The sequence below is a fragment of the Melanaphis sacchari genome, unplaced genomic scaffold (assembly GCF_002803265.2).
Source record: "Melanaphis sacchari strain LSU unplaced genomic scaffold, SCAv2.0 Contig62_pilon_pilon, whole genome shotgun sequence".
In the NCBI taxonomy this organism is placed as follows: Eukaryota; Metazoa; Arthropoda; class Insecta; order Hemiptera; family Aphididae; genus Melanaphis; species Melanaphis sacchari.
Genome location: NW_020271445.1, coordinates 613,520 through 685,608, shown reverse-complemented (window position 1 = coordinate 685,608; position 72,089 = coordinate 613,520). Strand labels below are relative to the sequence as shown.

General features: G+C 24.3%; 4 protein-coding genes across 6 annotated transcripts in view; all 4 read right to left on the bottom strand.

Moving 5' to 3' along the window:
• LOC112600237 (U3 small nucleolar RNA-associated protein 6 homolog) overlaps positions 1–5,470 on the bottom strand; it is an 8,543-nt gene extending 3,073 nt beyond the window's left edge. The window contains exons 1-4 of one of the 2 annotated variants that reach the window (XM_025347419.1): positions 5,067–5,470; positions 4,894–4,991; positions 4,691–4,817; positions 4,470–4,622 (exon numbers count right to left, since the gene is read on the bottom strand). In XM_025347419.1, coding sequence (XP_025203204.1) covers positions 4,470–4,622; positions 4,691–4,817; positions 4,894–4,967 — 354 coding nt within the window. In that variant the 5' untranslated portion in view covers positions 4,968–4,991; positions 5,067–5,470. The remainder of the gene's footprint in view (positions 1–4,469; positions 4,623–4,690; positions 4,818–4,893; positions 4,992–5,066) is intronic. The other variant, XM_025347420.1, reaches the window with a different exon arrangement.
• Positions 5,471–12,224: 6,754 nt separating this feature from the next.
• Positions 12,225–14,254, bottom strand: LOC112600247 (uncharacterized protein MAL13P1.304-like). Its single transcript, XM_025347433.1, has 2 exons — positions 13,422–14,254; positions 12,225–12,625 (listed from the first exon to the last, which is right to left on the bottom strand). The coding sequence occupies exons 1-2, from the start codon at positions 14,014–14,016 to the stop codon at positions 12,225–12,227; spliced, it is 996 nt and encodes a 331-aa protein (XP_025203218.1). The 5' UTR covers positions 14,017–14,254.
• A 4,510-nt stretch (positions 14,255–18,764) lies between these two features.
• Positions 18,765–58,433, bottom strand: LOC112600275 (tetratricopeptide repeat protein 39B-like). Of its 2 annotated transcripts, XM_025347460.1 has the most exons (14): positions 58,086–58,433; positions 57,794–57,822; positions 46,975–47,079; positions 41,182–41,257; positions 37,707–37,839; positions 35,027–35,159; positions 34,156–34,261; positions 33,232–33,297; positions 32,300–32,467; positions 30,210–30,373; positions 29,529–29,693; positions 29,022–29,251; positions 21,764–22,004; positions 18,765–19,635 (listed from the first exon to the last, which is right to left on the bottom strand). In XM_025347460.1, exons 1-14 carry the CDS (start codon positions 58,113–58,115, stop codon positions 19,488–19,490), a joined length of 1,794 nt encoding a protein of 597 aa, XP_025203245.1. In that variant the 5' UTR covers positions 58,116–58,433; the 3' UTR covers positions 18,765–19,487. The 2 variants fall into 2 exon arrangements, with proteins under 2 accessions (XP_025203245.1, XP_025203246.1); XM_025347461.1 differs by lacking the exons at positions 57,794–57,822; positions 58,086–58,433 and adding an exon at positions 51,091–51,136.
• Positions 38,326–39,384, bottom strand: LOC112600276. Its single transcript, XM_025347462.1, has one exon. The coding sequence runs from the start codon at positions 39,007–39,009 to the stop codon at positions 38,326–38,328; it is 684 nt and encodes a 227-aa protein (XP_025203247.1). The 5' UTR covers positions 39,010–39,384.
• Positions 58,434–72,089: the final 13,656 nt, after the last annotated feature.

Below are 72,089 nucleotides of genomic sequence, written 5' to 3'. Positions count from 1 at the left end.
TTATTTATAATGCAGAGGTAATGTAGTTAATATTTAAATTGAAAAGTAACTTACTAAACACTGCAAATTATAAATAATCAAAATCTTTCTAATATATTGTTTTCTATTCAGGTTCTGATTCAACAGCTTTCATGCACATAAACTGTCTAGATCCCTAAGCTAACACATGTGTTTTATCATTGATGGCGTCAGTTGTTGACCGTTGTTGTTGGTGCTGTTGGAATCTTAAATTGCAATGGGATTAAACAGCTTTCGTGTACATAGACAGTCTGACCCCCTAAGCTAACACTGTGTGTTCTATCATTGGTGGCAGTAGTTGATCATTGATGTCGGTGCTGTTGAGAATCTTAAATTGCAATGGGAGCTGTCAAGTGGTGACAATGCGTCCAATTCGACAAGTTTTGATAGGCCAAGAGGCTTAAACTTAAACTGAATACAGAATAGTTAGCTCTATAATATGAAAATTAATTATCAACATTTAAATCTTAATAATTATTGTTATAAAAATTAATTAATTATTAAAAATATATTAAAAAAATTGTATATTATTTATTAATTAATTATTTGTTGATAGATGATCATTGATGATCTCCCCCAAGATTTATTATATCTTAAAAGTATTTCATTATTCTTATAATGATATATATTTTATTTTAATAATCATCATTCAATAGATAATTATCAAAACAGAAAATAATGATGTTCCAAAGCTATTAAAAATATAAATATAATCTTGTGTTATACTTCTTTGAGACAATAGTCATAATTAAAGACCAAATTTATATTCTCTTAAAATACCTTAAATATGATGCTGATATTCTCTAAAAAAACCTTCAAATATTCTCATTATATTCTCATAAAAATCTTAAAAGTATGCAAAAATAATCAACAAACATCAATATATGCGCTAATATGCATTTTTACAATTTTTTTTTTTTACATTCTTTTAAACGTGAGGTAGGTATTATACGTACTTGCGTATTAAAATGGAATACTATTGTACATCAGTAAGTGTAGGAATATTGTAAAAATATAACAGTATAGTCTATATAGTATTAAAATGTAAATACAATATTCCTTTGGTATAGTTTAATTAAATGTTGTATTAAACACTATAGTCATAATATGAAAAAATAACAAATAATAATAAATATAAAACATAATAAGTTTTTAAAATTGACTGACTTTTTTAATTTATTCATTTTAACGTTTATATAAAATTACTAATTACAAGAGTTAAAAATAGAAAAGAGTAAAACAAAATTTGGATGTTTGAATATTTGATAAATGAATATGTTGATCTTATCAGTATGAAAACAACTGCCAGAATTGCAGATCAGCCACAATATTTAGTGAACAGTACGGTGATTTATGATTAAGTGCTATCATGAGTTGGATGTTTTTTTTTATCACAATGATTTTCAGGGTAAAATAAATAATAAATAATAATAATAATAAAATATTTATTTTATACAATTTATAAAATATTCTAAAATATGCTAAATGGGTTAAATATTCTCTAACCTATGAAATATTCTCAAATATGTAAAAAAAACTTTTTTCTATGAACTCAGAATTAAACGAATTATCCACATATTTTACTCTCATAAGACTGCATAGACCCAGTAACGATATGTAAAAACATATAAATCCAGTCTTTAGTCATAATATACACAGTTGATTGTTGCTATACTTATTTTTATGGGCTGTCCAACTAGCAGTATATAAATATAATATATTTTAGATATTGCAAAAATTAATATGCAATTAATACAATAATAATAACATATTTATTTACATATAATTTCTATGTTGTACAACAAAGATAACATAGCTTACTTTACATAAATAAAATGAAAATTAAAGAGTTTTTTTAATATTTGCAATTCTTCAATAAACTAAGAGTTTTTAGTGAAGAATTTATAGAGTTAACAACACAGAACAATACTATTTTAGACCAAAAATAAAACAATTTCAATATTATTTGAATGTATGTGTTTTTAATATATTTTAAAATGTTTTACATCATAAGAATAATATATATTAATTTAATTTTAAGAATCTTGTATAAATTTATTATTATGAAAATAGAAATATTTGTACTAAAATGTTTATTAATTTTAGGAATATTTATATTAATAATTTTTTTGTACTTAATATACTAGTATTCATAAGGAATGTTTGACATCGTATTATGTCTGTATCTAAACACTGTAATTATTTTTTTTAAATATAAGACTTCGATGTTATACATTTTTAATTTTTGATGAAGATAATTATTATTTGTATATTTTGATTAAATAAGCAAAAATTTAACTTAGCTATATACAATTATTTTTAAAGAAATGATATAATAGTCACATTCTTATCCCTAAACAATTAGAATTGATTGAATAAGTGATAAACATATATATTGTGGAACAATATATATACATATAATATATACTAGCTGAATTACTCGGCTTCGCTCTTTTGTAATTTTTGTTTTCTCAAAATGACTGTAGTGAGGAATAAAATTAAATTGTGAATAATAGATCACTTGTAGGAGTATTTAGTTCAACCTCGTGAAAAAAAATTGGAAAAATATTTAATAATATCATCACAAAATTGGAACATAAAAAAAAGCCTGTTCTTTTATACATAAACATATATTATATTGTTGTAAAATATAATATATATGTGCATTAAATTTATTTTTTACATCATTAAAGGTGAAGAAAAATTTGTGTATAGTATTTGTTAATGTATTTATAATATGTTGGTCCCATTTAAATTTATTATTCAATATTATATCAAGGTATATAAGTTTATTTACATATTTTAAAGTACTAAAATGTTTACAGAGTAAAATATAACTATTTATTGACTTTAAGTAGTATTTAATAAATCAAATCTATACTTTAAAATTAATTTTAAGAAAAGTGAGTTCGTTGGTTCATCTTGAATAAAAATAACCATATTATCAGCATATCAAATAATGTTTGAATTTATGTATAACAGGGGTGGGCAACTGGCGGCCCGCAAACCTTCTTTATCTTGCTCGCGTTACATTTTTAAATTACATCATACAATTTTAAAGTCGATTGTCTATAATAGTATAGTATAGAAATCGTCTTACAGATGAAACATTAAGCCACCTACTTCGTGTTTCCTCTTCCGAAATAGAAGTTAATTTTGTTGCGTTATCATTAGCAGTCACATATCCTCAAAACTCACATTAAACAAGTACTAATAGTATTATTTATATTTAATTTAATTAATTTTTATAACATTTTTTGTATTAGTATTATTTATATTTAATTATTTTCAATAACCTTTTTACTGTTAATATTTACATTATAAACAAAATAAATTTCTGCTCTCTATACTCTGGCCTGCTAAATTTTAATTTTCTAAAAATTGGCCCTCTAATAACTTACAGTTGCCCATCCCTGATGTATAAGATCAATAAAGCATTTATATATATAATAAAAATAATAGTTCTTAGTACCATTTATTATGACATACTAGATTGTATTTTTAATTGTATAAATAAGGGACTATTAACCCTAAATATTTGTGTTATTTTATCGCTTGACTAATGTAATTTTATTTTATTTTTAAATATTTTATAATTTATACAATCAAAAGTAGCATTTTTGATAACTAATATTTTTAAACCGTTTTTTGCTACTGCCTAGGTTTGCATCAATAAATGTATAGCTTAAGAACAATGTGTCATTAGTAGATATTAATAATTAAATTCATTTTATATTAGTCATCAATAGGGCTCAGAAAAAAACAAAAAGAAGCATGGTATTTATTAAAAATAAAAAACATGACCAAAAGTCATTAACTACCTAGTTATAAAACTGAATAAAAAAAATTGAAAAATTAATTTAAACTAAAAAAAAAAAAGTTAACTACCATGCATTTTACTAGATTTGCAGTAGTGAAATTGATTCTATTGTCCGATGAATGTTTTCATACATAGAAAATGAATGCTCTATATTCACTAAAGTGATTAGTGCATAAAAAAGCTTTCATTTAAATCTAACCAATAATTTTGTTAGATGAGACGCTTAAAATATTTAATAATGAGGCCTATAATAAAAACAATAATAATTCAATTTAACTATTTAGTCCATACTTTGGGTTTTTATATTTTTTATCAACAACTTTTTTTTTTTTACCATAATTAACATACAAACATTTTACAGATAGAATAATTGAAAAAAGCAAAAATAAATTGGTTTAATTAGAATCAAAATAAAATGAAACTAATTTATGTATAAAAATTAGATTTCTATTTCATGTATAAAAAAAAAAAAAGCGTATGTTTTAAAATCCAAGCCCCAGTAATCAATCATCATTTATCATAACATACAATTATTTTTTAAAGTAGGCTCAGATTTTCAACAATTTTTAAAGCAAAACAGAAAAATCACACTAAAATTTAAAATCATTTAGGTTGTAATTTATTTACTTACATTATTTGAGCAAAACTCAATATATTCTAATAATGAGTTTTTTTCAACAGGAAACAGTAAAAACATATTGTTGTACATATCATTGATACGATTTGATAAAATAGTAAGTATTTCTGTGTTAATATACTCAGAGTCATTTTCTTTCATTTCTTGCTATGAAAGAAAAATAATAATAAAATTGAGAACTTATATTGAAATCATTATGTATCATATAATCTTACATCAATTTTAAGTTGACATGTATCTAGTATATTTAATTCAATTTTTATTTGTTTCAACAATTCTTCTATAGTAGAAAATCCAAGCAAAATTTTTTGGCTAAGTAATTTACGATCATTGTTTAGCTTTCTAAAATGTAAAAATAAAGTATAACAAATCGTAGATACTAAAAAAAAGAGAAATGGCTTAAGAAATGTATGCTTACATTAGTTCGTCCCATTTCAATATGCTATAAGTTTTCATGAAATGGATTTCAGATTCCACTTCGTCTGCTGACATGACGAGAAATAATTCTTTTATTGACTGCAACGAGGAAAAATAATTTGAATAGGCATACATAGTTAAAAAATAAATTCAAATTGTAAATGAAGTATTTACTTCACTATTGTTTAGATGATGACTAGGCGTCACAGTTTTTTTCAAAATACGTCAACAGTCAACACTACTAAACAAGAACGTGTTTGTACAAGTAGGTTTAAATATTTTGTTTCACAGTGACAATACGCCGATTTTAAAGCAGTTATTATGTTAGTATTCAATATTAAATTAATGAGTCAATTGGCTGTCCAAGAGAGCAGTCAATGACTGATAGGTACCTATGAAAAAACGATAGCAACCAACGATAAAACAATTCTATTCTTCTGATTAATGCGTTAGGATTCGGTACTGTCGTCAGTGCTCGATGTGACTACGGTATTCTATGTTATGTTAGATGTTTAAAATTGTTTGAATTTCGATCTACAGTAACAAGTAGTATGTTTTGATAAACAATAAAATATTGATTAAATCTAAAATCACAGTTCAAGATTTTATTTACACAGTGGATTAAATATGATATCTTATCAATACTTAACTGGGGTAGCTACAACGGCTACAATAATCAACTACTTCGACTGGTTAATATACCGAATATATTACTATGAAGAATGAATTTGAAATATTATGAATACAACCATTTCAATTTTCTATTACCACGTAAATAATTTAAAATTCGTAATACTTATTATCAATTATTGTAAACTGTGAACTGTTACGTTATGGCAATATGCATAATTCCGAAATTAATAATTGTTTATTAGTATTTATAATCGTAGGCGTGCAACGTGCTTACTGCTTATAGATACAGCGAATGTTGTTTTCGCTGTACTTGACAATTTATTTTGTATTTAGTGGGCTGGTATATTTATTTTAAAAGTATACACGCAATAAATAATTTTAAAAATATTGAATTTTAAATTAAATTATATAGTTAACTTGAGTATAGTCTGAAAGCTGATGCGGTATTATTTTGTTCTCAATTAGAATAAACTTTTTTTGATCGATTTTCACAGACGCGCGTAGCTTTAGTCTGGATAAAAAATTATAAAATTATTTTTATTGAAACATAATTGTTTATGCTGGAATTATAAGCAACACATCTTATATCATATGAAGTTAATAGGTAAGTAAAATATTCACATTATAATACAGCAGACGTTGAATAGACATTTTTTTTATTATATAACATTATTACTCGTGGAGCTAGTAGAACAGTTAGTCATTGATTTATACTTCACTTATTAGCACTATTAAACATTATTACAATATTATATATACCTATCCGATTTATTACTATATACTTTTAGCTTCTGTATATCTGTGTACTTCAATAGTTAACTTTTACAAGTATTGAATGTATAAAATTAATTTAATTTATATATTATGTATTAGAGGACAATTATTAATTTTCTGAAAGTTCACGCTGCTGTGTAGTAGGTTTGGAGTGATTCACTTGTGTATGTATTAAATTTAAATATAAATACAATGATATTATTTTATTTCGATTTTAAAATAAAAAATTTCAATTTATCGACTTTTATCATGTTGAATGTCGATACCAACACATATATTATAATAATTAATAATTACTGTTTACGATAAACTTACCTTGCTCCATACCACTTCGTAAATTGGACCTATTTACTGATCATGCTGGATTTTTCAGAGTGGGCGGTCGTCTTTAGAATGTCGATTTTCCATATGAGCACAAACATCCGCTCCTCTTACCGTTGCACCATTGATTGACCATTGACCACCATCATCGCAAATTGATACATTCCCGTTCGTTTACTCTCCAAACTCATTAACAATGAACATTTTGGATTCAGTTAGTCTGGTAGGTAATCCGTAAACGTTTGTGCCGTTGTCTTGCATATTTCCGTACGAGGCCACAATCTATTCAACCTAAAATGGCTGCATTTCCAAAGAATCGCGTCCAACAAATTAAACACTTTGCCATCACTGGTGGATATTATATTGGACGAATCACTTAAAAAAGTCATATAGGACGAAAATCAAGTTCAAAGTTGGCCTATATCTGTTTGTTTGTCTGCACTAATATGAAAGCGGTTCACTTAGAATTGAGCTCTGATCTATCAACAGAAACATTCTTATTGGCTTTAACACGTTTCACATCCCGTCGTGGTCCGGTTAATAAGATATACAGTGATAACGGTAAGTACTAACTTGTTGAGCAGTGCGCCTGTTAAACCCAATACAAACATTGACTAACTCACAGTTATTTCAAACTCGTTTACGTGCCTATCTGGTCACATCCAGCATACAATGGTATTTCAACTCTCCATCATTTCTTCATTTTGGGTAACGATTGGAAGCTGGGGTAAAATCCAGTCATTTATCCTCCGCTCTATTAGATTCCACATGTTTACGGTTGAAGAGTTTAAGACGCTTTAAACAATGACATATCAAATTTTGACGCTCTTACACCAAACCGCCTTTTGACGCTAAAACCATCTACATTTCTTCCAGAATCTAACTTAGACAACGTAATTCTATCAAAACTGACTCGTTGACATCTCATAACAGATATTCACTGTCACTTCTGGTCTCGATGAAAGAATGAATATCTTACCACATTTCAAGTTCGATCAAAATAGTGCTCTTATGAGAAATGTTCAAGTAACTTCGTTCTCATTCAAGAAACCTCGTATCCACTACGGTGGACGATAGAAAAAATTCGTCAACTTCATCCAGGTTTAGACGGAATAGCCCAGGTTGCAACAGTGGATACTGCCACCGGATCTTTTATTCGCACAGCTGTTAAACTTTGATTCTTTCCATAATAGCAATTTTTTGACTGCCTCAATGGTTTCGGCGGTAGATGTGCTTATTGGTTGATCACTTCTTGTATAGTCTTCAATACTTTCTCGACTCGAATTAAATTTTGTATGTCAAACCGATGCACTTTTTCGAGATAAAATGTGCGGGTCATAAACTTAATTTATTAATTATTGTTTATTTTCATAAACAATAAACGTATATAGAGATAACGACATTACAGACGAATCGTTTTATTGTATGATATAAAATTAAATATTGCTCTATAATTTTTTCGTAGGTACTATTCACTTCAGCAGTTAAGCTGGCAATCGTAGTAATCGAACATTTTTTGCATTTCACATTTTTGTGTAGCTGAGATAGGTATTAATAAATTATGCAATGCCCTCTCTATATTACGCTACTTGGTAGTTAGGCAAAACCCAATATCAAAAAATTTTAACTGACCGTTTTCGTCGACATTACCTACCATGTTAATACCTATCTACTCCGTTTATTATGTCCCGAGCGTACACTATTTTGACTTACAACTAGTTCGATTTATTATTACTCCGTACAATCGTAATTCGTAACGTTTATATAAAACACAATAGTACAAGCATAATATTATAGGTATGTTAAACAACAATTTATATTCATGTCCATATTATCCTGTTGCTTATGATTAAAAAATTATATTAATTTTACAATTATTCAATCATCTAAAAACCTTGGGTGTGTACTATAGAGTATAGAGTACATTGATCTATGGTACCTATATAAACCTATGTATAATATTGGATTTTCTGTTTTCGTTTTTTGTACATTGTGTAGTAATTTTATAATTTAATTCTAAATATATCGAATAAGTAAAGTTAGATGCTTAGCGTTATAGATATTAATATGATATCATCAAGTCCGTACTATAAAATCATCCACGATTTGTACATCACTGATTTGAAACTAAAATGTTATTACTAACTAAAAAAATACGTATTTATTATTCTATAATTAAGTCAATAACATGTTATTTACAATATTTTAATTTATAATATTTTATATTACCCATTGTCTTTTAATAATAATGTGTTCATAATTATATAACACAAAATAAATTCATTAAATTATTGTTCATTTTTACAAGATGTTGATTCAAACCCATGTTTTTAAAAACATCTATACTGCTTAGGATAAAATTAAAGTGTCAATAGGTATTTTAAAACTAAAATTGGATTTTTAATTTGCTCTTTCTTATTAATATTTAGATAAATTCCCTAATATGATAATTGAGTATATGCAGTAATTAATGGTAATATTAAAATGAACAAATAATGTGAAAAGTAGCATTCTTTGTTGATTATATTACATTTTATATTATATCAGGTATAACATATAACTAAATTAAGAATAATGTGGCTGGAAAATATATGAATTGTAATTTATATGAATGCATGATTATGCAGAATCGATATTAGTGGCCAGATATAACACACAAATAGATGAAACAATTTAATGTTTTATGTATAAATATAGTGTAGGTAGGTACTTGAAAATATTTTGAAAAGTGTAGTTGTGCACTTTTTACACTAACATTAAAAGAAAAATGTCAGTTGGAACAGCACAATACTAATAAAGAAATGTCTGTGTTAACAAATATAGTTCTTCGATATGTAAATATTAGTATCTAATTAGTAAATACAATGACGAAACAAATCATTTAACTCAAACAATAACTAACACAATATGTCAGATTAATAACTCAAAATTACTTATTAAGCATACTGCCAAAAAAAGTACCAAAATAATTGCAGAAAATTTAAAAATATTTTAGTACATTATTTAATTTGTTTAGAATTTCATTAAGATTAATTTAAATACTTATTGGTTTAAAAAAAAAATAAAAATTTTTTGTAAAGATAAAAAATATGCAATAATAACAATTAATATAATTTCCTCTGTAAAGTTAATTCGAAATTGGTCTGAAGTTGAAACCAGGGAAAAAGATAATAACAAGTTATACATTTAGTGCTTTAAAAATAATTATAGCTTTAACTATCTTTATTGAATAATTATTATCATTTATCTCTAAGCATTTTATTGTTATTTTTAGTGACTATTTTGTATTACTATTGCATGCAAAAAAGTTTATGCTAAATTATAATAAACTTGTAATTATATCTCCTTAATCATTACTTGGGTCTGGAACTTAAAACAATTATAATAGTAAAAAAAAGCGCTTCAATGCTGCATTATAAGAATTTCAAGATACTAAAATAATAAAAAAAAAAGCTCAAAAAACAACAATACACAATTTTTTCTGTGATACCATTTAATTTTTAACACATTTCTTTATTGCATTGAGTAAACAATTTTTTTTTAAGTTAAACAAAAAAATTATTTTTAGCACTAATTTTACTGTAAATACACAAAACTAAAAATTCTAGATTTTTGTTGATATGGTCATGTCATAATTAAGCAGAGGTATCAGAAAAACTATAAAAAAACAATTTGTCTGAAAATCATTGAAATGTTAAAAAAAGCACTTTCAAATTTCATATTTTGAATAATTGTAACATGACATGAGTTTTCCTAGTATTCTGCTAGATTTTGTATCAAGGCAAAAAATTAAGTAAATACTTGAAGTCTCAAACCCTGGTCATTACCAATATAATTTTAATTTATGTATCATTTCATTGGAGAAGAAAACTACTACCCTTAATTTTTTTTTTTTTACTTTGTAAAACAATTTATCAATATTTACTCTGTTTGTCTCTCTAATAGTCTAATGGATAATGATATTAAAAACCATTAAAAATAAGTATAATATTATGAAGTTTTAATACTTAAATAAAAAATAAAAGACATTTTTTCAGAAAAAAAATTAATTCATTATGTGTTACTAAAGTCTTTAAATACCTATATAAATCATAACAATACTGTAATATAATTCTTCGATGTATTTTAACAAAAATTATGAAACTAATAAATAATAAAGACGTTTTACAAGTTACAAGAGATGTATTTAGAAAATATTAATGTAACTGTTTTATAAATCTTTTTAAATAAGAATCATATTACTAACATTTTTTTTTTTATATTGGCATTAAAAATAGATTATTATTCTAAGAAGTAAAAGAAAGATTCTAACACTAGAAAAAAAAAAAATAAAAAAATATAATATATAACTTGATGCTAATTATTTCACAAATTATACATTAAATCAATTAATTATATAAAATAGAGTTAAGCATTAAGAAATACATACAATAGATTTTAAACAAGTTTCTATAACTTAGTTGTACACAAATTAATATTTAGTTTAGGTTAATATAATTTATCTTTGATTAAATATCATATTTAAATTCAGTTAAATACACACAACAAAAAGAAAAATGGTATTTATTAAAAACATGTAATACCAACCACAAATGTACACATTATATTATGTATACAATACTTACAGATAAAACATTTATACATTTTTACTAAAAATATAAATATTTTTATATAACAAACCTAATAAATATGAAGTTAGAAAAGTAAGTACAGTAGTCACTCGATAATTCGAAATTCAGGGGACCAAGTTAAAAATTCGATTTATAGAGGTTTTCGATTTACCGAGTGTTTGGATAATTGAGGGAAAATAATTAATTCGAATTAAAGAGAGGTGAAAAATTATTGTATGTATGTACATATTACATTTATTTTGACATCTATTTATTATACAAAATATACATACATACATATTATTATATTTTATAATTATTAATTGATATTTATTTATTTTATTATTATATTTTACATATTAAAGAAATCTGTTTTTTTTTTTTTGTGTGTGTGATAATGTGGCCAGTAGCCACAATTTGGTTCACAGCGTTGTCTAACTTATTGATAGCATTAAAAATTGTATCGCATCTTTTTTCGTTAATTTCAGATTACTCAAAAAATTGACGTAATCCTGACAAAAGTTTAGATTAGGTAGGTAAGGTACGATAACGTTTATCAACTACGATAATATTAAACCACCAATGTTATAACTTATAAGTTCCATTACGATTATGTCAAATAGATTGTACGTTATCTTCATATGTATGTACATTGTACATGCATATGAACTTACATATAATTGCGTTTAAGGAAATTCGAATTATAGAGGTTTATGGAATAAAAATTAAAATTGTAGAGTGTGTCCCACAGTCAGACATTTCGAATTATTGAGGGAACTGGAATACATGCATTCTCTTCTAATTATAGAGGTTTTCTCAGGGGACTTAGCGTTTAGTTCGATTTATGGAGTTTTTCGAATTATCGAGGTTCGAATTAACGAGTGACGACTGTACATTGTGTACATAGCACAATGAGAAATAAACATTCACGAAATTATCATAATACTTCTTTTTAAACCATAAATAATCAGTAATAAAGTTATCAAATTGTCAATCATTTATTAAAACAAATTGTCTTCAAAAGATGTAATTTAATATCCAGGGCTTCTTTTTTTTTTTGCAATAATTTTTTTTCCATCAACAATTTTTTTTCAAAACGTCTTAACAATTCACACTCTTTACTAGCAGCCAAAAGTATGCTAACCTTTGTTGGTACGCGTCTATTAGAGGTCAAATAAATGCAACTTTTTCCCAGATTATCAAAACGTTTAGCTACTAGGTTTCGAAATCTTCGTTCATTGGTATTGCGTTTTAACCTTGTTTCAGAATCTTCTAACTTCTTAATTTTCTTTTTTTTAAATCGAGGTTTTGTTGCAGCTTTTTTTACGGTCTGACATATCTTGCTGGTAGTTGGATAATCGATATCACTGTCACACTCAGAAATATAAATAGAATCTAAAAAAAAATATTCAGTTAGTAAAAAATAATTATATGATTTATATTATCAGAGGAATAAACACTGAAGAAAAGTTGTACTGAAGGCGTCATATACCCTTCATTTCAGTTTGTTGATTACTAATAAATTATTGTTAGAATAAAAATTCATGTTTTTATATTAATTTCTGTGATTTTTAATTTTTCAAATAGGTTAAGTTGATTGAAAAAAAAACAATTTTCATAACTAATAGATTTAAGATTCTATTTCAAAAATCATCTCAAATATTTTCAAACTTCAGTTTTGAAGTGCAACAAAAAAAAAAAAAAAAAAAAAAAAATGATTACCAGACAAAAAATTAGTAAACGTTTTAAAGAAAAGCTTTGGTTTTTTTTCACAGTTTAATAACAAAATAAATAAGAGAGCACACATTTTGTGAGAGACTACTCAGTAGACCTCCACGTGATTTATCCCAGTTATCTGGTTATGTTCAAGAAACTCAACTAAAACAACCAAAAAATATTTTACACAATCAAAAAGTATCATAGGACTCCATTTAAAATTTGGGATTTAAATTATTATTACCAATTAACGCTATAATGTTACTAATAATAATATACATCATATTATAAAAATTTCTCTTACACACTATTAATAATATGTTACTATAACTAATTTACAATTACGGGTAAATGCAAGAATATCTTCTTTTTTTTTTTAAACATGATCTGCAATACTTAAAAATTAATTTCTCTTTTTTTCAAAAAAACAGCATGTTACAAGAAATTATTGATAAACTGAAACATTGATATTTACCTTCTTCTTTATTGTTGTTATTCTGTGACTGTTCATGTTTAGAATATTTAACTGCATCTATAGATTTTAAGTTACTGCCGTCATTCTCTTCGTGTTGACATATGTCATTCCAATCATCATTATTTCCAACAGAAATATCATCTTCACTTCCAACAGAAATATTATCATCATTTTCATCAGAATTATTATCTAACTCTTCTAGTAATATTTCTTTGAGTTTTTTGAAGACAGGTGGATGTTTGTGATCTTTTATCTTAGTCTTTGGTACTTTTACGGTTTTGTGATTTTGTATGTCAGCATTTGTCAAAACTTCAAGATTATTGTTTTTAACAGCTTCTTTAGGTTTTGGTTGTTTTACTTGTAAAGTTGATCTAGCTTGATGGTTAGTAATTTTATTAATTAGTTCGAGGTTAGGCTTAAGTAACTTAGCACTAGATTCTTTAGCATTGTCTTTCGTATCATTTAAAATTATGTTTTTGATTTTAGATTTTAAAACATTATCATTAGTATTCTGTAAACAATTAAAAAGTTTTTGTCGATGTTGTTTAATATTTAGTTTAATTTGTGTCTTGCTGTCACTGTTAAGATAAACCATTTTAAACTGATACTGAAAAAATAAAAATACAATTGTAAAATGAATAAATAAAAGAAAACGCAGACTTAACACTCTTTTAGTTCCTTTTAATTGGAATGATAAACAATTAAAACTTATCGACAACACAATTGACACACAAGGCAACGACACATTAGGCGTCCCCGTACAACGTACAACTAACTATTGTGCTTCCAAATACTCAGTATATCGCTACATTCCTCAGTGTCGCCAACCTCATGTGTCACATAGAATATTAAGATAACATAATTATTTACCACTTAAACAAATTCTAATATGTAGGTTTAATATTTTATTATACATATATTATAAATTATGAGTATTGAAATAAGTAAAATATTAAATGTTATAGGAGATCAATTAGTATAAATTAGTAGTTGAAAATAAAATCCTCATACTAAGAAAAAAATCCTAATATAAAAACCAAGAATATATTGCAAAGAGCACACATTAAGTTTAATTGAATATAAATAACTAGCTGTATTTACACGGTGTCAAAATAATTGCAAGTCAAATATATCCTTTAAATTTTCATTTTTGTTGTTAAACATAATAATTTGTAATGAATAAAAAATAATTGTATTGTTTAATGCCAATAGAAAAATTGATACTTGTTGCTAATTTTTATATTTTAATAGATTTAATACAAGGAGTAAAATATATATTATATAAATATATATAATATAAATATATATATAATATATATTTGTAAACAACGTTGTTAACTTTTTCCGGATTGCGGACAAAAATGTGTAGATTTAATTTGGATGTCACGCAAGAAAGGGCAATGTGAAAAACACGGAACGCTTAGGTCAATATTCCAGCAACATGCTTAAAGAAATAAATATTAATAAATAATAAGTAAAAAGCGGGAAAAAAAATGTAAAATAAGGGCATCTGATAAGTGTGGTTCGAACTCAAGACTTTCTTTACTATAATATATGAAAATGCCACTGCATTACAAGGATTTCAATACGCGCAGGTAATTTAAATGTTTTTAAATAACAATAATATACCGTACGTCTGAGGAATAGATCTGATTACATCATAGAAATATTATTCTTCATGTTATACGAATAAATTAAACACATAACCTTTCCTTGGTTAATTGCCTATCTAATAATGAAAACCGCATCATAATCCATTCAGCCGTTTCGGAGTTTATCACGAATAAAAAAAAGCGACTTCATTTTACACTATGTAATCAGTATGTATATATGTATATAATAATAATAATAATAATAATATTATGTCTAAGAAATTGTACATAAATTAAAGTAATAATACGATAGTCTTGTTAAATTTTATTCAATAATATGCGTACCTAATTTTGGAACTATATTTTAGTTATGGTCAAGAAATTTTAAAATTCCGACAGTTAAACAATTACTGTTTTTTTTCGTTATGTGCCATTAAAAATACATAGGTTATTTTTTAAAGGGATTATTGAATTGAATTAGCATTTTAGGTACGATTTTATCAATTAATAATCATTAAGCAAAATTAAATTAGGTATATTGATTTACTTTAAAGTTTATATTAGGGATTTTATTGTTAGTAATTAATTAATTTCATAACGATTCACAAAATTATAAATTATAAATGCATTGTAAATATTAAATATACATAATATTATAAAATTAATAGTTTTTTTTTCGATAAAATATGACGAATAATAAAAATTATAATACAAACACGTAAAGATTGATCTTTTGTCAAACAAATTATTGTAAAACATTCAAAAACTCACTTTAAAATTTTGTTGATGAGACAATGATCGCACGTGTAATGTTCAACGAGGAAAATCGTGTTTTGATTGTTGTACTGCTTTTGTTCAAAGTTAAAAAGAATATTAATAAAATGTCTTGTCACCCGAGCTCTTGATTATGAAAGAAAACCTACACCAAAATTGTGTATTAAATCGTTGATCGCAGTACCTTAGAAACACATGAAATGGTAAAACGTAACGTGGTCAATAGATTATAGAAGTATAGCGTGGTTTCTGTCACGAACTGCCACGAGTGCATATTACCATCTCCGCATGAAATAAAACCTATGAATGAATCCGGCCCTATAATTGGATTAAATCTGGTGGGAAATTTTAAATTATTACAATTATTACAGATACATTATTAACTTAATATGGTATAATAATAAGATAAAACATAGTTTAATATTTAATGATATTGAATCATATAAATAAAATTAAGTACCATTATTTATTCAACTGGGTATTTAATTTCAGGTAAAGAATTGAATGGTTATTACTTATTATGATTACCTACTAATTGAACCATTATATTATAGTGTACATAATTAATAAGAAAATTAAATACCAACTAAAAAGAGGATTATGGAAATATGTAAGAATATCTCGTTTCAAAATTAAATAATACCTATTATATTTAATAATAATTTAATATATTTAGATGTACATTGTACAATATAATTAATGAGTTTTTTCATTAGTTGAACAATGTTTTAAGTTTTTAAGTAGGTTCCTGGCATTTTTTATTTTATTTTGATGTACCATAATCACTTAAAGTTGGTCTACATATAACATAATTAAATCAGATTTTTAAAAATATAATATAATTTTTGTTTTGTTTATAGTATCATTAGTTTTTAACTTAGTATACCTATTCAAAAATATTATAATATTGTAGGTTAATAAAATATAAATTAATATAGAAATTTAATATAGAAATCATGTTAATGCTGTATATCATTATACTTAAACTTGAACTCCTGTCACTAGCAATAAACTTAAGAGTATTAAATTAATATGTATTATATTTTGTTCTTATATAATAAATTATTATTATTGTTATGTATTAATATTTGTACCTACCTAATATTGTGTAATTAAATAGGTAGTTTCTTTGGAAAACATGGTCCTTGTTGTATTTTATTATTTATATGATGATCTTATATCACAGAATTGAACTTGATTGAAAGTTGATGATGAATGAATTATGAATTATTAAAGTAATATGGATTATTTTTTCAAATTTTCGACAAGATCGATTTTAATTTTTTTTTTTTTTTGTAGTTCGAAAACGACGAACCAATAAATTCTTAAAATTTTCCTCTAGTATATTGTATAGTGTATTTTTTAGACATAATATAATTTTAAAAATATTATATATATTTTTGAATTATAAATACCAATGCTGTAATTGATTATTATTTTTGATGAGCGATGATCACATTTAAAAACTAATAAAAATACTGAAGAAATTTTGTTTATAATTTATATATATTGTTAATAAAGTCAAACTATAATCTATAGATTTCAGAATCTAATAAATAGGTATAAGTACTAAAATATTTAATTTCAAACAGTCGGAAATGTAAACAATAATATATAAAAATCAAAATAAACATAATACAATAAAAACGATAATATACGAGTAGCTACTTAGTATTAATAGTCACAAAAAAACAACGAATAAAGAATAAAAAAAAAAAAATCAATACCTGAATATAACATATATTTTTTTCTAAATTATATCAAACAACAATAACAATAATAGTAAAAGTAAAACGAGTAAAATAATTTTCGTAATCGGTGGTTCTCCCACCCCCACCAATCAATTTCTAAATCTAAAACATAATTATATCATATTTAATATATGTTATTAATATCGCTATAGGAATATTTTCTTTCACAAAGTACACCAAACCTACTCATAGTTTGATTTTCAGTTTCGGTGTTGCAGACTTTCATTCACATTCACCTCTTCTATCATTCAATCTTTTGATACGGACAAAAGTAAGAGTGGCGAGTTAGGAGGTAAGTAATGGAGCACTTAAAACGATGTTTTTTGGCAGTTGAAATTGGGTATTTTTAAATCTGAGTGAAGAGTATTACTGGAAACTATCGAAGGGTTTTTGAGGCGATTTGAAGGAATTTGGACTGTAACTTCTGGATATATTTGGTATTGAAAATATTGACAAAAATAAAATATACAAACATTTATTTTTTTTCATTGCAAAAATAATTGTACTTGTTGGTTTTGACAGTTTTGTTATTGTTTGATAGATGATAACTTTACTCAGATTACGTTTAATTTTGATGTTTTAATGAATTTTAAATAATGCCAGAAAAATAAATAAAAATCGGAGTGCAATTCTAACTACATAGTCTTCATCTTTAAAAATAAAAAAAAAATTATCAAAACCTTATTATTAACGTTTATTATTATAAAATGTGAATTTTGAGTTAAATTCTTAAAATGTTTATTAATTATATTACATATTACTAAAATTAATTGTGATCCAAAAGTAAAGGTCAATTTTTATCATTATAAATGTTTAAAACCGTTAAAATGTTGTTATTTTGTTACAATAAATGTGTCAATAAAATAACAAAATCTGTAAAATTAGTACCACATCTATATTATTCTTTGACCTTTTATGTGATGAAAATGACTCCCTTGACTAAAACGTATTGTTTGTTGGTAATTTAAAGTTTTTTTAATAATTTTTTTGAACAGTTTAATAATTAATAGGATTTTGATTTTGTAGTAAAATAAATCGTTTAAAATTGTATTTATTTAACCTAAGCTTGAAAATAAATAAAAAATAAAATAAAATAATATTTTAAATGGTCACTTTGAAATGAAATAATTTAACTAGAAATTATAATATAGTACTTAATAGGTAATCTATAATAGATATAATATAAATTACATCTTTGTGATAATTATTCAAAAATCATTAATTGAATACATTCGAGAGAAAAAGCCACAAATAAGTAACTTTAAGTTTATTTTATTATAATATTAATATGACGAAAAACGAATTTATAAGCGAAGATTACCTTTACATTACTCTTTACTTAAAATAATTTGCCACAAAATGTCTTAAAAACTTGATTATATCAAAATATTATTGACACGGTTTCTTGTGACGTTTTTGAAATCGAATACCATTAGCTGTAATTAAGTGCTCATTACAAATCGTAATTTATAGATAGGTATTTAATAAAAATTGTCATATTATATATATTGTTTATTGGGAACTGAATTTAAGTAAAATAAGTAAATATATAACAATACATTTTGAAACACAAAAAGCACAAAAAATGCAAATAATTATTAATTAATACTTGACGTCATTGCGATAATGAGAACGGATTAATGGCGTAGGCGACGGTGGAGAGGGTCCAGCCGCTTCAAAGAGGAATGTGTTGATTATAGTCTTTTTTTTTTCGATGAAATCACCTAATCAGAAATATAATAATATAAAAATAACAATTAACTACATGCTGCGAATACGGCAGGCGTTTAGGGATTATTTATTAATTTGCCTATTTGTAAAAATATAATATTAAATTGCACGACGCAAAATAACTAAAACGAACGTTCCGTCGAGACTGACAACAAAAACAACATCAATAATAATAATAATAATAATATGTTTTAGGTAAATGTAATATTAGGGTTTTCTCATTGGTTGTCGTTAAATCGACTATCAGGCGTGAGATCGTTGTTGTGGTCCGTTGTAGTTGTGGTGTTGCGATCGTTCAACGTGGACCATGCGCAATGGATTTGAAAATGCAGTCTCGTCTCTAGTGAATAACCGGAGTAATTTTTTCTGAAAAAAAAAGTCAATTAAGACAGGGAATCATGGTAGAAAATATACGGATAAAAAAATTTAGTTTGGTAATAAATAGAAATTTCTTATAGTGGATCTCAATATGGGATCAAATATTTTGTGATATAATGTATATTATTATATTATCTATCATAACATCTATAATTTGCCATTTGTACGATATAGGCTCGGTTTGTAGTCATTTATCATCAAACGTCGATATTATTTAATATCTAACATCGATCGATATTTATATTTTCTTATTAATAACTTTTAGTTCGCGGCAACCGTACCGTATACTAAATACATGTAGTTGCCACGCCTCCTTCTTAGTCCTATTAATTTCGAAATACATACTACCAAATAATTTACTTTATGTATCTCACAATTTTTTCTTATTAACTTAAAAATACTACCGAATAATTAAAAATTGATTTTCATATTTTAAATTTATTTTTATATTTCTTAGCAAATTTTGTTTTACAGCAAAAAGTGTTTTTAGACACAACAAATAAAAATAAAAAACATACACTAATTTAAAATCAATACATTCATCGCTTTTTTGAGAATCTCAAATATGAAATTAAAATTGCTATATTTATCCAATCAATAAAATAAAAACGATTTTTATAAATTTTTTTAGAGATAGTGAAATAGTAATAGTGTAATAATTATATCTATATAGTTTATATTAGCTGTTTATCTCTGCTCAATCTACAGTTACTATATACCTACATAAAGTTTTGCTCTATGATCGAATAAATATAGATTTTTATTAAACAATACCTAAATAGCTTCGTTTTGAAGATGATATCAACATTGTATTTATTTTCTCTTTCTGACCCATGCTCATCATAAAAAATTCGAGTTCAGTAAAAACAATATTGTGTTATTAGTAATAACACAGTAATAAGTAATAACTTATTACTTATTAGTTTTAAACATTTTAAACCTATTATCAGATTTAAAGACAAGAATATTTAACTAAGCATCTTTAAGGCTTTTATTAATATTTAAATTTAAACTGATTTATAAATATGTAGTTTATCACACTTTGAAAATTTCATAACTTTTGCTTTTAAAAACTAACAAAATAAAATTGGTTCAGATAAACATCAATCGCCATGTTGCAGATCGATCAGACATTGAGAAAATAAATATAGAGGTGACATCCACTTAATGAAATTGTACTTGGACACTCAGTCTGTAAGTTATGTAAAAAATAAAAATGTCTTTATGTCTGTATATATTATTAAATTATATAGAAAGGAGGACACCTGGACGTTTTCCTGAAAATCAAAATCCCCACGATCTAATCCTAATCGACGAGTTAATTACTTAATTCAATACTTTTGAGTACCTTTTATCCATTTAAAATGCATAATCATTATTTAAGATTAAAACTATAGTTAACGCGTTTTCACAGTCCTTCAGTATATCTACGCACGAAGTGAAACTTGACTAAATTAGGTAAGTAATATAATATTATATTTCAGGGATGGGCAACTGGCGGCCCGCGTACCTTTTTTATCTGGCCCGCGCTTCATTTTCAAATTACTTCATATAATTTACTAAGAGTTTCAACTACAGAAATAGAAGTGGATTTTACTAAATTGTCTATTGAAAAACCTCATCCTCAAGTATCATATTTAATAATAATTGTAAATATAAATAAATAAAGATAAAAAATAAATGTTAGTAAATTTGAAGGACCTTTTTTTTTTTTTTTTGCTTTCTCCTATGCACTGCGGCCCGCTAGATTTTAAAGTACTTAAAAGTGGCCCGCTAGTTACTTTGAGTTGCCCATCTCTGTTATATTTAAAGGCAAAAATAAGTACCTTTTACTTAATAACAAAATTCTAAAACAAAGAAAATTAATTTAGGATTATTGTTATTGTTAAATGTTTTATTGGAAAAATAGATTTAGGATTTTGGTTGTTATGATGTTATGATCTTCCGATAATACGTAGTTGTAATGACGATGATATAATAAAGACGACCCACGTTACTTACTACAATATTATACTGAATAACCGTTCGAAACGATTTTTACTGTGGTAAATAACAATTTTAACGATTACGACAAATAGTAATGATGATCGCACAGAGACAAGGTTAGAGATCTTACTTTGCCGTTTCGAGGTAATATGCTGCCTTTTCCAGGTTGCCCTTAGTTTTATACAAAAACGCAAGCTCTACGTGCGCGTACGGCACCAAAAAACGGTCCTCTTTGATTTTCTTCTCCATCGATACGACAGACTTGAAACACTCTTCAGCGTACAGAGGGCTGTCCATGATGCGCAAACACACGCCTTTCAATAGACACCCGAGTGCTTTGTTATCGTACTCGTATTCACTGCCATATTGCCCTATGCAGAAAAAAACAAATATAAGTATTACAGTGGTGATACTGGCCTTTTTTTTGTGATAGGAGATAGTATTTATTTTTTCAATGTTCGTTGGGGGAGTGGGGTACCATATTTCAATATCATAATTATTCATTATTCTTTCCCTCAATTAATCAAATTAATCATATTTTTTTATAAAAGATAACATTCACACTAAGGAAATCACTTTACTATATATTAGTAGCTGATGATTTTATCTAGAATTGAATAATTCCCTGTAATAGATGGTATTTAATTTGAATTCAATTTTAAATCATTTGACAAAAAAACATTTTTGAGCGGAGACAGTCTGGTAGCTATATTTCTAAGGATATTTTTTTTATATTTAAATTGTAATAAGTAATTTTTTTTTGATAGTACTCGTAATATGGTACTTTGGTCGAATTAATTCTGGTCAAAAACAAATCGTAATAATTACATTACTGCTAGTAATTGTTTATATTATTACTTTATTAATGTAAATTTTTTTAAAGAAATAGGAATTTTTAAAAATAATTTTGATTAAACATTTTTGTTTTCTTCAATACTTGTATATCTTTAAGAAGTGTCATATAGTAGACAATTTAAGTACATAATAATGATTATGTTTACCCAAAGTTTAAACTTGAATGTTTAGTGACTCATAAAAATACAGTGCACTATACAATAATAAAAATAAAAATAAAATCCTAGGATAAAAAATTTATAAAACTCATTTATTTTTTACAATTTTTTAACAAGTTATGATAATTTTACATTACTATCACGATAATATTATAGGTTGATATTGTATGTGTTTTTACTGCATAATTTAACTGAATAATCTGTATAATTTATATGAAATATTTTCATTACTGATCAAGTGTAACGGCATACATGTTTTATATAACAATATACTTTTACTAAAGTATCAGAACATATTATTTAACGTGAAAACGTCTCTATAATGAAATATGAAAATAAGAGAAACTTCAACGAACTCATTAACTATGTTATAAACAGCAAGTTCAAGAAAGGACTTCGCAGCTTTTAACTTTAAGTGCAAATTACATTTCACAAAATAAATATTAAATTAGATATGATGAAAATGGTTTTTGAATACGATAGTAAAAATAAAATTTTTGAGCTGTTCATTTTGCACAGTTTTAAAGCACTAAAACATTAAGAATAGTATCATTGCATAAAATTTGAGATGTTCCTTTTATCGATTAAACTGTTTGAGCAGATAGTACTTACTTTAGATAAATAATTTTTGTGAACTACTAGTAGCTCCAGGATAATTAATAAAATAATAAACAACAATACAAGACAACAAATTATATTGGAACACTTAGAATTATTTTAATATTTTTGAATATAAGATGCAATTTGTTAATTAATTTTAATAAATAGTGACATCGAAGTGATTTTAAAAAGAGACTGCACTTTTACATTTTTTCTGAAAAAAATACGGTTTTGGCTTATTATAACTGTTGATTTTTGAACATCTCATTATTGGCTATTTTACATAGTTTTTAACTGTATTATTTAAATGTCTATACATCCTCTGAATCCTTAAGGCGTACATTTTATCAATCTAATGGATTAATAATTAGTTTATAATGAATGTTGTTTAATATGTCATCTTAAATCGCATAAATAATGCACTCGGTATATAATAATTGTATTGTTAATTGTGTCGATAAACAAAACAAAAATCCAAAGCACACTATGACAAGAGGTAACTAATTAATAATATATAAAGTTATATGTTAAATAATTTAACAACCTCGATTTATTTTTTAATTTATATTTTTCCTTTACTTCTAAAAATGTTGTTATTAGGCAATAAACACTAGCGTACAGTACAGCTAAAAACTAGTGTAAAACCTCTTTTTATCGACTGTCAGTTGTTTTAGCTCAACCTTGTGCTACAATTTATAATATCAATTTCATTAGTCATAAATTGGAGTAGTTCTAGGTTAATACTAGAATAAATTTATTGTTAATCTGATATAAAAATAAATTGTTACACATTATTATTGTTAATATAATCTGCATTAAGTTTTATTTTATACGTTTAAATCGCAATTAAATTCTGGTTTTACTTACTTCGCTTTATTAAAAACTAAGAACGAATCATAAATATACATAATCATAATATTTTATATCATATAATTTTTATTTTCTAATACTACGAAACTTATATAACTTAAGGTAGATAAGAAGAAATAAATAAATAAATAAAATTATCGGCACACACAAAAATCTGGAGTTGTATTCAGGACTTAAAGTGGCATAAAGTCAAAGGAAACTGAAGTGATGCTTATTGATTTATTCTTTATAAATAATATTTTAAATGCCCTTTCAGGAGTGTTAACTTGAATAAATACACATTATTTATTTAAAAATTGTAATTTTATTACGTTATTGTAACCAGTAGCGTTTTTTGTGTTCATTAGTACTTGTTATCTCTAAATTAGTACCCCATACTATTAATTTAAATTAAGTAAAAATTTCTAACCAAATTTTAGAATCCAATTTAGCACCCATTTATCTAGAATTAAAATTATAATTATAATATAATAAAAATATTTATTCTTAAAAATGTTTGTTTTTTAAATGAAATAATATAAATATAATAGATACATTAATTATATATTGTTAAGGACGTACATTACATATCATATTAATTTTCTTAATGCCAAGATAAAATAACAAAGTAAAATAAAATATAATGAAATAAAATATTTACTATTAATTGAGGACATTATTTTGATAAAACTAAAAGTTTTGGACGTTCTTCCATATATTAAGAAGAGTATGTAAAAACAACGTTGTTTAAAAGCAGTGACTGAGTTTTGTTTGTGCTCCACTCTACGTTAACCTTTCGTTATATTAAATACAAATTTTGTTAATGACAAACTCATTTGTGCGTCAATATTTTTATTTAGAACTTTAGGATAGTTATTTTAACAGTTATAAAATTAACTCAAGAATTTTGAAGTGTCAATGCTCTTGAACTTCGAAGTTAAAATAAATCCAAATTTGTAACAGTTTTAATATAATATCTAATTTATCACTATATTAACTATATTATTTAAGGGCTGTGGTAAACATAGATTTAATGAAAACATATTATATTAATTATTTGTTCATACTCTTTTCTAACCTACTGAGATACTACCCAACTTAAATTATAAGATGAAAATATTGTCATCTAAATGAATGGTACTATAAATTATAATTTTATTGTATATTATCTAGTTACTCAAGTATAATAAATGGATAACTTATAAGCTCCCGATTTACTCTATTCATTTAATTATTAGCAAAAAAAGTGAAAAACCTAATATATTTTAACTATATGTATTATGTAGTTGTATCCTAACTGGGAGTGGTTCTAAAAACTTTCATAGTTGCGAAATTGGCTTAAAATGTATAAAATGTAGAAACAAGAATTCAAATAGGTATAGTATATATATTCATAATGAATATATAATTTAATACAGGTAAAGTAGATAGTCAATTATATTTAAAGTAAATAATTGAAATTTTGGTGCCTAGATGTATAATATGTATATACATATAAAATTTATAAATATATTAATAACCAATAAGTGTATAAAATTGAATTATTTAATGAATACATTTAAATAGAATAAACTTGACTATTTGAATACTTTCTATAATATAGTTGAATAATTTATCATTGCATATAAAGATTCAAATTAGATATTGCCATAAACCAGGAGAGACAAATCAGGTATTTTTTTTTTTTTAATGATATAAGAATATTGTAATTATAACATAGTATTCACATTTTATATTATGGTAATAAGTACTCGTAATAACTAATAAGGTTATAATTTTGTTAATTTGCCGGAGTATTTTTATTTAGAAGAAACAATTTAATAATACTATCATTTTATGACATTTGTTGAGGTCTCTGAGCATTAGATTTAAAAGAAATAATAAAGTGAAGAAAACATTTTTATCCTGTTTCTAAGTTTTGAGTATGAATTATAATAGTGTTAATATATTATTCTAAATTATAACGCACTAAAGAATATACGTTTTTTAAGGAATATTAATAGTTTAATTTAGAATAACTAAGCTTTAATATGTATAATAGTAATTGTACCTGTAATAGTACCTACTTTGTTTTTGATTTTATCAATATGATAGGTAATTGAAATTTAACTTTATATTAAAATATAGACACATGCATAATTTATAATGGATACCCATTTTATACCAGTATTAAGTAAAGAATTTTTTAGATAATACTCAATTTTTTATATGAAAATTAAATTATAGTATATTTATTTATATTTATTAACTTATATTAAAATTTCTTTATTACTATACCATTTACAAAAATATTAAATAACGAAGATTTAATTGTATAATTATTCTGTCTAATTTCAAGTTAATAGTTTTGAAATTGTTTGCAACATCGACTAATTGTTATATATTTAAATTTTGTTTCACTGTAAATACACCAATATTAAAATATATTAGAAATAAGATAGGCGATAAATGATCTCTCTGCGAGACATCGAAATGTACACAGGAATATGAATCTAAGTATAAATTTTCATAATTTACTTTCTGAAAGCGATTTTTTTTTTTAACATAATTTTACCATGAAAGAAAAAGGTTATTAATTTAATAATGTTTAAGTTTTCAATAGTAGATATTATGGTCAACTCAGACAAAATCCTTTTTTAAAAAACTGTGTAAACTTCATTAGTAGAAAATGTGTTAAATAAATGTGGCTTGGAATTAACTATAGATTCGTTTTCATTAATCGCTTTTTACTGAAGCTAGTTTATCAAAAATTAAATTATCTAAACATGAAAAGTCTTATTAAATTAGAGTTTAGAATTAGATTTTTATTTTTGAGTAAAAAAACTTAAAAATATAACACAATATATGTATTTTTTAATGTGAAAATATAAACACAATTTTTTTTAGAAACGTATGAATTTCAAATTTCATAAAATTCTGAGATGTATTTAGATAATTTGTGATGTATTTATAGTTTAAAATGCATCAAATTTTAATTTGATATCTAAAAATTGAAAATGTCCTCGTAATACAAGATTTCTCATTAGTTTTATTAACTATAATTTCAAGAAAAAGTATAGCATACAGTCATATTAACTTTTTTTATAAACGTTTGAATTTAAACAGTTGCGAAAGTTCATCAAAATCTTAAATTATTTTTTAATAACTGTCTTCACTTAGAATCTATTGCATTAATTAATTTGCATCAAAAGATTCGTTTTAATCCACAAATTTTTTTATTGCACACACACACATATATATATATATATTTTGTAAGTTTAATTTTTACAATTTTAATAAAAAAAATAGTTTTTGCATATTTAATGATTATTGCATATTTTGACAAAATTTTACTTTCATTGAAATTAAATTAAATTATAAACGTTTTCAAAACTGAAAAAGTATGAAATAATACTTCGTTATATAGAAAATTTTAATGTTAATTTTTTGACTTCAAACCTATCATTTTTTTCGGTAAACTAATATCAATTTTATCGTTTTTAACAGAAATTTATATTTTTTGTTTATAAGTTTGTTAATAAATTTCACCAAAACAATATTTGATTTGTTAAAAATATTTAATTCAGTTATTAAATTTATTTTCAATTATTTCATACTCAATAAATTAATAACTATCACTAAATATCTGTAAATTATTGATTAATCTTTCCTAATAATTTATCGGTTAGGTAGATTGTTATAAAAAATTCGAGGGTGGAGAAAACAATTAGTACATTGTATTTTAAATGATGTATTAATTAATATCACAATCAATAAAATATGTTGAGTTAATTATTTTAAAATACTTATCACATGAACCAAATTCACGTTTATTTATTCTGTACTTTTTATTTCGAAGTGGAAAATTTTTATTTCAATTTAATTATTTATTACTATGTAACAATACTATGTAAAGCCAGGTATATGATATTTATCTTGTAGAATCAATGATATTTATCAGAAATATGAAAACATTTGAACTGGATAATTACTGAAGCGTTTGTTTCTGTATGCGTTTTTATGTTATAATAACTATAAAAGGAACATTTTATGAATGAATACGGTCCAATGGTCAAAACCAGTTATACTCAACCTGACCAACAATCTACAATAACTAAAAATCAAAAATCACTCTAATAAAAATTACATTTATAACTATATGCCATTAATAAAAATCATAAATCGTTATAATATCCTAAATTTATTTTTAATTATTCAATGTTTATCCTTTGTGAATCATCTCTATTCAGGTTTCTCGATTACTTAATTATACGAACTCAGTAAAACGTAATGTAGGTGGTCTGAGCAAGTTTAGTTGTTCTAAATAAATCATAGGCGTTGCGAATTGCTCTGTAGACAAAAATTTGTGTTGTGACTTGGTTATACGACACGATATCATACACCCAGTTGTTGTATCAGGATTTAGCCGGTGTGATTAATTCCACCACTAATTGACTTTGGACTTATATAGTGACCATATTGATTTAGCGCGGAACGTAAATCGGTTATATTATACGCACGCGATGATTAGAAACTCTAGAAGCTCTCGAAGCTCTAGAAAAAATAAAGATAAAACCTACAATGACTATTATTGTCCTGACGAATATTTTTAAGAAATGTCGACGTTCACTCAATTTAATAATACTATAATACGTCAATATTAACATCATAGTAGTAATATTATATAGTTTGGCTAGAATGCAAACATAATATTATATGTAACATACTACTTCGTATACTATCATTATTTTGTTCGCAAAATTGCAAACGTCTTAAAATCTCAGAAAATACATTATAGTGCAGTGAAATAACAACAATCAATCGATCCGTCAGCCTTTGACTACTGCAGTGAATTATAGCGACAATAAGTAATTATATTGGTAATAACAATTACGATGTAATGTATAACTTATAAATTAATAATAATAAATCGGATAATAACTGTACCAGGATTTTTTTCAAGGTCTTTTGTGTTTCTATCAATGAGTCTGTACAGATTGTCGCACAATGACTTGCGTTTGCCGAATACGTTGAACAAGTTCCACAAGTACAGCAATTCAATGGCAGGCATGAACAGCCTGTTATTCTGATTGGCAAACCTTTGAGATCTCTTTACAGCAAATTTTTCCATTGGCAACGATTTTCCCGCGATCCTCTGTTTGTATTTGGGCACGTCCCTGCAGTGTACATACGTATAATACATAAATATTTATTATTTATGCATAAAACGACACTGTCTAAGGCTTTGAATTAACACGAAAATAATAAATAAAATTTAAATAGTACCCAAGTACTATTATAGAAATAGTATGTTTTGACTTTAAGGCTACTGGTTTTTTTTTTCATAATATTCGGATTGTTTTCGGTTCAAAGCCTTGACAATAAAGTTAAAAAAAAAAACTTAAGCTCCAATATTATAACAATATTATTATGTCATGTAAAGTGTTCACTTACGCCATTAACTGGTTGACCGTATTGAGCTCGTCGCGGGACAAACAATTGTATCCTCGCATGAGCATGATACATGCTCGCTGGTAGTTGTATGTAGTGCGTGACCACTTGCTCTGCTCCGCCAATTTGGCCGCGTATATTTCTGCGCGTTTCCAGTTTAAGGCAACGCTAAAATGAGTAAAATGAATCGCATTATTATATATCAATATACTATGATCCATAAGTATACCGCACCATGGTATATAAATATATTAATATTCAATGTATATTATATAATTATATTCGTTATACTGTGTCAAAGGGTCGAATCATAAGATAAGATAAATGTTTATCGTTTTTATCATTACGACAAGTACGACAGTATATGGGAATTAAGTTTAATCCACTGTTTTCTCATTTCAAACTATTTAATAATGTTAAAACACTAGTATAGGTTGTGATTCTTTTACTAGTAAATGCATAATTATCTCAAAATTTTTTTTTGGAATTTAGTAAGGCATATTTTTTTACATAATTTGACGTGATTATAAAAAAATATTTTCGAAAAATAGTTTATCTTATTATGTTATCATTGTTATTTCCAAGTTTTCTACTTTTTCAAATTACATGTCAGCATACATTTTAAATTTCATATTCCTAAGCTGTATATGTTTCTAATCTATTTTAATATTATTATGTACAAACCAATTGGCCCAGCACAATTCCCAGTAGCATATGTGATGGAATTGAGGCCATGAGTCTTGGGACTCCACCGAAGCTGTGTACCATTTGATTGCATCGTCTACGTTACCACGCATAAACTCCAGACGTCCTTTAAAGTACAAGAACCACGCACCGTTAGGATACAGCTGCGCACACCATCATGTAAATATACAATAATACAGTATACAACGTTTGTTAAATATAGATAGATATTATTTCATAAAATTATACGATAGATTTTTAGGTACCATAAATAAATCCCAAAAACTAGATTGCCGGATTTTTATATACATAGGGTAAATAATTCCTATAATATATTGAGGTTCCTAGATTATAATAATTAAGGATTTTTTTTTCAATTACAACTACAGTAGACGCCGCTTATAAGACTCACGGATATAAGGTTCAGTCGCTTATTAGACTCAAAATCGTCTGGAACGGACGTATCCAAATACATTAAAAAAAATCGGTTTTAAGACTCAACACTTCGATTATAAGACTCAAATTTCGTAAAATAAATAGTAGAAAATAAACTTTTTTGGTTATAATTTAGAAATAAATTGGTTTTGAAAAATGAAATAATATTCCTGTTGATTATTTCTAGTTTCTGTTGGTACCTTATAACGTATAATAATTTTTATCGCAGATAAAAGTTCACATTTATCGCAACGATGATTATAACGATTATAATTTTAGTTTTTTTTATCGGGACTATTAAATTTATTCAATAATAACGTATGTAATATGTGTTAATGTATTAAAATCAAAGCAAAATATGTAGTAAAATAAAATTTATAAATACGTAATTAATTTTTTTTTCCACTTCGCCTATAAGATTCATTCGGTTATAAGACTCACTTTGTGCTGATCCAAAAGTGAGTCTTATAAGCGGCGTCTACTGCATAAAAAAAAAAAAAAAATGATTACATTTTGACAAAATATCTAAAATATCCGTGTAACAAAGATTTGAATTTTTTTTCTTATGGAATTAAGTCTTGATATTTTCTTTTGTTGAAATTTGTTAGTTTGATTTTACGTAAAATTATTATTGTATCAATCTAAACTCCTATATACAATATCTATAAACGACAAATCTAAAAAAATGTGTAGGTATGTTCATTTTGCGGACAATTGTTTACATTTTTAAAATCCATTATTTAATGACGTGATTATGTAAACATTGAATACTGATTTATGTAAAAAAAGACTAAATTGAATAAAATATCTAATGGGGGAAGGCATTTTAACATATTCTGGATTCACTAGTAATGCTGACTCCTATTTTTTTCATAAATAATAAAAATATAATAACCGAGAAAATATCGATTTCGTTATTGTATTTCACGCTGTTTTTTAAAAAAAAACATAAGGTTGTTATAATTATACCTTAATTATTTTATAAAACAAAAATTTAAAACATAAATATACATATAAGTATTGAATAATACTTTTTAAATAAATAGGAAATAACGAATGGTATAAACTATAAATATATAAATATTTATGAATTTAACAATGTTTATTAAATTTGTAATTTGAATACATAAATATAGTGATTACTTAAATGTTTTTGTCACCAATAAAATGCACATACTACACATTCCTGTTTTTAGTGTTATTGTAATACCAACAATAATACCTAGTTAATTTATATTTTGATTTAATTAATTTAATAAAATAAAGAAGATATAATATTGAAACACCAGATAAATAATATATTTTAAAATATCGTGGAGTACAATAATGGAATCATGGTATTTCTCAACCATCGCCACCGGTCATTACAGTACGAAATCAAAAAGTATCAAAGAAAATATGAATGTGAACATTGAACATGGTTGATAAATAATTCTGTATAGTATGTGTAAAATACGAGCATGTGCTATGGTTAATGCTTTGTACCTAAAGCTCGCTTCAATCCAATTACTAAATTATTTTATTTTGTTTGAAGAACCACCCCACTAATCTGTTCACCAAAAATGTATGCATTATACATGTTATAATTGCAGTATGTTATATTATAATGAATAAGTCATAGGATAATAAATTTAGCAATGGAAACAAAACCTTACCGTTAATTGTTGGCGCAGCGCTGTGTCGCAAAACTCTAAGTCACCCTCTTCCTGACTGAAAACGTACACCACAACCAGGTGGTAAGTGAGCATGGTTAGAACGCATAGGACGTGTCGTAGTCCATGTGGAACTTGGTAACACAATTCAAGTTCACTGAGGCCTTGTTCCTGCAGTTAGATTTAATTTTTAATACTTATATTTAGGAAAAAGACATGTAGATTTTATGGCAGCATTATTAATGAACAATTTAGGAAAGGATAGGACATTTGCAGCTACATTTTGCTGATCGAATTAGACATGACGTGTGGTTAAAAAGGAATAGAGTCAAAATCACTATTTTTCAAGAAACGCAAAAATCGTTACATTTCTATATTAAATTTATGCATTTTATGAAAAAAAAAAAAATTATCAAATTGACTTATCCCATTTATCCCACATATTGACCAATAAAAGCACTTAAAATAAAAAGTGAGTCATCATGGCATGGTAGCATGGTACCATAGTTGTTAAATCAAACATTTGTATCTTTTGACTCATGCACCGATACAAAGTTTCTCATTTAAATTTAATATGCTCATGCATGACACGTCCTATTAATTTCTTAATTTATTTTTTTTAACTAATATATCTTATAATAATATACGTTATATGGGCGTTCAACCAAAAGGCAATTCTTATAAAACGGAAAAAGTGATATTTTCACTATAAATTTAGTTTTCCCACCGTTATATATGTCATCAAAAACTATTATCTGTAAAACGCCAAATGTTTGCTTGTATAACCGAATAAGAATCGAACAAATATGGTGACTTTCAATTATAGAATTCCTATTTCCCAAGAATTTTATTATAAGGTACATTATTTATAAATATTTAATGTTTATAATATGTATATTGTGAACATCGATTCTTAAAAAAAAAAAAACGATTACTTTGCTTCCAGAAAACCCGATGAATTCCAGTAGTTTGATTATTTTTGACGGCAGTAACGAGATCATCTATATATATGAAAAAAAATAAAAATATACAATATAAATTTAAATTCATGAACATCAAAATCATATATTATATTATAAAGCATATTGTGGGCAGTATTCACTTTAAAGTATAAAAGTAAGTTATAGACAATACACAACAATAAAAACTGTCACGGCGATCGTCGAATATATACAAATATATGTAATGAATCTACTTCAATTCAGATTTTTGGAATATTAATTAAGGAACATATTTTCTATTTTTTAGATTTTTAAATAATTTTTAGAAGTGTCCACACAAATTTACTTATTATTTTAAATTATTATGCAAAATATTGGTGTATTCTTTTGAATAATTAAAATGTATATTTTAAGGATAATAGACCATAAAAACGGTTTTATAAAAATATAAAATAGTTGTATGTTGGATTTAGTACTAAGTATTTATTTTAATATTTACTGAGTATAAAATGTTGATAGGTTAATATTAATAACGTAAGTTTTTACTAACCATAGCTCTCATAATTTCAAAACCCATTATTATTGAATATTGACTTATTACACAATTATAATATTTACAATTAGTTCGGATATCGATTTGAATACTTCAAAATTATTAAAAGTCAGTCATCTGGTTAACCATTTACAGGAAAAAAAGCGATTTCCAATCGAAAAAAAGAAGTTGGTACACTAGGACAATAGGATTTTGCTTAAATTATATTGAATTCTAAGTATTTGAAAATATGGCTCTTAAGTTTATTAAAATAAATTAGAAATTAAAATTTGAATAAATTTATTATTAAAGGGAAAAATTATTGTATTCAATATAATCATCTATATTATTATAAATGTATAGTTATTATTTTATACAATACTTGCCAGATTAAAAGCCCCGATACCCAGACGCACGCCACTCTCAAAATGCTCTTTGTAGGACTTTTCGTTTTCAGACCATGAGCGCGAGCTCAATATGACATTACATTCTCTAAAAAAAAAAAAACACCATAAAAGTAGCATTATATAAATGTGTGATGCGTGATAAATATTTATTAATTTAAAATAAACACACACTACGATCATTCTCAGATTAAACATGTACTCATTTATCAGTCTTAGGACAGAGACTACAATCAGACCGTAAATATAACCAGTTTTGTGTTAAGCTTGGAATCTTGTGTAAAGCCCGGGATCATGTGTAAGTAAATTACTAAACCAGAACCTTTTTTAAATAATTGTAACGACTAACAACAGTCCAAAACCAGAAATCATATTATTATAGTTGGTATATGTATAAAACATTAAAAATTTGAATTAAATTGATTTTTTAAGTTCAGTATTTGGTTCTATAACGGTTTTTCTCTATATATTGTGAACGTCCTACGTAAGTATTTAAATATAAGAATATATCAGTAAATTTGAATTTATTATTTTTTTAACTGGTTAAAAAGTTCTGTAAATTTCACAAGTGCAAATCTAACCTATTATTACCGGAACCATGAAAAAATTATGACAGTAAATATCAGCAAAAGTAATTATAATCATTATTAACCGTTAATATTTTTGATGTCATATTGTCTATATAAAATTTAATAGTACATGTTCAATATAACATGACTAAATCGGTAATCACATTGATATATATTATAACTATTTGGTAACTATATAATATAGTTATATAGTATATGACTAAACTTAACAATAGACCTATGCATTTTAGTCGTATAATATAGATTATGAGTTGAACACATACTTGTATGAGTTGTAGCATGATCGTATTTTAATGCCTGCCCGAATGAAACTGACTAACGTCTCATCTTCAATGAATGTTAAAAGTGCTTTAAGTAACAATGCTTCGGCGAAACATAGTTCAGCATGTAACTCGTCTGTACGGAAATACAAAAAATATTAATAAATAACAGGTGTAATACCTACGTAAAAAATTAATGGTTTTAGTAGACGTCATAATATTTTAATGTTACTGCACGTGCAACTGGACTATATTATACTATATTCATAAAATAAACCCATGTTTTTTTGTGTTATTTGAGAATAAGAAAAAGGAGTTATATTAGGTATAATATAAGATTATTTTTGTTTTAAAGGAAAGATAAAAAAGTTAAAATACACGGAATTATAAAAAAAAACATTTGAAATGAAATTATTTAATGTTGAAATACTGTAGTCCAACATTAACAATAATAAAATAGGTGTACATTATTGAAACATAATAAATGGTTTAAAATGCAGATAGGCATGATGATAAATATATCAATATATGCAATGAATACATCGCAACAATAAATGAAATTTTATCGCGCATATTGTATTATATGTACCATTATTAGTCTACAATAGTAATATTACGGTACATGTTTTGTTCGGATAATACATTATTATTTTGTACAGTAACACTCAAACCTAAGTAATTACTAAAGTATTCAATGGCTAACGGCTAATAATATTGTATGAATATAAATAATTATATTTAACAGAATTGTCGATTCACAAATAAGATGGTTGGTGAACGGGTCAACCATAAGCAGAAATTATAACTCAAAAGTAACCAAATGCAAAAAGTATTAAGTATATTAATAATTTATAGACAATATTGTTTACACAAATAATAATATTTAATAGCTAGATAATTTCATATAGCGTTATGTGTTTTATAAAATCATTGAGATGTATTAAATATTTTAATGAACCTATAAAATAGTAGATAGTTGAAAATAAACTGTTACTTATTTGAAAACGTATTATATAAAACAGATAAATTATTACAAATATTAAAATTAGTTTATCGTTTATATGTTATTATACGTATTATATTGTTATTAAATACATTTTAATTCATAATATTTTAAAAATATTAACGTTATAATTAATTTAATACTTATCTTAAAATTAAATTTGAAGTTAAGAGCTGTAAATTAATTATTAATTAAAGTTTAATGGGTTATTTTAACTCTTAATTAAACCAAATAATAAAATTTAATTTTTGCTTTTTTCTCATTGTGAAGTTAAAGCATGTATAATAAATGCGTAAGTCTATCTAATAAATAATGCAAGTTTTTTTTGGATACCACCGGATAAAAATTATTTTAATTTTAAATAAAACCTTTATTATTTAAGTGTATTCTCATAAATCGCGTTTCCATGAGTGTATTGATAATATGTATAATAATTTATTGTAGAAACAAGGTGAAACTGAATGGAACTATATTTTGATTTTAAGGTTTTTATGATACAAACAAATTAGTTGAAAATCACGTTCAATAACATAATCACTAATGGTTATTGCAAACAACTACCTATTGTACGTAATAAACGATACGTTCTGTTACTTAAATTCTTATTTTATTGATGAAACGTGTAAATATATAGGTAAAAGAGAGCATTTATAAAAATACATAGGCGTCTAGATCGTTTCTTGGATTTAGAAATTATATTTTTAGTAATAACAAAGACATTAAATAGATTTTAAGTTTTAAATAAATAATAGGTACATAATATGTGTTTAGATCATTTCTTGGATTTATAACTTTTGAAGTAATATTTTTAGCAATAATAAAGATATTAAATTGAATTTAAATAGATGATAAGAAATGTAGTTTATTATATTTTAGTGTTAGTTATTTTGAAATACATACCTACAATACTTGTCGTTATATTTTACAGAACGTAATATGTTTAATATGCATTATATTATAATGAAAGTCTGATTATATTTAAATGTAAAATTGTCATATCATAGCAATTTATTTTGTTTATACCTAATAAGCTCTTGTTACACTGTTATTATACCTAAGTACGTATTCCCACATAATGGAAAACCACTAACCGTGCATTTTTTTTACGAATTTTCATGTATAAATTTTACAAACTATAGCATATTATACAATTATTTCCGATTTAAAATTAAAATATATTTTGGACAATGAATAGTCGCTAATAAAAATTTTTGATTTTTATACCTAAATTTAAATTATAGTAATAAATAATAATAAATAAAGTAATCAATAAATAACAGTGACTGTTTTAGAAATTTTCATGATCAAAATCTTGAAACGTTCTGATTATCTTGGATTCAAACTCGAATTAAATTATTGTGATGCCTTTACCCATATATCTATAATTTTTAGTTAGGCCCTCTTAAAAAAAAGTTAAAAAGTTAATTATTTTAATTTATGTACAAATAAAATTTTTTTTTAGTTTTTACATATTTTGGAATTTTTTTATAACCAGTGATAAAAGGAAAATCAGATTTTTTAAGGAATTTATACATAACACTTAGTAGCTTATTTAATGTATTATCTCATTTAAATGTAGGCTAGTCTTTATTTAAGTATACTAACGATAATTTATAAGATTTAATCTTACAGTAATGAATTTAATATTTATTAATTTTATTATTCATTTAAACAGCATACCCGGTGTAAACGAGTCGTAGTTAGGCTTTTTCATTATGTTCCCAATGGATTGCGTCAGAGTGGTTTTTCTGCGATACGAATTGCATAAACGGATACTGGATTTTAGTGCCTCAGACGCTTTTTGTATGCTCGTCTGTGTGCATTATATAAATTCATAAAAAAAAAAAAAAAATAAAACACAATGTTATTATTATTTTAGATAATAATATACTAATATAATATAATATATACAGTGTGATCACGATAAGTGGAAACATTCAATAACTATGTGCAGGCTTCATATATTTCAATTCTGCTTTTTCGGCTAACTAATAAACATTATTATACACATTTTCAAATAATTAGACTATTTTTTTGACAACTAATTTTGCGCATGCGCACAATAACTTTTTTTTTTTAAATGGCATGATCCATTTTTGACCACAAATTATTTTTTTTGGTATTTTTTAATGAATTTTAGTGGTTGAATTTCTTTTCTAAGTCAAAAATTGACCGAGTTATAGCAATTTGATTTTATGTTATTTGCACGGGTATGAAATACGTAGTTGATAATAATAAATACGTAAATAATAAAAATAAAATTACAAATATTGATTTTTTTTATTCATAAAAGTTTTATTTATCTAACAAATTGTTCAAACTGTGCGCCATGGTGCTGTAAACAACATTCAACACGAATTAAAAATTCTCTGTTAATAGCAGAAATAATTTGTTCCTCTGTAATTTGATTACATGCAGCAAGTATTTTATTTTTCAACTCAAGAAGACACGTAGGTGGATTGGCATACACTACCGTTTTCAAGTGACCCCATAGGAAGTAATCTAGTGGTGTAAGATCTGGTGACCTTGGTGGCCACTGAACTGCTCCATAAGTCCCTATCCACCGATTTGGAAAATATTCATTGAGCTGATTGCGAACAATATTTGCATTATGAGCTGGAGCTCCGTCTTGTTGGAATATTAAATTTGCTCTTATATCTAGTGGAATGTCATCTAACATATTAGGGAGCTCATTTAGTAAGAAATCATGATAACGTCTTCCATTAAGAGTGCCATCGTAGAAGTATGGCCCTAATAGTTTACCATTTATTAAACCACACCATACATTCGTTCCCCACACACTTTGATTATTGGTCTCAAATGTCCAATGGGGATTTTGGTCATCCCAATAGTGATGATTATGTTTATTTAAAACACAAGGATTTTCGTTTAACTGTGTTTCCAACCAAGCAATGAACGTAATTCTACGTTCGGCGTCACCTTCACGTAAATGTTGAACTAAATCGGCACGATAAGCGTGCATTTTATGTTTTTTCAAAATTTTTTGAACAACTCCAAATGAAATATTTATTTCTCTACTAACATGATGAATAGAAGTCCTAGGATTTGCTTTCACGTAAGCTAGTATTTGCACCTCAATATCTTCTCCAATAGCATTTCCTCGTCTTGGTTGTTGGTTAATAATTCGTTTGGAAAAAGAACCGGTGTCTCAAATTTTTTTCCAGTTTATAAAAAAAAGTATGTGATGGATGCTGCCTATCTGAATTTATAAATAAGAAAGAGCATTTATTTTATGAGAAATTAAGCAGAGAAAATTAAATTTATTGTTAAATCATACGAGTAGTTACTTGGATAACGAAGAGCATAGGTTTCTTTGACAAGGCGTGTATTTTTTTGGCATTCCCAATATGTAAAAAGCATGTCAACTTTTTTCTGAATTATTATTCATAATAATTAATAGATAAGTATTAAATTTGGTTTAAAACTACAAAATATCGATTTTTATTTCCTATTAGTTTCTAGCACTTACTGCAGAATAATATCGACTGTGAAAAATGTCTTAATTTGAACCATTACTGGTACCTATGCTCAATGAATATTTTCCAAATCGGTGGATAGGGACTTATGGAGCAGTTCAGTGGCCACCAAGGTCACCAGATCTTACACCACTAGATTACTTCCTATGGGGTCACTTGAAAACGGTAGTGTATGCCAATCCACCTACGTGTCTTCTTGAGTTGAAAAATAAAATACTTGCTGCATGTAATCAAATTACAGAGGAACAAATTATTTCTGCTATTAACAGAGAATTTTTAATTCGTGTTGAATGTTGTTTACAGCACCATGGCGCACAGTTTGAACAATTTGTTAGATAAATAAAACTTTTATGAATAAAAAAAATCAATATTTGTAATTTTATTTTTATTATTTACGTATTTATTATTATCAACTACGTATTTCATACCCGTGCAAATAACATAAAATCAAATTGCTATAACTCGGTCAATTTTTGACTTAGAAAAGAAATTCAACCACTAAAATTCATTAAAAAATACCAAAAAAAATAATTTGTGGTCAAAAATGGATCATGCCATTTAAAAAAAAAAAGTTATTGTGCGCATGCGCAAAATTAGTTGTCAAAAAAATAGTCTAATTATTTGAAAATGTGTATAATAATGTTTATTAGTTAGCCGAAAAAGCAGAATTGAAATATATGAAGCCTGCACATAGTTATTGAGTGTTTCCACTTATCGTGATCACACTGTATATAACCTGTATAACCTATATAGTACGTAAGCAGAATAATTATAAGTAATTCATCATTAAACAAGCTTATTTTCTTTTCTTATTATTTTTTTTTTTTTATAAATACATAAAGTATTTATTGAAATTCTAATTTTGGGAATTTTTAAAAAACCTAAAAAAAATATATTCAATTTTTAAATTTTTATATAATTTAATAAGGAATACTTTGTGGCACTTAAAATTTTCACAAATCAACTTATACAATTTACATATCCGTATTTAGAAAATAATAGCTCAAAGTTATTCTTTCAAATTTTCATTTTGATGCATTAGTATTCATATAACTATTTTCAATAAAATTAAGTTAGTTTTCATTTAGAAAAAATAAGTTTGCTATTACTACCAGATATTTCTTAAATAGTGTAATTAAGTATTCCAAATTAGGATTGTTAAGTATACTTAACAATTCCAAAAATTAGAATTTGATTAAATTCACCATTAAAGAAAAAATGAAGATAATTGACGATAGATTCTTGGTGAATCACTTTATATACGATGAGCTATTCCGTTCAATGCTATACTATGCGATATTAAGACCAAAGTCATCAATCTGTTTTGTGTTTATATATGTTTTTGTCAGTTTTAGAATTTTAAAAGTGCATTGTGTCTGGTGTGTAAAATTAAAGATATATAAATATGAGAAAAAAATATTAAAATAAAGATTGTACAAACAACATAATAGTACAAATATTAATAAATACAATTAAATTATAATTGCATAGGATAAGGCCTTGACACATACTTGTCAAATCGCGGATATAAATTTTTTTTGTTCTAAGTCCTTGATAAATAAATAGCACATTAAAAAAATTTTCAATTAAAAGACAAATTAATGAAATATATGTTTATTATATGATTTTTATAGTACAAAAAATAGAATAACATTAACCTGTTCGAATGTGAGTAAAGCTTCTAGAAACAGAAAAATTGATCTTCCAATGGTGTGATACATGCTCGTTCCAACCCTATAAAACGTAATTATAATTGTTGATTAAATGATTGACAAACATATTAATTTTTAAGAACATAACATCATAGTAAGTAATAAAAATAATAATATTACAAAGAATAATTTTCATCTAATGTACATTACATACTTAATAATGTAATATGTAGTACGGTATTGACACACGATAATAAACAAATCAATATTGATTGAGTTATACAATTATTTAATTATATAAGTTTAACATATCACTAACATATCCGGTTAAGATTTAATGGTTATAATTTTAAATTTTAAATAGAACAACATTGAAACGATAGATAGGTACATTATGTATGTACCGTACATACTCGTACATAATAATATTGATACCATTGATAGTCATTACAAAAATAATAAAATTAACCAAAATATATTTTTTAAATTATTATTTATATTTTATTATCTAAGCTGTATACTAATATATATATATAGTGTAAATATTTTAAATATTCATCAACAATTTTCATTCTGTGGACAAATTCCGCAGGCGCATATATATCATATTTATAAAGAACACTTAATTTTTAAAATACAGTGTAATATTATTACACGCGTAATGACGTGTAACGTTTAGTACTCTATAAGTAGATTATTACTATCATTTTTTTAATTTTTTTGGTCTATTTACACAGCTGATTTATTCAAAAATGTTACAAATATTATGTTATACTTTATAATGTCAACGCTTTAACAGTATAGCACGCGCATACAAATTAAGTATTAAAATGGACTTTATATGGAAATTAGTGAAAACCCATCATACTACTATTTGTCAAATAGAGTCGCATTAAGGGCCAAACGTAGATGGGGGGAGTTTAACAAAATGTCTTGCTTTTACATTCTGGAACTTAAGTCTCGCAATAAAAGTACAAAAAAATTAGCGTACGTAATAGTGACCCGCATACTTAGCCTTCTAGGAAAGTTTCATGAAAGCTCGGGTGTATAAAAATAAGTTAAAAATATAAAACATGAGTGCAATCGGAACTAGTCAATAAGATTTTATAAAATAAGTGCAAGTCTAAGTTATGACTTAAAACAAATTTAAATTATTATATTGTTTATGAATACCATAATATAGGTAATTAATTGAAAAATCTCTCTGTTATTTGCGTTTTAAAAGTTACTAAATACTTAAATAAATATTAAATATTTTTATTTTACGGACGCAAACACGTTATAAATAATACTATATTTTTTATAAAAATATTTAAGTATAAATGTATAAATTATGTGGATTTATATATTTTAGAGCGTTAAAATATTAATTATAGACAGATCTTTAAATTTTATCTAATTTATGAACATCAAATGATTCAGTTTTTAACTGAATTTTCTATAAGTAAATACATTTGTATTTTAAATTGTAAATTAAATATAATCTATTTTTCGATGTATGTAAAAGGGTGAGGTAACAGGTAACATACATTTTTTTTTCCAGTGGACAAATTTGTTAAAACAGCACTACGTAACATATTACATGAACGTCATGTAACAGATATAAAGCAGCGTTATATATAATAAATAATTAGTATAATATGATCACTATTTATTAGTAATTAATTATTAATCATTACTTTATAGGTAGGTAAATACCACTTTATTGTAATCATGATCGGAATGAAAATATGAAACCTCAACTGAATGAATTCTACGACAATAACTATAAACTTAATTTATTTATGAAAACATTTAAAAAATGTTCTCTCTAAAATTTGTTTTCTAATCAATACTTTTAAAACGATTAACGCACCACAAAGTAATTTTATACAAATATTTCGAGGAAAAAAATTAAAATTTAGTTTTTGTGTTACTATTATACATTATGTATAATACATATGGATCAAGGTAATTTACGTGTGGGGTTCATTTATTCAAATATTTTAGAAATAAAACTGTTAGTTTACATAATATATTGAAATAATATAGCAATTATGTAGAATCTACATTGTAAATATAAATAAAATATTGATGAAAGACGGTTATTCGCAATAGTCGATAGAAGACAGGAGCATACACTATGTATACAGAGTTAGAAATTCACCAAGTATGCTCACCCATTTTTTTCAATAATACTGTTATTCAAAGTCTGATTTTTGGAATTTTTAAATATATATAAAGACCATTTGTTTTCAATTTGTTGAGAATTTTATATTATCTAAGAAATATTTTGTGATAATATAAATTTTCTGTTTTTCAAAAAAGAATCCCCTTTTTAATATTTAAAATGTAATTTCTGAAAATGTTAACATATCCGAATTAAAGTTCAAACAAATAGTTTTTGAGATATTTTACTTGGTATACCTATCAGAAATATCAACAGATATACTATTAAGGATTTAGAAGAAATGGAGATATAACGATGGATATGGTATTTGAAATTGTAGTGATCAATATTTACAAATTAACACGGTTTAAGTATAATTGATACTAGATATAATATCAATAAAAAAATATATTTTTGAAACCATTTTTAAGGACATTATTATCCATAGTACCTATAGGCATTTTAATAAATAAAAAACTACTAGTTGGAATTTTAATTAGATACCAACATAAAAATTTCCAAAGAAATTATAGTAATAAAAGAGGTCAAACATTTGAAAAACAATATATTGTATTTCTATTAGAACAATTATTAAGTACCTAGTATAAAAAAAAAAATTAAGAATAATTTGAAAATATGATCTTTGAATATATTAAAAAATTTCAAAGATCAAAATTTGAATAAATTTATTATTAAAGAAAAATAAGGTTGAACATATTTGGTGTATCACTCTTTATAATTTTATATTAAACTGAATGAATGCAAAAAAGCACTACATTTATGAAAATTGAAAACTAAATATCATTAGGCGCTAACGCATGGTTATAAGATTAGTGAACGAGGATGATGAATAACATTTATTTTTACGTCAAACAAGATCTACAAGATCTAAGAGTAGAATACAGTTTAATGTAATTCGGAATAGAAGATTTGCTATGAAATGATACACAAAATAATTTGATAAGTTTATGATTGAATTAATCATTGAATTAATTGAGCAATTAAAAAAAATTATATATCATTAAAATATAAATAATAAATATTTGCAAACACGGTGCCGTATAGATATACTCGATAGTCGATTGTAACGACTTGTATGTGGATGATGTATTATAATTTATAAGTTTTTAACGAATGTATACTACATTGTTCACATGCAAGATGATTCATTATTTAAGTGTCTAAATACATTCTTTATTTCGAAAAAGTTTTTTTTCATAATTTTATTAAATCATCGCAATACAAAATTTTTGAAAAAAATAATGATATTTTTTCAACTATCGTTAAACTTCTTACTTTTTTAAACAATATAATCTTTATTTTTAATTTCATATTCCTTAGCAGAATATTTAATACGTACCTACATATACCTAAAATATTGTAATGTAAAAAAAAACTGTAAAATTATTTACAAATCAAAAAAGTTTAATATTTCGAATGTACATTTTTAAGTTTAATATTACATAATATGTACAATGTACATTGTACATACAGTACAAATAATTATTTCTGAACAAAATAGAAAAAATAGTGATTTTATTTAAACTGCATTTCTTACACACAATCATAATCCCATTGATTATAAATACAATAAAAGTGTTTAAAATTATACTTTTGTAAAGCACAGAATATAGTTCATAATATAAATGATTGTTGTACGTTATATCTAAAATTAATCATATATAATATTTTTTTAAATTAATTTTACGTTTCCGAGGTACCTATTCATATTTTTTTTTCTAGTTTTAGTATTAAGATGTAGTACAAAATCCATTATATAATATTTTATCGTTAAAAATCGATTTTCTAAAATAACGAACAATTGAACCTGAAAAACAAATTTATTTTGACATTTAAAAAAAAAAATGTTGATATGATGCAATAAATACATTATATAATTGTACATACTATGTATCTTGTAAGAATTATAATAGTTAAGAGTAAAAACAGAATGAATCAATAAAAAAACAATTTCACTGCCCAAATAAAAGTATATACCTACTAAAACAAGTACTTAGGATATTTAAAAACATTATCTTAAAATTGGCCAGTTTCTCATCTCCGGTCAAATTAAAAGTTTCCTTTCAAAACCATTAATATTTTTCCACTTTGTTACCTATTAAATATTGTTTTTGTGTCAAGTACATTTTACTATGAACATACAAAAACCAATTAGTTTTTGTCAGTGGCTACAGGCTACAACCTGTATCATCTTAAAGTAAAAAATGTAGATACTAACAAAAAGTTAAAAAAGACTGATAAATATAATTTTTAAAAACTACCAAAATTAACGCTAAGCGTATATTTTTTAAGCATTGTCATGTTTAATATTTGATTATTGTAGTAACTAAACAACAGCCAAAAATTTCCATAGCGTTCTGTTAGATTTTTCGTCAAGCCAAAAAATAAGCAAATGTTAAGTTTTAAACCACGAATTAACAATATCAAAAATGCAACACTTCTGTGATACAATTTGAGTATCTCTTAAAGAGAAATAGCGTGAGACGTGAGTGTGTCAAAACAAGCGAACTTGCATTGTTTAGACTTCAAGAATTTTGGATATTTAAAAACATATTTAATTATGTAAATGTAAATATTAAATGTTATCAACGTAATTTTTTAAAACATATAAACTAATAAGATGGCCAAGATAAGTGGCAATATTCATATTGGTAATATCCTCGATTTAATTAACGATTAATACAATAATAATTTATCATTTTTCTTTATGTAATATACATAGGTATTCAGTATTATACAATCCTATAGAGTACTTGAGTAAAATTAATCAAATAATTTTTAAGTAGGTATCTACTCTAATACGTATTTCAAAGAAATTTAAAATAAATATCATTTAAATACATAGTTTCAAATTAACCTTTTCAAAGGTATAAATCTACTACTTAATTTTAAACACCATTATTTTAATTTTATATAAATTATTAAAGTGTATTGAAACTAAGAACCCTTTATGACAATTTGCACAATTTTTCAAAATTAATGTACAATAAAACATCATAAAAACCTGTTTAAAATTGATTTTAAAGTAAAAAAAAATTATATTCAACATTTAAGTATTTGTTTCTAAGATACTTAGTTGTGTTATTGAGTATTTAAATATGCATTTTTAATACTTTCTAAAATAAGTATCTATATTCTATACCTATACTAGGCAGAACATGAATACTTTTAAAAGTGTTTTTTATAAAACTGATATTATCAATACAATTATTATACTGGCTTTCCGTTTAAAACAATATAAACTTTACTTCTATTGTTTTTCTGTAGAATATGTTGATCTTTTTTTACAACAGCTAACATTTTTGTATAAATCACCCCCCCCCCCCCAAAAAAAAAAAAAAAAAGAAAAATGAATAATACTTCACCTTGACTGATGGATTTGGTAAATTTTAGTACTAAGTCTAGTATGAGATTCGAATTTGATGGTATTTAATATATGCACACTGTAAACTTGTATAAAGAAATGTGTATAGCTTATTTATATACGTATTTATAAACGGAATAGTATTTTTTTTATATTAAATATAATTAAATTTATTATTATTTGATTTTAATTTAATTAACACTGAAAATTTATATTACAGTATTATTAATATTATGTACATCATAATAGTATTAAAATTACATACCATGGTTCCAATATATGTTGAGCCTCATTGAATTTATTGTTAAAAAATAAATGTATAGCGATTTTTGAATCCGATAAAGCAGTATTCAAGTCCATTTTACAGTGCCTGAAAATAATAAAATTGATTTAAAAAAAAAAAAATTCATAAATAATTCAAAAACAATAAGTGAAAGTACATTAAATTTTAAATTTATTTTGTCGTTATTACTAATGCACTGCAATAGTTAATAATATAGTCCAAGGGTCACCAATTAATATTTTTGAAGGTCACATTAGGTATCTGAAAATTTTTCGTAGGCTATCAAAATTCTAAGTACATAATTAACATTATATATATTTGAAAAAATGAATCATAAATTTAATAAAAATAAAAAATTGTTTAGTGATATTACAAATATTTGAAAAAAGTTATTCTTTGTCCGCGAGCCGTATAAAATTTGTTCACGGTGATCCCTGATAATATAGTCTATCAAAATTATTGAAATTCGTACATGAAATTTATTAAACGTTACATTAAAATTTAGTCATCATCACAATGTCTTTGATAAATATATTACAAATATTTATTTATTACTGCGATTGTAATATCGTATACATAGACTGATAGGCATACACTGTATAAATTACTTCAATAAAATACGAGTGTAAAAAAAGAATGTTGAACTACAGACTATCAAAAAAACGAAATAGATTCTTAACATCAAATTACCTATAAAATAATGTAACTATTAGTTTCCTTGTACAAATAGGCATAAATATATTTTGTAAATCATGAAATAATAAACTAAATATAAGTTTATTAGTGTTTTAAAATCAAAACTTTTTATTAAAAATGGTCAACAACTTCATTAATATTAGTGAAATTTATTTAATTTATTATTTTTAAATCAAATCTATGGGAGACTTTGTCAGGTTTTTTTTATTGTATATTAATTTATCTATCTGAATTGTATTTCATATGTTTTTTTAATTTAAATCTTACGTTTAAAATTTTGTTATTTTTAAAATTAAAAATTTAATTTTGCTTGTTTTCCCTTTGAATTTTATTTCACATGAAATGATTATACAGACTGTTCAAATTAATTTCCGGCCAGTTTTGTTCTATAAAAATTACGTATGTATCTACAGTTTACTAGGCGATCAGTAGTGAACTAATGAAAAGTCGTAAAATACATCATAGATAGCTCCGAGCTCATAATTTAAAAAAAAAGTAATAAGATATATCTACAATATATTATATTGTCTACAAACAATTTTACATTTATTAACATAATTATTATAAAAAAAAAATCTTGTTTTAAATTTATTTTCATTACCAAAGAAATAATTTTTTTTTAATTTAGTTTTTAGTCATTTTGTTTTATCACATATTTTTATTTTAGATGAAGAGCAATGAATGTATTTATTTTATAATGATGTCTGTTTTTTATATATGTATATGTCTTTATACACAATAAGTGATCAAAAAAATGGCTTAATTTTCAATTTCAAGGTTGGTTTCAGATAGAAAATTGAATATAGTTTGTACTTAACTTTACAGAGATCAAAAGCAGTATTTTTCAAAATAATTGGAAAAACACACAAAAAATGAAGGAAAAACAAGAATTTTTTACGCAAATCCAGTCTTGTTTTTTTGGTTTGACTTGAAAATGAATAACTGTAGAAACTTTAAATATTAATTAAATAATTATTTAAGTATCATTATAGGTATCTTAAGAGAAATCATATGGCATTGGTTGATATTACAAGAAAACTAAGATTCCCCAATAACAATAGTATTTTGGATATTACCCATGCCTTACAGTAGAATGTTAAATTTGAATATGATTTAATATTTTCAATTAGACATATCTTTTTCCATTCTAAAGTGACCTGTACTTAGCCGAGGAACCACAGATGTAAATTATTTGAGTTCTGGGCTGTATTAAATAAATATCGGTGACATGTCAGTATATTTACAACAAAATATCCCAAAACCAAAATATTTCAGGAAAAAAATTCATGACGGTACATCCCATGTAAAAGTTAATTTAAAACATGAACCTTTATCATAAAAATTGTGATTAGAAATACAATAATCATTATTTATATAAAGTGATTAATAATTATGTATTAATCGTATTTTTGATCATAGTATCGAGTGTTGTGAGCTAACCACTTTAGTTTTAATTTAATGACACTTTTTTGAATTAAAATTAATTTTTAATAATTAAATATATAATAATAATAATTTTATGTTTTAAATATAAAATTTTCATTAGATTTTGTAATAAAATGTTTTTCTATGAATATTTTTACGTAGAACCATAAATACTGTATCTCTTATAGAATAAATCAAATTGTGTTAGATTCTTATTCAACGAGTAAGCAATGGTTATTAGTAACTTATTACTCATTAGGTACACAATCTATAATTTATTATATTCCGGGTAGATTCTCCCTATTCAGCAACCATCGCCAACCATAAAAGGTTTACCAGGATCCCCAAGGTGTCAAGTTACACCTAATTTGCGACACCTATATTTATTTAGCTAACTTCTCATTTTGGTCTTGGATAATTTGTGCCACAATTTTTAAAAACCAATTTTGATAATTTAAAATTTGCATCACATTAGACAGATAAAAATACATTATGTAATTAATAAATTCTTTTACCAACAAAAATTATGATTCGCATCATTTTTCACCTTATCAAAATTGTAATTTGTGCAATTTTATTATGATAAAAGTGTAATATACATGAATATTTTTAAACTTATTGTTATATTTTTTAAATTGTTCATTACCTACATAAATTTCAAAAAATATATTCAAGTTTACTAAATAATAAAAATAATATTATCCGAACTAACTTAAAATGTCAATAAAAATAATGTTATGAATTTACGATAAATTGCTTTTTTAATTTTAGTAATTAAAACTTATGAGGAACTTATTGTATTAAATAAGAAAAAAAACCTAATTATTTTAAAATCAATAAAATTATCGTTGCAAATATAAACAGATTATAATTTTTAAAATAAAGGTGTAACATTTATAAATTTGAATAACATAATAATAAATTTTAAATTACACACATAGTACAAATTAATACATATATTAATATATTGGATTATAAAAAAAAATAATTAAAAAAGTAAATAAGTACAAAACCACATCAGACAAATATCGTAGCAATATATCCGATTTGCTTGCAGTTCATAACAAAACTCTAGTAATCTAAGTTTAACTTTAACCCTATACCAAGCTATTTTTTTGTGTCACGTTTGATTATAGGTATGAATATAGAAAAAAAATACTAATACCAACACAAATAAATTATAGTTAATATTAATTTATATTTAAACAAATTTTCAGTAAATTTTATAATTTTAATATTTATAATAAATATATTTAGTATCAACTGTAAACTAACTATCTACATTTATAATCGTTTTTCGTACATAACGCTTTATATTTTTAATCCATTTATTATTTTACATCCCATTTTTAAACATGAAATAAAACTTTTTTTGAGTTTATTATTTCATTATTATCTACGAATACATAACAAAAATAAAAATTAATAAATATATGTTAATGCAATTAGCAGGAGTATGAAAAATATTAATTTCCACTATAGTGCTCAATTAGTTCTTTCAAAATATACAAATATCTATATTATTCAAATTGTGGTATTCTGTTAAACATAAATTTACGAGTTTCTGTAAGTTTAAGTTTGTGAAGAATCTGTAATAGAGTAGCTATGTTTAAATATTTGACTATACAATAAGAATTCCATAAATATTTCAAATAAACTTGATATCAATTTTTCTGAAATTAGTAGGTACTACGTAAGAAAGATTTCAATACCTAATGTTTATTATCGCTTAAAGTATTATCATGAAAAAAAAAACATTATTTGCTTCTTGCTCTGAACAAAAAACAATATAAAAAACAAACAACTAAAATGAAATTACATAATTATTGCTATTTAAGTACAAAAAAGTCTATATAGTCTATTTCACGAAAGAAAGGTACTGCATTTTGACATAAACACCCCGGAATCGGTTCGTACTTTATCAGCGTAAAACGGTACCTCTCTTTCGTGTGTAGATTATGAATACTAAAGACTTACATAAAAATATGTTGCACAATTTATTTATTCTTGTCTTGAATCTTTTTTCCACAAAATTATTATAATATTTAAACAAGATTAAAGTACACAATTTAGATAAATATTATAATATAATAAATTAGTTAATAGGTAACAATCAATTTTTATTGAACAAAAGCTAAAATTTGAGACATAAAATTATAACTATACTTAGATTTATCAGTAGAGTTTTAGAAAATTAAATTGATATAGTTTGTAATAATAACAGTGAATAATTTGCTAGAAAATAATTTATGTATCTATAAAAAAATAATATTGAATTCTTAATAATGACGAGATTGATACTGAATACGAGTGTTCACAAAACAAAATACTAAAATACGAAGACTTTTTAAATTGAACATTAAATTAAAATACAAATATGAAGATTAAATTAGGTTTTTATTTAATCTTAGTTGTGCTGTAAGTCGTCAGTATATTTTAATATTAAATGACCCCGAACACGTGTTAATTTGTTATAAGCACAATAAAAGAAATACTAAAAGTATATGTATAATAGTTATCAGAAAATATTTGATTTATACTTTATCAATAACAGGTCTGTACAATAAAAACTAAACAAGATTAATGTTTACAATTTATCGCATTAAACATAACAAGTTATAAAAATTATTAAATAGATCATCTACGTAACATTATTTTTCTCGAAGTATTTTATTATTAATGATACATTATTATAAATGCATGACAACATGATATATGTATACTAGTCAGTAAATTTGTTTATATTCTTCTTTTTTAAATTTTTATTTCTAGTTCAAAAAATTTGAAAATATAATAAAAGGTTGATCATAAGTTATTTTAACTGAAATTAAAAAAAAAAAAATTATTTATTCAACCAAATAGTTTGAAAATGTAAAATAAAGTTTCTTATACATTTTTCTTTGGACATTATTCAAACATAAAATAACGACTTCTACTTAAAAGTTTTTAATTGTTTAATGATGTTATATTTATTCCAACAATACCTAGATATGTGTACTTGTCACTTGAGTATATTATTTATGTAAATTAATTTAAGAAAATATAAATCGATATCACATCCGCATATGTCATAAGTTTTACAAACGTATATACAACATAGTAAATTGCTTTTAAAATAACCAATTTCGCTGAGGAAAATGGACTTGTGTAATGAAAGAGTCACAAAGATTCGAGCAGCAATATTTTAATCGCTATATTTGCGCCAATGCATACAATATACACAATAAATTCGTGTACCATTCATGTTATACATAGAGATAGTAAATTTAACTACATAATATCTGAGAAAGCAATATATAATACATAATAATTAATAAGTAATATTTAATTTTAAAACATTCCGGTTACTATATACTACTATAGAAAATAATATAATATAATATAAAATATATAGATTTATAATTTACGGGTTCAATGTCATCCTATCATATGTATGTAATACAATATATATCATAGTACATGTTATTTATGAATTTATAGTAGACGTTACATGAGTACTACAAAACACTTATTACCATTTATTTTAAGAAAAAATTTTAAAATAAGTTTATTTAATTAAAGTTAAATTACTCACATAAAATATTTAGATGGATTTTTAATTTTATTTGTAAAACCTTTGCAAGTTGCCACATATAACGGGTATAAATAGGGCCATATTTTGAATTTTAAAACTTCAGGGCACTTATAAAATGGTATCACTCTTTAAACAATGAAGAAGGTCCAGTATTAAACAAAAATAAATTATAAATATATTAATAATACAATATAATTAGAAAGAATTAAAATTATAATAACTCCCCAAAAAGAAAAGAAAAGAAGACAAGCGAATAGCGCTCTGCTGTATATTACGATAGGTGTAGAGTGAGTCGTTGTTAACTGTGTTAAATTTGAATTCAATAATTATAGCTATATTTACTATAATTAAAAACAATGAATGTCATTATTCAAAGTTTAAATATGTAATTTTGTACAAATTTAAACTTAAAATGTTCATAAAAAAAAAAATTGTGCTTATTTTTACATATATATTAGAACAACTAATGTTGGCTCTTGTATTACGTTTTCAAGTATATTTATTAAACGAATAATTTTTAATGACATTTATATGCATATGTTTATAAATAACTCAAAATAAAATCCTTTAAAAATATGTTTTTAATGTATATAAATTGATTAAATAAACGTTTGATTAACATTTGAAGTATCTATTGTAATTCATTTTTTTATTACAACAAAACATTAAAAATCGTTTGAGGATAAATAGTTATTTTAGGGGCGAATATGCAATGTCATAAAAATTTGAACTTCAAATGCTCGTCAAAAATCAATTTGACTTTCCTGTTACGTGTAAGATATTTTTAAATTGTATAAATATACCAAATATCAATATTTTATCACAAAATTTTTTCCGGTTTGTACCTTCAAACTTCCAAAGCATATTTATTATAAGAAGTGATTTTTTAAGTCTTATCTTAAGGTATAATTTTTAGATGCATTTGTTTGTAAATATTTTGATACATATATTGATATGTGTATATAGGATATCTGAATATATGTACCTACACGACAACATGATACATTATTGTTTTTTTTTTGAACGATTTTTTGTTTTCTTTCAATGTTTGTAGCACTAATAAAATAAATAATAATGATTGAATGCTACCTAAAAATAATTATAAAAACATAGATGCATTTGTCATTAATGTCATTGTTTGTTATGTTACATTTATAATATGTTTGGTTAAAATGGATTCATTTATTTTTGTGTTAAGAACAAAGCGAATAGCTGGTAAGTCAATACCTACACACATAAACATTATATAATATTTTCATTGAAAACAATCTAATGGATCTAAATGAAAGGTTATCTGTGGAAGAAAATAAAATTTCCTTTAAATTAAATTTTAATATAATATAATATTCCTATTTATTTGTTTTATTTATGTATACGTATATTCTGATAATACTCAGAAAGGTCACTTATTTGGCAGAAAATGAGTGGACTAATTGTATACAAAAATACTAAGTTGAATAAACAGTACAACAAATGTCACTTGGAAATTAAAGTAAAATATGTAAAATAGTTATTATAACAATTACATGAGCTTACATTAGTATTACAAATTAAAACTATGAAACTTATAATAATAAATAAAGGACTAAAATATATTTATTAGTCGATTACTCAGAACTTGAGAGTATAATATTACATCAAAATTATAATAATAATTATTGTAATATATTTTGCATAGTAGTACATCAGTAATGACAAGTATAGTTTTTATTTTATTTCAATATTGTGTAGAAATATAGCTAGTGTTAATTACTTTATTACAACTTTATGTCTCTATAGCTTTGTTTTAATTTTATTGTTTTTTATAATATAGTTATAGTACATTGTTTTACATTTAATTAAACTTAAAAGAAAATAACTACAAATAAATTTTAGATTCTAAGTAGAGTGATAAGTGCATTGATTTTACAGTGATTATGTTTTTTTATTTTTGTCTGTCGTTACCTTTTGGAGCAGTAAAAATACTTCGATTTTCAACTTTGAAAGTGTTTTTTAATATTAATTGAATCTAGTTAATAATTTTTTTAAAGGAGGGGAGGGATCCTTAGTTCTTTTTCAAAATAATCAGTAAAAATTAAGTAAACGCGAGCATTTTAATCAAAATTTGTTATTTTGTTGTAATTCTAAAATGAATAGTTGTAGATACTTGAAATTTTCACCGATTCTTTATATTAGATTGTTTTTATATAGTATAATTTTTAAAGTATTTTAACTAATTTTTAAACTATAAATAGACATTTGATATATTCAACTAATTTTAGTTATTTTTTCAATAAATATCAATAAAATATTTCTTCCTTTGTAAAAATCATTGAAAATTGAATACAAGGATTTTTATAAGCTGTTTATACACTAATTAAAAAATATCAAAAATAATTAGTCACAATATTTTTTTATATGCCTTTAAGGTGTAAATTATTTCGTAGTAAAAAACTCGTTGTATTTAATATTCATACCTAAACTATGAAAATTTATACAAGGTTCCACATAGATAGTTTATTCTGAAACTAAAAAAAATATAAGTACAATTTTTTTTTATTAACTTGAAATTTAAATTAGTATGAAATAAGATATTTAAATGAAAAATAACGATTTTAGTGATTTTGTTCTAATTTAAAAATATTTAAATTTTAAATTAAAACTATATAAAACTTATATTAATATATTTTATACATGCAATTTTAAAATTCAATGTTTTCTATACTAAATAATTTGATTCTAATAAAACATATAGGTAGTACATATAATAACATAAATTTTTTTAACATAAATATAAATATATCATAAAATATACTTAGAAATATAGCTTATAGGCTAGTAGTCTTCACTCAGAAATGTTTTTCGTAATTAATGATTTATCGTTGAATTCAAATTTAATACACATATTATAATGGCTTATCTTTAATGACGGGCACAGTACACAGTATACTCGAAACCTACAACCTACTGTACTTTAAGCGGTTAACTACTTTCCTTCTTTTTAAACTCAAATTTTAGAAAATATATTAAAAATGAAAATTTTACAAAAGTAATGAATTATAACCAATATTTATAAGTTATAACAATATGATCTTCGAATAAAAAATTTTGTATAGGTTCATTGATACATTGTGTAAGTTGTGTATTACTTTTAATAACACACAGTAGATACTAGGCACTTAAACATTTGTTAATCATACACATATAATAAAATATCTAAAATCTTATTTTCGAATATTATTCTTATTATTAAATGCGTATACGGTAAACTCTCAATTATCCATGGAATTATAGGTAGTATGACAACTGCAGATAATTTGAAATAAGACGAAATTAACCAAAAATACTTTAACATATCATATTAAAATTAAACTATTATTATTAACATTTACATTTTTATTTTTATTTTCCTATAGTATAGTAGTATTATGGTGCATTTATCTACATAATTTATATAAATTTCTTAAAATAATTAGATTCCTAATTAAAATGAACCACGGATAATCGAATTTAACATATTAATAATTAACTAACTAAAAAGTCTTAGCAATCGCCGCTAGATCATGGTTAATTTATAGAATAATAATATTCAAAATAACTATATAGAACTATTACTATCTGTGGTTTGTCCATCGAATAGCATCAAACGCATATTGCATATATTGTTTATATTATACATTTGTACCATTAATTATACGTCATTACAATATTACCTACTTAATACTTATAATAATATTTTTATAATCATTGGTATTATGGATTCGTTCCATTATTATGACTATATTAAATTGTGATTATTGATATTGCTTGCTAACTAAATTGTAATTACGTACACGTTACGTCATAACATAGTAGTTATTGAGGTAATTATAGGCATTTTCGGGTGAAATAGATTATTTTTTATTTTAATTAAATACACAATTAGATTATTGTAAGTATCGAGTTATCACACGTGTGAATAAATAAGAATCGACTGCGTATTAAATTTTTAAATAGTGACGATATGAATAATTAGTAGTATTTATATACATAATTTTAATAGCAAATTTATAAAACACACAACGATACAATTAATATCTAAATGTTTTCTTCTATTCTTATATTAGCTTATATATTATGTATAGTATAGTATTTATGGATTTGCAAACCCTTTCTTTAACTTATTAGGTTTCTATCTGCTCTGTCATAAATATTACCAACGCTGTATGCCTGTATAGGCTTCAAATATTAAACTCTTATAGATAGTTATATTTAAATCGTTAACCATCACGGGTTTTTACTTTTTAAGTACCTAGCTCATTACTTGTTAGTCATTATAATCATTGGTCAAAATACACATACTTATAAATATTCTTAGATATTATTATTACTTTTCTTGTCAGCTGTTACACAACAGATACAAGTATGTAACGTTATAATCGTGTTTAATAATACACAATAATATAATTATAAGGGAAAATAAATCAACAATTTAAATTTAAAACATAAGTTATACAACACTTCAAATGAATTATGTATCTACCTAACATTACAATTCACAGTATTAATATTGCCTCAGTTCTTTTTTACTATTTTTTATATTTATTCAAATTAGTTAGACAAAAATGTATAACTATTATACGTTTATAACACATGCGTATCGATTTACCTTGTACTAATTCATTTAATTTTTATTGATGTAATTAAGGGTTATTTATAGCCCATAAAGTTAAAAATATAAAATGACTATAATAATTTAACTCGGCGAACCGTTACACTTAAAAGCCTTTTAGCCGTAAAATTAATTTTTTTTCTATTAACTATGCAAACAATAAGTAAGTATAATGTATTTTGTAGAAGTCTACTAGATTAAAACATCTACCTAATTGGTCATAATAATTATATATTTACATTTTACATTAATTGACAATTTAAACTCTTCATTAATTAGAAGTGTTATGGTTCAGTAAGATGTAACCATATTGTAATATAGCTGCAGGTACACCTACCAATCTACATGTTATAACTTACACTAATAATAAATACATGAAATAATTAGGTCGGAAAACATAAATATTTTATTAACTTCTAATTTATAATAATATCGTGTAAGTTTGTTAAAAAATATCTATAGTATCTTATACTCACGCCGGAATCACCTCCAGTGCGTCTTCAAACTGTAATACAATAACAATAATACTGGTTAATATTATTGATCTCAGTTAAGTTCATATAAGCGTTAATATATATATATATATAATATATATATATATTAAGTACAATGGATATCATAAACCTAGGTCTATAATTATTATTTATAAAATATTTACTACTAAGTGTGATTTAAGTACATGCTATAATTTTAATATTCTAATCATAACATTTCAACAATTTTTGATCGGATTCGATATCATATAATAGCAAAGATCATATATTTTACCTCGTCCTCGGCATCGCCGCAGTCACCCATCTCGACTGATAAAGTGTGCTGAGGGTGAATACTCTGCGCGGGAAGTTGCAGATAATATTATTATGTTATCATTCGGTGAGAAAAAGTTAAATGTAATTTAATTAAGTATAAGCAAGTTTTATAGTGACGAAATCGCTAAAAATGTGACCAGATTTCTACGACTAACGATAGGAAATCAATATGATGTGCGATATAATATTAAATTCAAACGAAAAGCGATTATTAGACCGGACGACGAAGCAGCACAGGCTTACGCGAGACCCGGCAAACTGCAACTGACGTCTAACATGTAGGTACCAACGCGACGCGACACGAGCAGCTGCTCCGCTCACTGAATGATACGATGCGCGCCGACGCACTGACGTATAAAAATCATTATTATTATTATTACTACTACTAATAATAATATTATGATTATCGCGTCGCACGTTCGTACAAGTGCAACAATAATAGTATAAATATTTATAATAATATTGTGTTGCACGGTCATAAACTTTAATTTTTTTAAGCAAAGCCCCTCCTTTCCACAAACACATACGACATGATCAAATCCCAGTCCAACTCGCGTAAAAAAGAACCGCGACAGCCTTGACCCGGTTCAGCGGTGTGAAAGCAGTACGGCGGCAGATGATGATAAATAATATTGTACAATTATATTATTGTTTTAATATTTGATCAGAAAAAAATAGTAATAAAAATAATGATAGAAAAATCATATATCATTAATCGTACGTAGGCTGGATAGAGGCGCGACATCCATGCCGAGGCAGCATGTTACCACTGCGACCTGGAACGGATTGGATTTTCGAACTGGTTCGGGAAAATAACTTTTAAACTGCCCATTAGCAGTCATGTATTTATGGAAAAATTGATGTCAACTGGGTCAAGTGTACCATACTGAAGGTGGTAATTTTTCTTAGTACATTAAAGGGGCCATAAATATTTATTAGCATTTTATGGTGTGAGTAATTCATTATTCTTACGAAAATTGGCAAATGTTTATATTATAATAAATTAGCGAGGTTTTTGTAGACAAATATATAACACTTAGTTGTTATTAATACAATTATCAATCACCTTTTAAAAAACTATTTCAAATTAAAATTAAAAATAATATTTTAATTTAATATAATCAGTTTTAGATTATAAAACTTAGTCATTACCTACTAATGTTGATTACACTTGTAGGTATAAGATTTATAAAATGTATGTGACTATGTTTATACTAATATTTACTTATATAACTTTAATAAGAACAAAAACAATCTTTACCTACTTTATCTAAAGTAGATGTTCTAACTTCGACATCTGTTTTTCATCCTCATTAACAATATCATTACTCTAAAAATAAATTTAATAACTTATACTTATCATATTATCTATAATTTTTAAAAACATCAGAATAAAATAAACAATTCTAAACAATTAATTCAACTATTATAATTATCACAAAATTTCATGATGTAGGTATATTTTTTTATGAAAAATTGCATTATTTTTCAAAATATGTTATTTCTCTCATTATCTGTTAATAAAATAAATAGTATATTGTATATTAAATTAACGATTACCATTATTTTATTATTTTGTTCTATATAAAATGTTTACTAAAATACTATAGAAATTTACTTTGAAATTATTAAATATAAATTTATTATTGTGATTATTATTATGAAACAGCTCAGATATAACTCGCTTTGTTGTCTCGAGACTCGAAAAATTAATAAATGTTTTTAGAAGCAACGGCTTCTAAAAGAAATTTTTTTTGTTTTAGTCACGAATTTTTTCCACTCTACCTTTTCGTTTTTTATTACAGTCATTATCATTGATTTACATTTTATTTTATAATTCTTAATTACTACAGTAACTTTAAAAAAAATAAACCTAGTAAACCTAATAAACCTAGTAAATAAATTGTAAAATGATAAATACAAATGCATATAAATAATTACCTATTAATTAGGTATTAATTTTCAAAACCAAATGACAAAATATATAGTACTGACTGCTGAGTGTTAACTGTTGAGTGCTGAGTTACGAAGTTTTGAATGACGATAGAGTCGATAGACGAATCACGATTGATAATATTTAGTTGGTAATTGGTAAAACAATATATTAATATTATTAATGCTTATTAAAATATTATAAAGAATCTAAATTTAAAATAAAAATATTTTTATTGTTAAAACTTCAACAGACTTGCATAGTTACATTGTTGAAATTCGTCGTCGTCATCCGCGTCCACCGACGACAACTCGAATTACCAATTATTTATAGATTTTACTGTCCATGAAGTAATGGAGGTTTTTTTCTATTAGATTTATATCATTAATTATTAGGTACTAATAACTTATTACTAATTATTCAATTTCTATTAAAGTTATACTGTTATAGACGTTACAGTAATATTTATTATTCATACAAGATATTGGCCTATTATTTTTAGTTTGCTGTTTAGAAAATTGCAATTCTTGTCACGAGAACGAGATACCAATAAAATAAAAAAATCTATTATTTAATTAATTTTGTTAGTTTGCAACAGGCTAGTAGGCTACATCCATGAATTTCAGTAGCGCACGCAATGGCTCCGTCAACTAGTTAGCACGAGGCTTATCGGAAATTTCCCGATTTCCCGATAGCCCATTCCGTCCATGAGTCTTTGACGACATTGGGCGTGTTCTTCAACCTACCAATCACCGCGGCAATGATGATAATTTCATATTTCGTTACCACATGCAAAAATGTTAAAGTTTCAGTGACATATGTCACATTTTTTAAGGAATCAAGAAAAAAATAGTTCTCACAATTTATAATATAATATTTTTAAATAAATACGTTAAAAATACTTAAAATGTTGAAAATTAATTTTTTGTCACAGTACTGTAAATATAGCTTAGTAAATAATAATAGTTAGAATGTGTTTTGTAGTGTATACTATGTAAACTTATTAGTTGAAGTTATGATAAATTAGCTTATAAAGCTTCAAATGCCTCAATTCAGGAACTAAAATGCATTGAAGTTTGAATTCTTTAGTTTTTTGTTATTAACTCGATTAAGTAACTCTTATTCTACAAATAACATTATTTATTTTTTTAGTAGTTTGTTTATTTTCAATTGTGGTCCATATATTAATATGTTGTGGAGTGTTACACATTTTGTTAAAAATATAAAATTCCGTTGGAATTTACAAAAAAAAATAATTGATTTTTCCAGGTGCTGCTTTCTAAGGTACGTCCCAGTTTGACTGGGACTGTACTATATTTTAATTTTAAATATATACTCGTAGCATCCTGTTGTCCTGATAAAGATTTTTTGAACGACCAATAAGTAATAACTGTCTTAGAATTAAAATTCAATAATTTATGAAAACATTTTATCTTTTATTTTACATTTCTATTAAAAAAACAATATTATTATAATAATTCATAAAATAATTAAATTAACTATTTGATTAATTAACAAAATCTATTTTCTCGTGACTTGGCGACAATTTCTGATGAAGACGTTCATTATTTTCCTATTTTCCAACGATAATTTTTTTTTTTTTTTGTATCACTACAGCTAATTGATAATTTTGTTGATTTCACTTTCCAATTTGTAACATTGAGTTATAGCTTTTGCCTTACAAATGTATTTCGTAGAATGCTGGCCATTATGAGTGGTATTCCACGTAGTTATACGAAATAATAGTGAATTAAAACTGTAGTTGGTTGTTTATGGTGAACTTGAAAGGACTGGTACAATTTTTTTCTTGAAAATTATATAAAAAATGTTTGTCTAGGTATAAGTAAAATAAAATATGTCTACTCTAGATATACTATCTATATAACATACCCAACAATAACATCCATGCGTAAGCTATGAGGATAAAACAACATTTAGCCTATATTCTTATCCGAGCCAGATTGTTATGCTATAAGGCTTATAACTATAAAAATAATATAATTAGGTACATAATGTCTATCTCATGATTGTACATAATACGCCATACATATTATACAATTGAAATGTTTATTTTTCAGAATCAATATTGGGCATTTGTACATTAATGATTATTATTATTTATTATTAAGACGTCAATAATATTACTGCCGACGAATATTTTTGCAGTATGATGAAAATACCCATTTATAAGCAAATATTATTTTGGAACATAGAAAATTATTTGAAATAAAACAAAGTTAATATAAATATACCACTAATACTTAATTTAATATAGTAGTAATTAATTATCAATTTCACTATTACAATTGTCATTATAATATCTGGTGTTCGTATCCTGTGTTTTATATAATTTAAATAGATTTTTGGACTAGTGTACTTTTACTTATATGGGGACGATTTAATATCCATACATGTTACAAGTTTAAACTATAGTCACGATATAACAGGCGCCATCTATAAATAGTGGCATAGTTACTACTTTAATGATGCTCATTTTTGCTTACATATAATTCATTGTTATTCGTTGGATATTCATTGATTGGAAGAGAGGTTGGAAGTTAAAGATAGTCAATGGCTTAATAGATATCGATATCTAGATTATCGAGCTAAATTTATTCATTAAGGTCTGCACTTATATTTGTTATTAAATTCGTCGTCATGGCACCAAGCACGGAATAAAAAATTTCGATTACGGACCCACTATAAATTTGTTCCAATTTTGATTCCAAATATCAGAATAAAGAACTTATTTAATAATTAATTGAGTAATTAAGTATTTATTTTTTTCATTATAATAAATTGTAGTATTGATTTATAGATGGAAATTTAAAAATATTAATAACCTAATTAATACATAAGTTAAAAATAGCTGAATATGATAATTCAAAATATTTTTTAATATAAGTTGATAATAATGGAAAAACATAAAACTATAATTTTATGTCAAAGTTCAAAGAAATGTATAGGTTTCTAAGTACCTATATACTTGAAATATACTTTAAGAACATATCTAAATAGTTATTTTTTTCAATTCCAAAATGTTTAATAACATTATTCAACATTTTTATTATTTTTTTAAATTACTTAAAATATTTAAATAAATCAAGCAACTCACGCTGATGTGTAATAATTTGTAATAGGATATGTTAAATTTGAATTAAATTTCTATGAGAATACTTACTATTAGATTGAACAAATTTTTGGCAAAATTAAATCACTAATACATTTTAATATTATACTATATTATGTATCATAATCATTGTAATATTATTTATTAACACATTTTCATATAATATGACTAGCTTTTATTAATTTTTAAGTCAACATCAACATAGAGATAGAGCAATAATAGACAGGTGTCTACTATATATAGGTTCAGATATTTTTTTTTCTTCACATTTTAATTAATTAATAACCATACTACAGATAAATTAAATGTATCTACTTATATATAGAGTATATATGTACTATGTTATGTCATGTTTTTGAGTAGTCTAAAATTTTGGATTCGGAATATCTTTGTTATAAGTAATCGCCATCAGTATAGTCTTGGTATACATAAGTGTCTTAGAGATATGGAGTTTATAAAACGTGTTGACAAATACAAAAAAAAAAAAAGTTAAAAACACATTTTTGTAAATCAAATACATTCATCGCTCCGCTCAAAAATAAGTTTAACCAACCATATTACTAATGAAAAAATAAATTACTACTGATAATATAAAATATATAATAGGTATTATGTATTATATAAAAATATTGGTTGACATATTATATTGTTTCCGCGTATACAAAGAGTTGTCACTATAATTTAATTAAAATTTAACATAATATCCATTACGTTATCTATAACACTAAATTACGAGATAATCAAAATAACTATATAGTATAGCGACTAGCGAGGGCCCCTGGTTATTTTTAACAACATGCATTTTTATCGAAAATAAACTAAATTTTTAAAATTTAAAATTATAGACACAAATTTATATTGAATCGGGTAATTTTTCTTTTTACTACCCAAGTAAAATATAGGTATATAAATGCATATAGTCCTAGGCTCCTGGCTATATGACTAATGACTATGCTATATCATTATATAGTGTATGACGTAAGTATGTCGTAATCCCTATTTCAACTATTTTCTGTTACGTGTTGTGCAGATAATAGCAGATAACTAATGGCTAATGGTTAATCGTAATTTTATTAAAATATTATATAGTATTTTAATTTTTTTTACACAAATAATAAACAATAGTTCTTTAACTATCGATCACTTCTTCAAATACCATTGTTTCGTAATTTTATAGTTTTTTAATATGCCTCATTTAAAATTTTAGATAAGCGTACATAGAATATATAATACCTATTATTGTTAGGTTCTCCGTTAGTCAAAAATATTAGCATAGGTGCAGTTTACTTATTTATTTAATATAGTAGCAAGTATTAATAGGCATGAATACCATAAATTGTTTTTGTTTGTGTCTTTATTTTTGAACAGTTGTTAAAAAAAAAAAAAATTAATATTAGTTTAAAATATATCAATAGTTTAATAAAATATGCGGGTGTGTAAATATCACCCCCTTAGGATTTGGTGGCTATTTTAAAATTTCTACGAAGATATTAATTTGTATTGAAATGCATATATTTAGTAAACTACAATATTTTTAAATTTAACATTTTTTATACTTAGAAATTTTTCGATTTTCCATCATACAAAATATCATACGAATCAGTAGGATAAAAGGTTCTAATTGGATTTATCCACATCATCCTTTTCGCCGGCTTCACTAAGTTAATAATTGTTATTCTCTACTTCCAGTCTCCAGAAATGTATAGTCTTATGGTTAGATTATTTGTAATGACAGAGTCTGTCAGTCAAATGTGCAATGTATCGCGAAATTATTACTCAAAAGTCCATATATATTATATAGATATTCGAAAATTGTTATTTTATAAATGTGATAATACATATTAATAATAATAATAATAACTAATAATCATTATAATTTATTTAATACCAGTGTAGTATAGGTAGAATAAAAGACATTTTTTCATTCAAACAAGTTTAATTATATTTAAAGGTATACACGCATAGGTAAAAATATGATAAATTTTTATTATTATTATTATTTTTTTTTTTTTTTTGAGGGAAAAACAAGATTTTTATTTACTAAAGTGATCCACATGGAATTTGCCCCGCGCCCTTAGTTATAGGTTAATTAATACTAGACATTAAAAAAAATGAACATTAATAATAATAACTAATAGTTTTATCTTCGCTATCGCCACATCTCGCAAGAATACTTGCTTCAAATAATAATGCTGATATAGTGATATCGTCTTCATATGATTTACAATTATATTAAAATAAAATTTATCCTTGAGTTAAAAGTAGAAAAATTGAATTTAATAATGAAAAATCCGCTGAGGTGAACTTCTCCGAAAAAAAAAAAGAAATATTCCTTTCACTCAAATTTAGTATCAAGTAAATTCCATTTAATTTTTTTTTATTAATATATTTTTTTTAAGTTTTCATGACTTACATCATCTAAGCTTAGGTATATATAATTAAATTTTATTCCACTTCATCGCAGTCAACAAAATACCTTTGTATCACTTTGGATAAAAGGTTAGGTTAATTCAATGAACTAAACACTAAATAAAAGTGAAAACAACTTAGCTCATGTTTCCACTAACTTCGGTCTATACTTAAATCTAAAACGAGTCTTTATACTCGTACTAAATTTCTGATATACAGATCAATCATTATACAAGTATAGTCTAAAGGCATTTAAATCTGAGGCCCTGTTACACCTATGAATATTTGTCTTGTATCCTTATTCAAACCTTCTACTCCATTACTTTAAAACCTATCAAAAATATTTATAAAATTTATAGGAATGATATAACATATTATGTAATGTAGTGATCACTGATCATTATAATGCACAAAATTTAATTTAATAAGATATGTCTATTTTAGATAAAAATATTTTATAATTATTTAGATATCAATTTGCAAATCTTTTATAATATTTAAGTATATTATTTGTATACATCGTAATTGTATGTAGCCTAATAATTGCGCCAATAAGAACAATATTTATCAATTAGACAGCTGAATTCTATTCATATTTTTAAGGGATTTTTAGAAGTTTTTTAGAAGAGACGTAATCTTTTTTATAACCTCCATAGCTGTGTCACTGAAATAACCCAAGTCTTTATATTTTGTGTTGAAAAACTGCGTTCATTAGTTGCTGAAGTGCGATCTAATTGGCAAAGACATGACCTACTTTAATGAGTTTAAATAAAGTTAGTAAATATATGTTTAGTTATTGTTTTATTTTAAATAAAACAATTTAATTTATTATTAAAAGTTTTTGGTTCTATGTTTTTAATATCAGTAGTCTCAAATTGATGATTAATTTTGGATAGAAAGCTAATTAAAATAATTGATGAATAACTTATTTGATATTATATCAATATTTTAATATCGTGGTATCATATTATGGATTGTACCATGCATAAAGATAGATATTAACTTCACCATTATGTTAATGTTTCAATATTTATAATATAAAAATGTATCTATAATCATTAAATTAAGTAAAATCATATGATTTATATATTATAATTCAAAAATTGGAAAAAATTATAAAAATAGTTGTTAATTTATAAAGTTTATAATAAAATCTAAAAAAGTTTTATTACGCTTTGATATCAAGGCATTATTGTAAAATAAGTATTTTTTTACTATGAATAGTGAATGCGACATCCATTAATTTAAAGTGGTAGGGGAGCTTTGAATATTTTTGGTAAGGTTAAATCCCCCTACCACTAAGCATCAATCGATCTACATTTATGATTACATGTTTCATTGTTGTTTGTTCCATATTTAATTTAATTTTATTATTCTATTCATAATTATTCAATCTTACTGTACATAACTTTGAATGATACGTGGCGTTGTCATCAGAGGCCGCGGTATGAGTTACATTACGATTGAATAAATTATTTTAACTTTTATCTATACTAAATAATTATTACATTTAATAATAAAATTAAATTTTTTTCCACAAATTATTCAATTAATAAAAATAATAAAAACAATAAATGTATTAAATTAGAAGAGTATAAAAAAATCATCAAGTTTTTACAATATTAATTAAAAATTAAAATTAAATTAATTAAGCACGTTTTCTTAAAGTGAATTTTTTATTTTTATTTAAAAATATACCAATAAAAATCAATAATAAATAGTAATAATTGTATAAGTCTTGTTTTATCCAGTTCATAAAGTATAGTTACAATACACTGGCGCATGTGTTGTCTTCGCATTATACACAACATAATAAAAATGTGTTCAGTAGTACCGATTGTGTGCGGTTACCTTTAATATTAAAATTATAAATAAATTAATAAATTATAAATATTTAAATTGACTTATTATCAAAGTTAAAGGTGAGAATATTGCTTGTGCTTAACCGTTTGCTATTTTGGTATTTTAATTTTAAAGCTAAACATATTTAGTTATATTACCCATAGCTACAAATAATTATAAAATATAAAACCAATGTTAAATCCTCTAAAAAAATAACACTTTGTAATTTTTGTAATATCTAGGTGAAATAATTCTGAAATTTCTCAAGAATCATAAATAACGATTTTACATAAATGCGTCTCATCTATGTTAGAGAAAACAAAGACATTCTTTTAATATATTTTATAGGTAATTATCAATGTTGTATTATTGAATGAATCCCGGAAACTTGTTAATCTATACAATGTACGCAAAGAAGTACACAGATAAAATATTGTTTAAAAAGGCAAGTTTTATTTGAAAAAAAGTAATTAAATAAATATTTACGTATTATTTTGTATTTATTGGACAGGGATTAAAGTGGAGTGATAAAATAAATTGAACTAAGTATAATTTTTATGATTTTAAACTCATTAAATTGAAAAATATTAAATGAAATTACTTGATAGGAAAAATGATAAAATTTCAAAAACAAATTGTTATTTTTAATTGAAGAAATTATTTTGTTTTAAATCAAAGCATATTATATTGAAAAGAAAATTTTAAAGTGGACTCAGTCCTCTAACTTCTATCCGTATTTAAAAACACTCGTCCATTGTCAACTTAAAATTTTTTTAATAAATTATTATCAAGTACCTATTTAATTTATTCTTAATAGTATTCATTGTTTCAAATACTTTCTGTGCAGATGTATTTGTATTCCTATCTGTATTAAAATATATTTTTATAGATTACAATTATCTTACTATAACACAGTAACTACTGTTTATTATAGGTAATAAGTCTACTTACAATAGGTAATTTTATACAGTTTTAATTCATATAATATCACTAATATATATTATTAATTTAAATTTAAATTGTTAATAGTATTGTTAATTTAATTTTGAGAATCTTAATTAAGTTAATCTAAAGTAATAGGTACCTACTATATTCTGTTTAATTAAACAGTTGAGTGTCAATTCAATTAATTACATCATTCAGAACAAATACGATATAGGTATCTACAGTAACTGTATATTAGACAATTCAATTTTTTCATATAGTTTTTAGATCGTGTTTTTTTAATTTGTTTTTTTTCGCTCTAATTATAGAATTAAATACTCTAATAAATAAATTCATCGTTTAAATTATAATAACAAATTATTATCTTATGAAATATTTAAGTATTTAAACTTTTAAGTTTAAAAATATTAGATCAGATGAAATGTGTGAAGAATTTAAATCTACTCTCTATGACAGAAATTAAAAATTAATATTTTTAGAAGGACTCTTTAGAAATTAAGAAAATTTAAAGGTATCTACATATTTATCCAAAGGAGTAAAAGTTAAGTCATAAGATCAAATTAAAATGAATACACCATCAAAAATAAATTTCTTGTCTATGGGCCAGCTTGCGTGTAGCCCGAAGCTCGACATTTTATAGTCACCCACCCTGTTCTATTATATAATTATAAGAATTTTAAAACAATCAAATAATTACATAATTATTAAAAAAACTAATTCAGTAAAACAAATAATATTAACATTAATCATTATGTATAAAATCGTTGATTAAAAATATCAGACATTTCTACACGGGTTATGACTTATATGTGTATTATGAATGTGTAGACTAAGTGTATTTTAATATTCTAATATTTAATTTAAGTAATGATAATTCACTATTGTTTACTAATTTATCTTTTATAATTCATGATACCCCAAACAAATATTAATTTAAATGATTTAATAGAGCATACTTATAGAATATTTATAATTTTACTAATCATATATATGTGTGTGTGTGTGTGTGTGTATAATATACAAACTACAAATTTAATTTTGCTTACTACATACACAATTAAAAGTAGCTACCTAATGATGATAATAATGAATGAAGAACATTAAAAAGTAAAATAATGAAATAAATTTTAATGGTTATCTTAAATCTATAATGTGATGACTGATTATTGTTGTTACATAATATTTCTGATTGTGTCATGATTTCAGATAAGTTATAACAAGCTTAACACATTTTTAATCGATTTCGTTGTATTATTAGTTTTGATATAAAATTATTATATAGCAACAGTTGAAAATATTTTTTTCACAAGACAAAATGGTAGAAAAAACTAAACATATTTTATTGAACTCAATAAAAACTCTCGGTATTCGTTATAATAAGCTGCTTAGTTACACACTAAATAATAATCTCCTTGTATAACCGTATACAGGTATGAAATGTTTTTCGTAGGTTTCGTCAAACTAGTTCAATTATTAAGTTTTCAAGAATTGTAAGCCATATAAAGTTCAAATTTTTAATAGAAATATAGGGAGAAAATATCATATTTTTGTATTAAATTCTTCCCACTTTATATAAATTACTAAAAAATATTAATATTTTCCATTTCTATTTAATTTTTATATTTGTATATAATTTATAATTGAAAAATGTTTAAAATTATTAGCTTGTATTATATGAATTTAATTAACAATATTTATTTGTTATTTTAATTTATAGGTACACACAATCAATAAAATTAACTGTCATGAAATAACTTTTAAAATTAAAATTTATCAATAACTATCTTTAAATTTTAATGAGTAAAATTATTCTAAAGTGAAATATTTAGCATGGATATTTATATTTTTAATAGTTAGTTGGCGAAAAGAGTTTAGTATTTTAACTGATAGAATTTCAGAAACTTTTGGTAAGAGAACCCATTTTAATATATAAATATTTTAAATTTGAAATAAAAAATGTTTAGGTATGTTTAATTTTATTGCTACTGTAAAACGTTAAACATTCATCCCTCAAGCTTTCAATAGTTTCTCCCAGTCTTGGAATTTTTGTATTTCAGTAATTTAACTAAATTCCAGGTAAAATATGCGTATATGGTATTTATAAATACTTTAAGCTTTAAAAGTATAAATAATTAATTTTTAATGCTATTGGAATTTTATTTATAATAACTTAGTGAAAAATATTTTAATACTTGATTATTTCATATTTGTATATTAATTAATATAATAATGTTAAAAGCCGATAAGACTTCTTTTGAACTTGGGATATTAAATTTGAACCAATGATTTGTATACTTGATATTTTGCTATTAAATAAATTAAAAATATATTTATGTGTATTTATACACTAATAAGGTAGGCACCTGTTTTGGAAAGTTTCGATTATTATAAAATAATAATATGCTTATAGATTAAAAAAATGAGTTAAGTACTGTACAGGGACTATTCATAGATAGCACTTAACAAGTACATGTAACATAGGAGTGTAGATATTTATCACAGTTTACAAGCATGTTTAGGAAGGAGGAAGGGCTTTACCCACAAATAACACTTTGTTAATCATAATACGTACAAATCAAAATGATTTTTTTCTCAAGTAATTAGATATCTGTAAAAGTGTAAAATATGATCATAATATGCAGTTTAATTAAAGAACTACAGAAATGATAGAAGCACATCTTAAATTAATCAAATATAAATATTGAATAATGAATTTCAATATAAACATAATTTCCATTATATATTTGAAAAACTATTTTAGATTTCATATTTTTTATACTAATTATACAAATACGAAATAAACTAATATATTTTATCATTTTTATTAAAATGGCTCATGGTCGTACAATATTTTTTTGTTACTATTGTTTTAACAAAAAATCAATAATTATTTATTTTGTAAGTTTTAACGGAGTACAAACTTCGTTAAACGGAAGTTAACAAATCGTCATGTGCGTAGCTTAAGTGTATAATATTTAACTTAGATCTAGTTATCCATATACCATATACAATATTGCGATATTATTTGTTCAAGTATTTGAATCTAACCCAGCTGGTGACAACTAACACACTTTAATGTAATACAGAAGATGTCGGTTTGGTCCACTCTGCTACAAATAACAAAAATGAAATTTTTAAGTATCACAACAAAGTCAGGGCCATACAAATATGAAATAAATGTTTTCATGATCGACAACAGCAGATGTATTGAGCACATCCATATGTGTTATTTCTATATCGTTTTTATACAAACAATAAACATAGCAAACTTGCGTTCAACAATCACCAGAACCAATTTCGTGTTGTTAACTAAGCTAAAGCCTTAATATCATATACTATATATAGAATTGAATTAATCTATCGTGAAATATAAAAGTGAAAAGGGTATTAGTATTTATTTGTTTGGTGAGTTATACCTACTAACGATAGATCAATTTTTAATTAAATTATTAAATACTGAGGTTTATATATAAAATATTAAAATATTAAAATTTAAAACGACTTATATCCACAACTTGCTTGAAAGTTAAAATAACACGAAAAACTTGTGTGCAAGTACAGATAATACCAATGTGTTTGATAAAGGTCTAAGGTCTAATAGGTCAATACGCTCTATACTATAGCCAACAGCACAAAATTATTACCGCTGAACGAAAATTTGCTATGTTGTAGGTTTGTAAGACGGAGATAACACATACGAGGCG

Excerpts from the sequence above, each read along its gene's own strand:
- LOC112600247 (XM_025347433.1), bottom strand. The coding sequence starts at position 14,016 with ATGGTTTATCTTAACAGTGACAGCAAGACACAAATTAAACTAAATATT. Across the intron at positions 12,626-13,421 it reads TAACAACAATAAAGAAGAAG|ATTCTATTTATATTTCTGAG; the intron begins GTAAATATCAAT and ends ATTTTTTTTTAG.
- LOC112600276 (XM_025347462.1), bottom strand. The coding sequence starts at position 39,009 with ATGCACGCTTATCGTGCCGATTTAGTTCAACATTTACGTGAAGGTGAC.
- LOC112600275 (XM_025347460.1), bottom strand. The coding sequence starts at position 58,115 with ATGGGTGACTGCGGCGATGCCGAGGACGAG. Across the intron at positions 41,258-46,974 it reads CAACATATATTGGAACCATG|GGTTGGAACGAGCATGTATC; the intron begins GTATGTAATTTT and ends TACGTTTTATAG. Across the intron at positions 29,252-29,528 it reads ACGGTCAACCAGTTAATGGC|GGACGTGCCCAAATACAAAC; the intron begins GTAAGTGAACAC and ends TGTACACTGCAG.